The 62219-nt window shown below is 50.0% G+C and overlaps 2 protein-coding genes across 4 annotated transcripts; one reads left to right on the top strand and one right to left on the bottom strand.

The window, feature by feature from the left end:
* Window positions 1–5176: 5176 nt before the first annotated feature.
* On the top strand, window positions 5177–10682 carry ZDHHC22 (zDHHC palmitoyltransferase 22; the record flags this gene model as incomplete). The annotated part of the gene is made up of 2 exons (XM_079769299.1): window positions 5177–5702; window positions 10417–10682. 2 exons carry the CDS (start codon window positions 5177–5179, stop codon window positions 10680–10682), a joined length of 792 nt encoding a protein of 263 aa, XP_079625425.1.
* A 13442-nt stretch (window positions 10683–24124) lies between these two features.
* CIPC (CLOCK interacting pacemaker) lies at window positions 24125–41822 on the bottom strand. 3 transcript variants are annotated; one of them, XM_079768532.1, is made up of 4 exons: window positions 41686–41822; window positions 35687–35873; window positions 32708–32877; window positions 24125–28606 (listed from the first exon to the last, which is right to left on the bottom strand). In XM_079768532.1, exons 2-4 carry the CDS (start codon window positions 35820–35822, stop codon window positions 27716–27718), a joined length of 1197 nt encoding a protein of 398 aa, XP_079624658.1. In that variant the 5' UTR covers window positions 35823–35873; window positions 41686–41822; the 3' UTR covers window positions 24125–27715. The 3 variants fall into 3 exon arrangements, with proteins under 3 accessions (XP_079624658.1, XP_079624659.1, XP_079624657.1); XM_079768533.1 differs by lacking the exon at window positions 41686–41822 and adding an exon at window positions 38312–38552; XM_079768531.1 differs by lacking the exons at window positions 35687–35873; window positions 41686–41822 and having other exon boundaries at window positions 32708–35676.
* Between the last annotated feature and the right edge of the window lie 20397 nt (window positions 41823–62219).

Genomic DNA, 62219 nt, shown 5'->3' with positions numbered 1-62219 from the left:
ATCACCTCCCAATAGAAAATCTGTGATAATCCAATTCTCATGTACTCGATTGGCTACGATGAAAATTACACTTGTATGTTGTCCAAATCCAGGCAGGCCAGACAACGTCTCACTAAGCCTTCTGAGACTTGGGGAGCACTTTGTGGGTGCCTCTGACTTGCTATCGGCAGCAAAGGGTATCCTGTCCAAGGAGGTCTATTAAAACCTTAATTTCAGGGCACCAGTTAACCTTGAGACCCCAGCCTTTATCCTCCACGCCCCCTGATCAATCTGAGATAAGAGCATGAGAATGAAGGAAAGTCCCCAGAGCCTCCTTGGGAGTGGCCCCTGGCATCTTGGCATGTTCTCCACCCCAAACTCTTGGGAAGTTACAGGGCCAGACAGACATGTGTCAGGGGCTCCCCACCACGGCAGACGTGGCTTGCTGCATAGAGCGCCTCTCTTTGTGCACAACATTTTGAGATGAAATGGAATGACTGCCACTTGGGAGGGAACTTGTTTTATTCAAATAACGCCACCAAACAGCAAGATTTATGGCACGTATTTCTGGGAAAGCGCTCGACAGCAATCAGATGCCTGTCTGTGTTACTGCCCCCTCGGGACAGCCTGCAGGTAGAGCCAGAGCCTAACTATAAGAATATATGACAAAGGCAATGGAGACTGTGGTTTATAAATTATTTTCTGATGCTGTTTGTGAAGGATGAAACTACAGTTGGTGTGGGTGGCAGCGGACTGCAAGATCAATGGCAAATGTGTCCTCACCAGACATTTCAAAGACCTTGCAACACAGCTTTCCTCTCGGTCAAAACACTTGAACTTAGTGTCTCTTCTGGGTAAGTCATCAGGCCAGGAGAGATGAAGGAGACCCCTCAAAATATTTCCAACACAGACCAAAAGCTCTCATTTTAGTTGGAAAGATGAGACTTTCTTGTGGATAAAGATAAGGGCCAGAGAGAGAGGAAGAGAAAGAAGTTAACACTATCCAATCTCCTGCTGGGCCTGTGACATTTAAATTACATCATCCCATCGGATCATCATCACCATAAGGTAACGTCTTCATCCCACTCTATGGATGAGCATACTGAGAACAGAGAGGTTAAGTGACTTGCTCAGGTCCCACAGCTGGTAAGTGGCAAGAAAGTGTTTGTTCTTAGGCTGCCTCATTCTGATGGGGCCAGAATCAAAGCGAAGTTTTTAAATTGACCTCCCTATTGATTTTGTCAGGGGTAAGCGCCAAATTTTGAAAACCAAATAACATGAGGCTATCCTTCCTCTTACTCAATGCACTTAAGGGGAGAGGGCTACTAACTCCAGATCTGAAGCTTTAATGTCCTTTTCTGTTGATCAACTATATTTCTAAATAAATCATTCTTCCTGTCCATCCTACAGCCAGATCTCTGTCTCTTTCCTGGCTGAATCTTCCCTTCCCCCACTGAAATCTTCCCACATCCATTTAGCTTCTCTCTCTCTCTCCCTCCCCTCACACACACACACACCAATTCAGACACACACCTTCCCACCACACACCCATATGCAAAATAAAATTAGAAATACCACCAGAATCTCAAGGTTTTTAGGGAACAGAGATCTTCAATCAATACAGCCCAAACCAAGCCCTCCCGGCTCCTTGCCTCCCGGGCAGGTTGAGAGGCAGGCAGAGCTTGTGAAAAGGGCCCAGAGAGCCATGATCTGACACAAAGAGGCTCGAAAGGAAAAAATGCCACTTGTGCTTCGCCGTGACTGCCCTGTGGCCACTGGAACTCACAGGGCTCCCAGGTCCTCAGAGGCCAACACCTGGCAAACGTGTCCAAGCCGAGTTTGTTTGTTTGTTTGTTTTTGCTTATACATAAAGTTTCCTGCCCCCCACCTTTTTATTGTGCTGTTCACTGATAGAATACAGAGAGAACAGTACCTGATGATTCAAAAATATAGGCTGAGCTGATAAGCACATGGCCCTCATTTTAAGGGATTGCTCTTGTTCTAAACAACCGGTTGAGAAAGCAAGAAACAATGATTTATTTATTATGTCTGCCTTCACCCAGAGGAGTGGAACAGGGTGAGGGTAAGGGGAGGTGAGACATGACCTCCCGGGAAACTGAAGTTTCAGCCCGGGAAACTGAAGTAGTCGTGGTGGCTCCAATACTCCTGCAGTGTTTCTAAAGCCTCTGTGTCCCTCACCCCATTGGACACACTCTGGCCAAGTGCACCCACCCTCTTGGTGCCCCTCAGCACCCACCTCAGAATAGTGGAGTCGGGAGGGGGAAGGAATGGGAACAGGGAGATGGAACAGGATGCCAGGCAGATGCTCCTGGTTCAAGCTCTGTTGTCCTCCCTTCTCCCAAATGAGCGCCGCCCCCCCCCCCCCCTTCCCCGGGTCTCAGAGTGATGCTGGGTGTGTGTAGAGGCTGAGAGAGGGTGCATTCGTTCAAATCCAGGCTCTGCCACTTACCTGCTGTGTGACTCTGGGTATGTGGCTTAGCGTCTCTGTGTCTCAACCTCCTCATCCATACAGTGGGGATCATTGAGCTTCTGCTGAGAAGGTTAACAAAGCTGCTTTATGCTAAAGGCTTAGCACAGTGCCTGGTTCTAGAGCCCAGTAAATAGTGACAGCAACTAGGAGCTAATGCTCAACTAGTGCTTACCACGGGCAGGTCCCGTTTAAGGGCTTTACGTATATTGTCATGGAATCCTCACATCTGTTTTACAGATGAGGAAGTGGAATCTGAAGATCACACAGTAGTGAATGGTGGATATTCAGACCCAGGGAGACAGGCTCCAGAGGCAGGGTCTCAAGCCCTCTGTGACAATGACGCTGGTCTTTATGGGTGTTGCCCCTGGCAGGCTGAATTCTAAAGCCCCCAGGCTTCTCTCTGTCCCAGAGTGGAGAGCAGAGAGGGTTGTCAGCCACAGCAGAAAGGCAAGAGCAGATGATGGTGAGAGCATCCACGTCAGGGCTGAATCCAGATCCCAGTTGTAACCGGTGGCTGAAGTCAGGCAGGGCGCCCCAACCCGCTTCAAGGGAACCAGGGGAGGGGTGGGGAGCCAGTCCCCGATGCTGAGAGGGGTGGTCAGAGAGCTGCCCCCAGAAGGGGGAGAAGGGGCTGCAGGACGGGGGGTACTCAGCTGCCAACCCCGCGGCTTCCTGGCCCCCACTCGCTGGCGCCCAAGTGGGAGGACCGCAGCTGCCCGCTCCCGCCTCCCCACACCCCCGCTACCTGCCCAGTCCCCGAAGCAAATCGTGAGAAGGCTGCGAGCCAGCGGGGCCGAGCCCACAAGTTTGCAGCCTCGGAGAGGGCGAGAGCCGGCGTCCAGGGCTCCTCTTATCGGCGACCGGAGCTCGGTGAGTTCATTTCCTCGCCCCTCTGCGGCGGTGCGGCGGCGGCGGCCGCGCAGGGGGCGGCTTCCCGGGCGTCCGGGAGGCGCTGGCCGAGAAGCCGGCGGCCGCCCGCGCCGCCTGCCTCGCTGGGGCTCTGGCTGTGCCGCCCTCCGCAGCGGGCGAGGCAGGCTCCAGTGCTGAACGGACAGCTCCCCGAGTCCCCGGGCGGCCCCCGCGGTCTCCGCGGTCCCCTCTCGCGCGCAGGGCCCGGGCTGTGGCCGCCCGCCGAACGCCCCCCTCTCCCCCAGCCCCAGTCCTCTGCCTTCCAGGCGCCGCGGCGCATCTGGAGGCTGCTCCCGCGCCCCCCTGGCGACCGGCGTGGGGAAGACACTTGCTTCGCCGGAGCCCGGGGCCGAGGGCTCTCTCTGGGGTGGGCAGCGCCGCGGCAGCGCCCAGGAGCGCATGGTCAGAGGCAGGACCGAGCCCCCAGCGACCACCCTTGGACGTGCCTGGCACTGGGTCCCTGCCGGAGAGAGACTCGCGCTCCCCACGCGGCCGCGGGTCCCCGGGGCACCGGCTCCTTCAGAGGGGACTCCAAGGTGACCAGTCGCCCACTGGGATGGGACAGCCTGGATGGTGGCCTCCCGGCATTCGCCCATCCTGGGTGCAGCAGCCTTCCCAGAACTTTTCTCGCGCCTCGGGCTCCCGACTCCTTAGCCCTTGGAAAAGTTCTCTCGGGCGCCCAGAATTCCATTTCCCGGTGGCCTCCGAAGCTGGGCAGGAACCCGGGCCGGGGGTGAGGGAGGTGGAGTGGGGATGCGGGTGGGGGCTGCGCTCTGCGGGGTCAATCAGCTGATCAGCGGAAAGGCTGGCCAAGCATCCACTCCTGCGCCCAGGGCAGGCGAGCTCGTTGGTACTGAAAGGGTTTCGGCGCCATCGGCGTTGTTTGGGTTTCTCGCTCCAGGAGGGCGGGAGGCGGGGGGGGGAATATCGTCGCCTCAAATGAAAACGCTTTTTGCAAAGAAATAGCCAGGGCTGCCAGCGTGGAGAGGTGGGCTGACCAAGACCGGCTGACACAGGTATTCCGGCTGCCCCCACCTCACCGCACTAGATGCCTCAGCGGCCTGTGTGAATGTATCGATTGTTTTAATTGATTTTTTTAAAAGCCAGGTGGCAGCGGCTGCGTGTGTGCACACAGACATACACAAACACAGACACCCAGGCACACACAGATTACATGTACAGTCACACACACAGTCCCTCCCTCCACACACACACACACACACACACACACACCAAATATCACGGACCCCCAAGCACACACACCTCCAAAGAGTCAGATCACCTGTGAGGTCCCTAAGTGTTGCCCAAGATGGGGTGGGGGCAGGGGCTGAGAAAGGGGAGGTGATGCAGGACTCCCATAATTTCCCTCGGCCCCACCCCAATCCTTTGCCTTCTCCTCCTGGGAGGTCTGAAGGAGAAACCCCAAACCTGGGCTCTTTTCCACTGCCATAAGGGAGCCCAACCCCTTGCCCCTCCTTTCCTTACTAACAAGCCCCAACCTCGCGCTCCTTGTGTCTGACTCCGGGGTGCCAGGGCGCGGAAGTCCCTCAAAAACCGACGGAGCCAGCACGGGGGGAGTAGAGTCTGACCCCCAGATGCCTTGGCGGTCTCGGGGTCTCCTGCCTGCTCCACCCGGGTTAGGAAAGAGAGGAGGGGCGGTCGAGGGTCAAGGATGGGAGCGTGGACTGGTGCGCAGCTGGGCCGACAGAGGACGCCTGAGGAGCGCCCTAGGGCGCCCCCCTGGACACCGCAGTAAGTTCTCCTCTCTCCCTGGGCCCCTCAGGAATGTGATCGAAGATGCTGGCCCTGAGGCTGCTCAACGTGGTGGCCCCCGCCTATTTCCTGTGCATCTCCCTGGTGACCTTCGCGCTCCAGCTCTTCCTCTTCCTGCCCAGCATGCGCGAGGACCCGGCGGCCGCGCGGCTCTGCTCGCCGGCGCTGCTCCACGGGGCACTCTTCCTGTTCCTCTCCACCAACGCCCTGGGCAACTACGTCCTGGTCATCCAGAACTCCCCCGACGACCTGGACGCCTGCCAGGGGGCCTCGGCCAGGAAGGCTCTGTGCCCCCCGCCCAGCACCCACTTCTGCCGAGTGTGCGCCAGAGTCACCCTGAAGCAGGACCATCACTGTTTCTTCACCGGCAACTGCATTGGCAGCAGGAACATGCGCAACTTCGTCCTGTTCTGCCTCTACACCTCCCTGGCCTGCCTCTACTCCATGGTGGCCGGCGTGGCCTACATCTCCGCAGTCCTTTCCATCTCCTTCGCCCACCCACTGGCCTTCCTCACGCTCCTTCCCACCTCCATCAGCCAGTTCTTCTCTGGTGAGTGGGTCTTGACAGGCAGGTTGGGCCCTACACAAAGACCCCGCCCCAACCCCAACCCCAAGTTTGCCAGATTTAGCAAAAAAACAAAAACAAAAAACCCCACAACAAGATGCCCAATTAAATTATAATTTCGGATAAACAATGCATAACTTTTAAGTGTATAAGTATCGCCTAAATATTGCATGAGACACACTTATACTAAAAAAAAAAAAATGTACTGTTACCTATCTGAAATTCAGTTTAACTGAGCATGCTGTATTTTATCTGGCAACCTCTCTCCCTACCCCAATCTCATTCATCTCCTTTTTGCTTTCCACGGTCCGTTTGCTCATAGAGATGTGGTGATCCAGGCAGTACACCTTTTCTGTGCCAGGTGGGCTGGGTGCTGGCTCTCCTTCCATGCAGCCTGTGAGGGGCACCCATGTTTTGACCTTCCTCTGCCTGGACCCCAATGCTGCTCACGCGTTCCCCTAAGGACTTTACTTTCCAAACATCTTGCCCACCAACCACAGTAAGATCAACAGGGTGCCAGCCAGCCCCAGCAAGAGACTAAGATCTGCCCTCCTGCCCATTATGTTTGACCCCACCAGGTGGTTCCAGCCCGTAGATGCCTCAGAGCAGGGGGCACCTTGTTGGAGATGCAGCCATGTTTAATGGTTGCATCCTCGCACCACAGTCATGGTTCTGGTGTGGGAACTGATCCTCCAGGAGGTTCGTACAGTTCCGGGAGCCAGACATGTGGGCCTTCGAAGTGGCGCTCAGCTGGGCACCCTGGTGAGGACTGTGTATAGTGTGCCCCGAGAACAGCTCCCTGATACTTGGCCCAGAGGGACCTGTGGCAGTTCTTACCACTTTACCTGGCCTTGCGACTTGTCCCTACCTCATGTTCTTCCTCTCCATCCTACCCTGGCCTTTGACTCTGATCGACCTGGTTTTTACAATTGATAGTGTGCACACACGTGTGTATGATATCGATATCTCTGTTTCTCAGATGAACAAACTGAGGCTCGAATGGGATTAAATGGCTTGCCCACAGCAGCACAGGGAACACAGCATGTTTCCTCAGCCGCTGACCTTTCAGGGACAGGGAAAGACAGAGTGCAGCTGCTTCCACTGAGAAGCCAAGATTGTCTTGATGTGCCTGGGCTGGACAGTCATAAAAATTTTGCTCCGCTCTCAGGGGAGCCATTATTTCAGCCTTTGTTGGGGCAGCAGCCTAATCCTTCGCAGGCATAGAACTGTTGTGCCATTTGGCAGAGGGAACACAGAGACCCCGGAAGGGCCCAGCTAGGGGAGATGCATTAAGGGCTGGTGGCTGAGCTGGGCCCGGAACTCAGAGCTCTCAGGCCTTCTGGAACCTGGCGCTGGCATAGGAGGCTGCTGGGACTGAAATAACCAGGAGGAGGGAGGGTAGGTGGGCGAGCTAGGGGGTGGAGTGTGAGCACAGGCAGGTGGAGAGATGAGGGGAGCCAGAGAACCTAATTACACTTTCTTTTCCAAGTAGTTTCCTCACATAAAAATGGATGGTTCCAAAGGAAGGAACTTGAAATGGTTTGATTTGAGATAAGCCAGGCTTAGAGGCCTATCCATATGTGCTAAGTCTGGGAGGCAGGAAAGAAAAAAAGAGGGATCTATTTATTTGCTCTGGTGGGAGAACAGAACCAGTAAGTGCCAGATCCCATTCCAGCAGAAAGATGAGTGCCATTATCTTTTACTGCCTCACCATACCCACTAGGAAAAGAAGGCCAAGGTTTGTAATCTCAAACTCTCCCCTCTCATCTTCCTCCTTTGCCATCCTTCATCGTTTCCCTTGCATGTCCTTCTCTCCCTCCCCAGTACACTCTTCAGTGCCTCCCTCCCTATCTTCGCCCCCTGTTCTCAACCCAAGTGGTTGAGGGCACTACCTACCTCATCTGCTCTGGAGGACAGGAGGGAGTCGGAAGGCCCAAGTTGTCTGATAGATTGAGCAGCTATTTTCCAGCTGTGGTACTTGTCCTCAACGGTGATACTGTCCCTGACTTCTATCTGCACCAGAGCATGAGATGGCTGGGAGTGTGGGCCCTGTGAGCTAGAAGTAGAAGAGGTTTTCTGGTGCCTGATGCCCACGGGCCTTTAGCTGATGCTCAAGAGGTAGGAGGCTGGCCAGGTGCATTTTAGAAGTTGTCTTTTCTTGTGGCTTCATGGGATCAGTGTTGATTGTGTCACCTCTCTGAGCCTCATTCTCCTCACCTGGGAAATGGAGATGACACCATCTGATCTGTGTCATGACATTTGTATAAGTACACCAGCATGGGGGATGCCTCCAGAAAGTCCTGTCAAAGGGGAAGGGGATTAACGTTGGTTGAGCACCTATTATGTGCTACCCACTGTGCAGGTCTCATTTCATTCAATCCTCGCCACAGTTCTGTGAGGTAGGTATTATCATATCCATCGTAAAGGCTTCCTCTCCATGGAGAGGAAGAACAAAAAGGTTAGCAAGGTTAAGTTGCTTCAAAGCCACATAACTAGTTATGATTCCAACCCAAGATTTGGACTCAGGGTTGCTAGCCTCCAGAGCTCATATTCCTTCCCCCACACCACACTGCCTCTCTGAAGCTGCCTCTTGATGAATGAGCCACTTTGGGAGGGAGGGAGCCTCTTGTCCCTGACTGTATGTTAAAGATGCCAGGCAATGATCTGTCAAAGGAGTTATAAATGCTTGGTGGGAAGCAGGGAGGGAGAGATTGGGTGGTGTGACCATTCAGGCCTTTAGAAAAACTCTTGATTTTTCTAAAAGAAGCAGAACTATTATTAGATAGTTCAGAGAGCTGAGACAGTCAGATTAGTCAACTTCAAACATTTCAAGAAAAAGCAGGTCACCAGAAGAGCCTTTTGTAGTTGCCACAAGGGGCCAGGAGAAGGCCACAGGATCTTTTCCGCATGCCTTGATTTAGTGCCAGAAATAAAGCCCCTGAAAAACAGCTTCCATCAGCTCAGGCTTGTCCCCGAGGCTGAGATGCAAGGCAGGCCCGCACTGGACAGCTCTGATGTTCTCAGGTCCCAGCTCGAGGGTCATCTTTGCCTGTCAGCATTCCCGGAGCCCAACGGGAACCCTGGTCCCTGGATCCTTCATCCTCCATGTGCTGCCTGAGCTAACCTGTGCTGACAAGAAGAAGTAGGTCAGAGGGAGGGCCAGCCCAATGTGAGCCCCGTCCCTGCTGCTGCCCCCGGCCAGCTGAGGGGCTCCTCAAAATGAGCTTTCCCTCCCCGGGCAGATGGACTTATTTGTCACCAACTTTGCAAATAGAAACCTGCTATCAAGCTCCCAGGGGCTGAGGGCAAGAGGAGGCTGCTAATGAGCAAACCCAAATCCTCCTGGTGGCTGAGTCCATCACTGCTGAGACTGGACAAGTTTTAAGAGCCCAACCCTCAGGGGTCTGGAAACTGGAGCCTGGGGAGACCAGGGAAGAGGTAGACCGGGGCCAAAGGAAGCTGGAGAAGGGAGGGATATGGTTGAGATTTGCAGAGGTCAAGCAGGTTGTAAGGTGGGGTCTGGAGCAGGTGGTGGTGGGCTTGTCCTGCAGGAAGAGCAGCTGAGGAGGGCTTTCGAATTCTCTCCTGGGTTCACTGCCCTGGCTGCTGGGCAGGTCAAGGTAGGTGTCTCTACCATGGCTGCCAAAGTTGCAGCCCAGCTAGGACTGCAAGCCCTGGGAAGAAGGAGAAAAGCATGATGGTCTAAGAGGAGTTAATGTTGAGATCTTTTGGGGTCAAGTCTCTCCAGCAGGGAGCGCTGTGCTGCGTGTGTACCAGAAAGCTGGCCACTTCGCACACTATTTTCCTGAATCGTGCCACCCTATGGAACCATTTTACAGATGAGCAAACTACAACCCAGAGAGGTTAAGGAATGTGTGCGAGACCACAGACCTGGGAGATTCAAACTTAGCGTGGACTGACCACCCCTGCTCTGAAGAAGAGTGTGGGATCTCTGACTCAGATGATGTTTAAAGCCTAGTCATAGAGAGTGCTTGTTTAGAGAGGTTTACAGGAGGCCCCGCCCAAGGCAAGAGGCTGACCAGTGACCTGGGGGGCCTCTTGCAGGCGTAGCAAGCTCTGACTGACAGGAGAGCTCTGGCCAAGTGTGCCGGTGGCCACAGTGTCCTCTTGTTAACACTAATGACTGGTCTCTTCTCTCGGTTGGAGCTCTGTGCTGCCCTGGGAGCTCATTACTTATTCTTCTTGATGACTCGGCCCTGCTCCCCATCACGCTGTCACCTTCCCGAGCCCTCCCGCGGATGCTTCCCGCTCCATGGGAGCAGGTGCTTCAGTCTAGACAGCTGCCCAGGCGCCAGCTCCCTCTCTAGCATCCTCAGCTCACCCCTCTCTCCTCCTAGAAAAAGCCCTTCTCCCTGTTTCCAGACCAGAAAGAGAAGGCAGAGAAAGACGGGCATCTCTGGCTCAGGGATGTTAGTATCTAGGCGCTGCCCAGAGAAGCTTCCTTCCCTTCTCCCCGACATCCCCAGGTCTCCCCCGGCCGTCAGCACTAAGAAAAAGTTAGGGCAACTAGTTTATCCTTCCTCTCCGTCGCTGCAGCGCTGAGATTGCTATGACATATCGCTTCAATCTCATTAATCTCCCTCCCTTCCGAGCAGCGCCTGCAGTGATGGCAGGTCCCTACGTGGCCTGGGTATAAAGCGGTGCTGGTGTTTCCCCGCCCCCACCCCACCCCCTGCAGGAGCTGTCCTCGGTTCTGAAATGTTCGTCATCCTCATGCTCTACCTCTGGTTTGCCATCGGCCTGGCCTGCGCTGGCTTCTGCTGCCATCAGCTGCTGTTGATCCTCCGGGGACAGACCCGCCACCAGGTGCGGAAGGGGATAGCGGTGAGGGCCGGGCCCTGGCGCAAGAACTTGCAGGAGGTGTTTGGGAAGCGGTGGCTGCTGGGCCTGCTGGTCCCCATGTTCAACGTCGGAGGTGAGAGCTCCAAGCAGCGGGACAAGTAGCAGGCACGCCCATCATTCCTCTCGGTGTCTTGACTCCTCCTGAACTCGAGACCATGGCACCCTTGTCTCCACCCATGACCCACTACAACCTGGGTGGGTAATGTCCTAGCAGCCACCCCTGGCCTGTGACATAGAGAACAGCACTGGCTGGTGGATCAACGACAAGGCGGAAAAATGGCCACCCAGGCATGGTTACACTCTCCATGGGCCAGCCAGGCGGGAGCTAGGAGGCCTCTGCTTTTGTTTCTTTTCCTTGGGGCCCCTGCTTTGCCCCTCTGCCCACTTTATCCACCCTCTGCCCTGTCTCATGTCATCACTGCCATCTGCTAGATCTCGTCCTCTAAGCCCCATGTTGGGAGTAGGGAATGAATTCTTGCTGCTGATATGATGCTCCCTGGGACCTGGAGTCTGGCAAAAATGTTTAAAATTACAAAGTGTTTAAAATTACCAAGTCTGCTCTGCCAACTGCCAGGGAGGTTGGGAAAGGAGGGGGAGTGTCCTCGTGCCCTCTGAGGAATTGTGGGCAGTGAGAGGGAAAAAGAACTCAGTAGCTTGCTGTCCACCCCACCCCCCACATTGCAAGGCCCTTTCTTTGGGATGCAGCAGCCAATGGCCTGGGATTTCTTTTCCAGCTGCTGTCCCCTGTGCAACCTACTCCAGCTGGCCACCCAGCCCAGTCCAGGACCTGGCTGGATGCTTTCTTTCCCTGGCACTCTTCCAGTCTTTGCTAGATGCTGGGAAAGGCAGGAGAAGGGAGAAGGGAAGGGGACATACTTATAAATGAGAGGCACGTGACTACATATAGAAGGGGATGTGTGTGTGTGTGTGTGTGTGTGTGTGTGTGTGAGAGAGAGAGAGAGAGAGAGAGAGAGAGAGAGAGAGAGCGCACTTAGGGGAGAAGAAAGAGGGTGACATAGAGGCTGAGTGCTGGGATATATGAAGAATGAGAATGAGAGAAGAAAATGGGTTCAGTTCTTCCCCGTATAAAGGACATTCTGGCAGCTAAAGCTGTTCAACGTTAGGGTGGCTTCCTGGGGAGGTAGTGAGTGCCCCAAACTGGAGGTATTCCAGCAGAGACTAGGCAGTCATCTAGCAGGCACGCCGGGAAAGAATCTCTGCACAGGCTTAGGGAAGGGAACATCTCTCCCCACCCAAGATTCTGGTGTCCGCTTTGTGATCACCAGACCCAATGATCTGTAGAGAGTTATCTGTTTTCATGGAGGGTGTATGGGCACGGAGGAGTCTTAAAATTATGATGCAAACTTTTAGGATCCCACCCAGCCACCGAGGAGAGAGTCTCTGGAGAGACAGATCTAACTGGGTGCTAATGCTAGTTAAGGCGGTTGGCATTTGAGGACAGGGAAACGGAGCAGTTCAGGGGCAGGTGGGGACAGTGGTGGGGAGAGCTTGAAGGCCATGCTCAACTCGGAAGGGGAGATTGGGAGAGTTGAGGCTGTGGAATGAGGAGACCAGAATATAGGGGTGCAATTGCCAGACCAGCGCGGTTATCTGACTGGCTCTGAATAAGGGCATGGCTGTGTGTTTTGGAACCCAGAGGACCAGACCCCTGGAGCATATGAGGGAGTAGGGACAACATGTGTGCCCACTCCTGACTGGCTCCCAAGGCCAGTCTGCCATCCATGCAGGCAGTGGGGCTGAAACCCAACACCCTACGGTGCCCAGCTGGTGGCCATGGCAACCCCAATTGTTGCTATACAACACCCTGAGTTCTTGGGCAGAGCTTTGAAGGACTTAACCTTGGTCCTGCCTTCATGCCCCCTAGAGGGCTAATGTAGTAATGGCTCCATCCGATTATACTTCCTCCCATATCCCTTCATTCATGCATCCTACATGTATTTATTTAGTGCCAAGTATGTGCTCTTCCAGGTACTGATATACAGTAGTGACCAAGATAATGAGATTCCTGCCATCAGGGGCAACTTGTCGCTGTCATCCAGGCACGGACTCCCACCCCCAGAAAAATGGTCACTCTGCCATCTTGGTGGTCAGCAGGGCAGGTCACTTGGAGAGGAAAGTTATGGCAGAGAGAGCTGAAGGAGCGCCCAGGCTGCTGGATGGAGAAGTCCTTGGTGGGGGGGGGGGGAGTGAGCATCCTCACCCTCGTTCTGGCCATACTTAGGTAGTGGGAATGGCGACCCAGGCCTTGGTTCTCTCTTGACCCCAAAGCTCAAGCTTGGAAGCCAGCCCAGCCATTTGCAGCCTCCTAGAGCCTCAGCACTGTGAGGCCGGACATTGGGGGAGGAAGCCAAAGGGAGACCTGCAGGAGGTCGGCTCCTGGTGGATTGGACAGTGGGGGAAGGGGGGATAGCGGTGGGGAAGTTGCCAGTTGTGGGACTTGAGTAGCATTTGTATACATGACCCTGCATTGTCGATGAAGAACATCAATAAAATATGTGGTTTTAAATTGGATTTGATGTGATCGTATGGGCACTGTGGTTGGTAGCAGGGCTGGAATGTACTGAAGCAGTCATACTAGCTATTAAAATATTTAAGGTAAGGCTCAAAAATACTTCTGTTCAAGTGGGTACATCATCTTTGTCTAGACGGCTGCTGCCCCAGATGCTCCTGCTCCTCCCCTGGGGCCCTGGTTCACCGCACAACCCAGCGATTAAAAGGGCATCTATGTGGGACCCCCCAGGACCCTGCCCCACTCACTCTTTCAGCCAGAACCCATTGTGATTGGTCAGGGTTGGGGTGTGGTCGGTAGCAGGTCCACAGTGCTGGGATCTGTGAACCCATGGGACCAGGGATGGACTGTCTGACCTGGGACTTACTGCCTCTTCTCCCACTCCTCCTCTCCTCCCACCTCTTTCCATGTCAGAGGACAGGTGGAGGGAGAATGAAGAATCCACCTGATCCTTCAACACAACCAGGGCTGACCACTCCTGAGGATCAGCCAGGGCCCCCTGCTGCCCCAGCCCCTACCAACAACACCTGGAGACCTTGGGCTGCCCAGCCCTGGGGACAGCAGGGAGGGGCTTGAGCCCTGCAGGGAGTGGTCCCTGAGCAGGTGAATGGGCATGGCCTCGGATGCATCTTAAAGATGTGCAGGCCGGGGTTGATAGAGACACAGCTGCAAGGTGCTGATTTTATTTGGATGTTGAACAACCTTCCGCCTAGGCTGGAGCCTGCATTCCCTGAACACACACCAATGGGCGGCAGCTCCCTGATATGCAGGGGCAGGTGGTGAGAGATGAATGGGGCTGTGGCTAATGCCTAATGCTCAGCTAGTGCTCAGTACATTCTAGAGCATGGGCTGTCTACATTCCACAGGGCAGAGACACCTGTCTTGTTCACCATTGTATCCTGGATGCCTAGCAGGGGGTAGGCATCTAGTAGGTGTTCAATAAATATTGACCAGATGAATACACAGCTCAGTCTCTCACTCCGCATCTCTCATTCCCCTCTTGTGCCCAGCATTGTGCTCTGCACATTGTGGGGCTAGAGATGGATGAGACAGCTCTGTACTCGAGGGGCTTACAGTGCCTTAGTATCCCCATCTGGAAAGTGGGCACTCTGGTTTGGCCCATGTCCTAGTGTCAGATTAGGCAAAGTATAAACTGCCATATGAGAGAAGGACGAACTGAAAGAGACCTGAACCACATTCCCCTCCACTAGAATGAGAAAGCCAGTCCTTAGGTCCCGGGGGCCATCTTTTAGCCAATCTCCTTCCTAAGAATATGGTTGTCTTTGTTACTTTATACATTTGGTCCTCTAAGTGCCCTGGCTCCTCACTGAACCCTCTGCCTTCCAACTGGCCTCATTGCCCCCCCCCCCACACACACACACACGTCCCCCTCCTGCCCTGTCTCTGGGCATGCTCTCAGGGAGGCAGCCCCTCCTGAGGGGGAGAAAAGGAGGGGATGTGTAGGGAGCAAGGATGCCTTGTCCTGCCCTGTCTGAGATGAGTTAGAAGTGAGGCAGAACCTTGGACCTGGACACCAGCCAGGGTGAGCCTACTGGTGGGGCTGGGGATGTCTGGGGTAGCTCAGCTGCCTTGATGTTGGCCTCTGCCTCTGCCCTCATTCCTCACTCTGTGGGTGGTGCTGGCCCAGCTCCTCAATTCATTCCTCAAACATTCATTGATGCCAGGCATGAGGCCAAGAACCAGGAATTCAAAGATGAATGAGACCTATTACCTGACCTCGTGGGGAAAAGGACCAGTTGTAGAGGATTTAGGTTCAGTGGCTGATGGGAGGGAGAAGGACAGGGTGCTATGGAAGCCCGGAGGAGAGCACTCCCTGGCTGCGAGTAGGCTGGAAGACTTCCCAGAGGAGACTCATGCAGGATGAATAGGAGTTGGCCAGGCAGAAAAGCAGGGCCGTGGGTGGGAGTCGGGGTAGGAGGCACTGTGCAGAGGCAGGGATGGCTGGTGATTTCTGGGATTGCGAGTCTCCTTTGAGGAGTGATGGGGACAGGCGTATACATGCTGCAGGCATATTCCCCGTGGACCCTGCCTCCTCCTTCTTATAAAACCCTGACTCACCCTCATTCGAGGTTATTCCTCTTGTGTGAGCATAGATTGTCATCTACTTTTTCTAATGGTCAGTGGAATTCTCCGGGGTGGAGATCACAGGGAGGGAGTCAGCCTGGGAACTTCAGAGACCCCTAGACCTCTCTCTGGGCCCCTAGAGGGGCCTCCGGGAACTCCCCACCAATCTTTTCTTCTCACACAGCTTCAGAGAATGGGGTTGGAAGGAAACTTTCTACCAACATGGCTTCCAGGTATAGAGTAGAACGGAAAGGCTGGAGACTGAAACATAGGGATAACATTTCCCCATGTACAGTCCCCCATCCTGACTGGTGAGGCCCTCTGCACACAGGTGGACACCTTCAGCACACAACCTGGTGGCCCCAACATACCTCCTCCTTCAGCCTCGGCCTCTCCCAGCCCCTCTCTCCCCCCTTCCCCCCCTCCCCCCGTCTCCACAGGGCCTTTCCTCACCAGGTCCAGCCCCTGGGGGAGTCTTCCCCTACACTCGGCAGCAATCCATTGCTCTGACTCCCTGCGGTGTGGGTTCCATCTCTCTGCTCTACTGTAAACCGTGGAGGGCAGGGAAGCTGATGGTGGAATCCTCTGGTTTCCCCCATACATAGCATAGAACACGATGTTGATGCTGTAATTCGACCACGAATGATAATGACCAACATTTACAGAACTCACTCCATGCCAGGCCCTTGTCATACACACACTTCACCTGTATTAATTATTATTTATTTATTTATTCCTTACCTGTATTAAGTATTTATTCTCATAGCAACCCTTGAGGTATGCTTTGTTGTCACACTCCTATTTTCCAGGTGAAGGAACTGAGGCACAGAGATGTTATATAATTTGCCCAAAGCCTCATGGCTAGTGATTGGAAGAGCTGGTATTCAAACCCAGGCTCTCTGCTCCTGGGTTTAGCATTTGAACCCAGATACTATACTATCTTTCTTTCTTTTTAAAATTTTTTAGATCCTCACTCAAGGATATATTTAAAATTTATTTTAGAGAGCGGAAGGGAGAGAGAAACATTGATGTGAGAGACAAACATTGATTGGTTGCCCCAACTGGGGATTGAACCCCTGGGTATGTGCCCTGACCAGAAATCAAACCCTCAACCCTTGAGTGCACAGAATGACGCTCAACCAACTGAGCCACACCAGCCAGGGATAGACTATCTTTCTGTTGTGAACTATTGTAGGCACTCAATCAATGCCCTGCTGAAAAGTAACAAGGACTCAAGTTTTCATTCATCAACTCATTGACTGATTCATTCATTCAACATGTTTATTGAGCACCTACTATGCAGTAGGCACTGGTGGGTACAGAGAAAGGAACGAGGCTTAGCCTCTGTGGCCTTCACAGGGCTGACAGCTGCTTAAGGTGACTGACTCTGCAGAGGCAAAAAGGCTGGCTTCAGGGTTTACAAGGTGTGTCTGGTCCCTCCCAGGCTGATGATAATGGGCAGGTTGCCTTGCATGAAGCAGTTTCTTCAGAGGTTGATTGTGGAGGTCTGAGGACAGTCCAGGCTGGAGACCCTACCCCAGGGCTCAAGGAGGATGCCTGGCCAGGGAAAAAGAGCTGAGCTATTTGGGGGCTGCTTCCCTCCCAGGCAGTGTAAGGGTGCCTGCAGAAGGGGACCAGACACTGCCAGAGAGCTGAGCACAGCACCCTCCAGAAACCGGGACATGGGAGGCACCCAAGACCCTAAAATGGAGTGGGCTCAGAGGAGAAAAATATCTGCCAAAGCTCCTCTAGGACATTTGAGAAAAGAGAAGCCCCTGGAGGGGCCAGAGGGCTGGCTGGTGCAGCGGGATCCATGTTAGTGTCCTCCCCACTGCCGGCAGCCGCAGCACAAAGCTGTGCAGGCCGGGAGCAGGGCACTGACCTGGAACCCTGAGCCAAGAGCAGTGGAGAGGAGAGCGAGCGCTGTGAGGCCTTCCAGAGAGGAGGCAGACCCTGTGTGGGCTCCTCCCCAACTCCCTGTCCCTGAATGCCCCCTTTCTGGCTTGCTTATGCTGCCTGAAATCCCCACCATTAATATCTCCTTAAAAATAGCATTGCTCCCCTCCCACAAACTCCTCCTTTCAAATGCTGGGAGGGATTAGCTTGAGCTGCCACTTTCTCTGCCTGACAGCTGAGGGTTGGACCAGAAGTGGTCTGCATGGGAAGGGTTAGATAGAGAGGCCCCTCTGGGGGGACCTGAGGGGACTCTGACGGGAATGGGGGCCCTGCATGACTGGTGGGAGGGGTACCAGCATGGGTAACTCCTCCAGCACGGGATAAGAACTAGCCTCTGATGGGAAGAACTGAACGTGTGTGTGTGTGTGTGTGTGTGTGTGTGTGTGTGGCGGGGGGTGTCACATACCCCCATCTATTAAGTGGCATTCTGGAAAGATCACCGTACTGTGAGTCCGGAGTGTCCAGTGATTCAGCCATTGAGTCATTGTGACCCTGGACAAGTCACTACCATCCTTGGATCCTAGACTCCCTCTTAGACTTACCAAGAATCGGACACTCTTGGCCTTCAATGGGGCACATTGTTTGAATAAGTCCCCAAAGGGGAAGTTCTATTTTGTTCTACTTTGCCACAGACTCCACCCCTCCCCATTGCCTACACAGAGCTACTCCCAGTTTGGTCCCTGGAGGCATCTGAGTCAGTGATCCCTGAGAGACTAAGCTTGGGGAGGTCCGAGCTCTCGTCCCCACTATGCCCTAAGAAAGGCTGTGTGACCTTCCATAGCCACTGGGTCCCGTCTGGCAAACCTGCTGAGAGCACTGTGCTGTGGCCATAGGAGGGAAGGCAGGAATCGTGCTGAAGTGAAAAAGCAGGGAAGGGTATGACTGGAGAGTTGGAAAGGCGGAGGAGGTGAAAGCAGGGAGTTTGGTTTTGATGGATTCCGAGCCGCAGAGGTCTCCAGCAGTGGGAGGAGGGGTGTTCCGCTTTTGCTTAGTCTTTGAGGATTGCCTGCCGGGTCCAGGTGCAGAGAGCTCCGAGGCCCAAGCCAGGACGGCAGCCAGGGCAGCGGGCAGCGAGGCCATTCCACCCGAGCCAGCCTGGCAGCTGAGGCCTCGCACGTGCTGGGTAATTAATAAACAGGAGGGGGGACGCGGCTCACCGGAGAAAGGATTTAATTAGCAACGCTTTCAGGAGAGACAATTAAATTACAGGAAGCAAGGGTGCCCTCAGAGGAACACGAACCCCCTAAACCGATGCCTCAGGCCCTCGCGTGCCCCCCTGGCCGCAATTCCACTGCCAGGCCCCCACCCCGCGGGACCAGGGCCGCGCGGGGCTGGGGCTCAGCCGCCTCTCCGGGGGCGTTTCCGCCTCTCGCGTGGCACCGGCGCCCGCCAGGGTCCGCTGCCGTGGCTCGCTCCGCCGGAAGGGGGCGCCGCCGGGCCGCGCGCCCAGCTCTGCTGGCGCCCGCGCTCCCCCTGCAAAGGTTGGGGCGCCCGGGAGGACTTACGGGGAACCAAGCCCTGACTGAAGCGGCTGCTGGGCTTATCGTCCCACCGAGCCACAAAGGTCTTCAGGGGACAACGGGTGAGATCTAGGTTCAGTCTCATGCTGCTAATAGTGGTCTCACCCCAGACTCATCTACGCATCAGAAAAGTGGGGCGAACCAGCCTGTTGCGGGGTCAGGAAGTGCGAGAACAGAGCAGCCTTGTCCACACCCCGGTCTCCCCCACCAGGCTCCCGTGCATCACCCCCTTAGCGCTCACCTCACTCTCATCCCCGCCCCTCCCTCTCCACCTCTTCCCTATCACCTGGGAGTATTTTTCTTTATAACAATAGCGACCATTCTTGAGCTCTGGCTAGATCCAGGCCGCGTGGAGAGTACTTAGCCTAGGGAAGTCACCGAAGCCTGTGCGTGTGAGTAGCCCAGATCTGCAGAGGAAACGGGCGCTCCCAGAGGCCAAGGAGGTCGCCCAGCAGCACGGAGCTGGTAAGAGCTGATGCTGACATTCACACCCCCTTGGCCTCTGAGCTCTTCTCCAGCAGGGGAGCATCCCCTCTCTCCCCCCCCCCCCCACCCCCCTCACCCCCAGTCTCCGGTACGGAGCGTCTCTCAGAGTAGGTGCTCAGTAAGGATTTGTCAATGAATGGCAGGTGCTTCCTTGTATGTCAGAGGGGGTGCTAATAGCTGAGAGGCTGTGAGGATGGAAGGAGACGTGTGTGCAAAACACCAGGCGCCGCACTTGGACTAATGTGAGCATCGAGTAAAAGCTGGTGTCGGTGCTTCTCAAACTTGACCGTGTGTGGGAATCGCCGGGGATCTGGTAAAACACAGGCTCCAATCAGGTGAGCCTTCTAACAAGCTCCAAGGGCGCTGCTGATCGAAATTATTGTATTGTGCTAGCAGCTAGCTAGTCCCTCCTCTTAACCACCCAGTCCCAATCCCAATAGGGAGCCATTGCAGTGGTTGCCAGCGTTGTCTGCACATTGCAATCACCTGCGGAGCTTTAAAAACCACTGATGGGACCTAACCGGTTTGGCTCAGTGGATAGAGCGTCGGCCTGCAGACTGAAAGGTCCCAGGTTCAATTCCGGTCAAGCATATTCCTGGTGGGGGTTGTGCAGGAGGCAGCTGATGGATGTTTCTAACTCTCTATCCCTCTTCCTTCCTCTCTGTAAGAAATCAATAAAATATATTTAAAATAAAAAATAAAAACCACTGATGGGAGTAGGGGAGGGCGAGGTCCTCCCTCCCAGAGAATCTGAGAGTTGGTCTGGGTGTGGCCTGGACATTGGGTGTGGGATTTTACGAGGTTCCCAGAGGGCTCCACTGTGCAGCCAAGGCTAGAACTTGGGTAGTAGAGGTGCCTGAGGAGGGAGGGGATTAATAAAGTTCATCTGATACAGCTGTGGAGGACAGGTTGTAAGTGCAGGAGACTGGGCTAGGAGTGACATTAAGGATCCTGGTTAGGGTGGGGCCCACAATCAATACGTTGATCCTCAGTAGCTCCCCACCCGCTGGCTGTAGAGCCCTGAAGAGGGGTGGGGCCTGGGACAGGCTGCGGAGAGCATGCTTGCCAAGTACTCCACCAGGTGTGTTCCAAGGAGGGGCTCTGCTCTGGGTGCAGCAGGGTGTGGCAGGCAGGGTGGGAACTGCGCTGGTTTGCTGCTCACTGCCTGTAAGTACAAAGTGAAAGGTTGGCCTTGGACTGAGGCCAGCTCAGCCGGCCCATCCTCACTCTTTAAACGCCTACAGTAACAATCTTTTTTTCTTTTTTTAAAAATATGCTTATTGATTTCAGAGAAGGGAGAGGGAGAGAGAGACAGAAACATCAATGCTGAGAGAGAATCATTTATCGTCTGCCTCCCGCACGTCCCCTACTGGGGATCAAGCCCACAACCCAGGTATGTGCCCTGATCAGGACTTGAACCCTGACCTCCTGGCTCATAGGTCGACGCTCAACCACCGAGCCACGCTGGCTGGGCTGCAATAACAATCTTGATGACTGTTTATGGAGCACCCCCCATGTGAGGCCTCTGTTCTAGACACTTTACACATTATGGCTCAATCAGTAACCTAACAAATGAGGAAACAAGGCCCAGAGAGGTTGTATAACTTGCTAGGATCACACACCTCCAGACCCAAAGCCATAATATTCCCATCTCGATGCCTCTACGCACGTTCTTTCCTTTGGCTATAACGCTGTTCCCATCATCTCAACTTGCCTCGAGTTCCTTCCGAGGCTTTGGAGCGCTCTCCACTCTGGTCTGAAGTTGGCCTTGGGCACCAGGCCCTACTACCTTGAGTTTCTACTTTCCCTGTGAGTCATGTCCTCTGGCTCAGCTGTGAGGGCTCCCAGGCTGGGACCACGTCATCTTCTGTAGGTCCTGGGCCTCGGTAAGGGTTGGTGCTGCCAGGGACAGGATTAGCATGAGACAAGCAAGGTGCCTACTGCAAAATTTGGGAAGGTGCTTATGCTTGGGTTGTGTGCGTGCCTCTGCTGTTAGGGGCTGGGCGAAGGCCGAGGAAAGCAGACACAGGTGCTGTTGTGGATGAGCTCAGGAGTCTGAAGGTGAGTCACCCACAGGATAGTCCACTTCCGAGAACTCTCTCCTAGCGTGTTTGGGTGTGGAGGTGAATCTATCAACTGATTAATATATTGTACCTTTATCAACACTTCTGTTCTCAGCTACTAGGCATTACGATACATTCCGGGGTGATTAGGAGTCCTTTCATGAAGGACTCTTGCCCTAATCAAAGGATGTTAAACCCAAAGGTTATCGAAGTGTTAATCTTTGAAATAAAAGTAGAAGTGAGTAGAACATATCACTTTAACCAGGCTTACATGCCCAACTTTGGATGTGTAAGACCCAGTGAAATCCAAACTATCAAAGGGGTGACTAATTGATGGTCATTGCTACCCTCCCACTAGAATATCAGCAGGGGCCACCTGTTTCTTTTCCCAGTTTATACCCTACAACCAGGTCAGCTTAGGCAACATAAATGTGTTGATGACTTCAAGTATTTGTTACCCTGAAGCAACAACCACAGTGACAATGTTGGATTGGTTGAGCTTCAGGAATCATGGAAACTTTCACAAGTGGAAATGATCAGGGTTTGAGAATATACCAACTTGAAGGGTGGTGTTGAAAACGGAGTAGTGAGGACTACATATTTGGGAAATTTAAAGGTTTCTAAAGTGGGATCTACCCTGGGGCTGACCTGTCTGTCAGGTGCCTGCTCACCTTCACCTCTGACCCTGTGTGTCCCAGAGCCCTTTCTTCTCACGACTAAAAACAAATAGTGTGATAGAGACCTTCACCACGCACTTCACCACGCTCCCTCATTTCCCAATCCCCTGCAGCTGGCGGGCCAACCTGACGAATGCAACCAGCAGCATTAGGAACTTACTAGCTAACTACTAACTAGTTAGAAGCTTCACAGTGTAATTGAGGCTCAGAAAATGCTTCAAGAATGAAACAATGCATTCTTCCAAATACATCTTGACTAGACAAGCATCAACTTGGAGGCTTTAAAAAGACTTTCACCTTAGCTATCCTGGCCCCCTCGGCCTGCAGAGCGCCGGGACCCTAGTGAAAGCAGGCTGCCTAAACCACACTTGTGACTTTGCTGGCGGCCGTGGGTACCCAGGCTGAGCTTTGGGCAGTTCCCAGCCGTTCCTCTCCTGTGGGGTCTGCATAAGTGAACACTTGCGTGCCTCTCCGGGGCAGCAGTGACGCTCAGAAGCCCAGAAGGCTCGCTGGGGAACAGAGGGCTCAGAGTTGACCGTGCACTAGGAGAACCACACCTCAGAACCGGGCTCTCCTACATTTGTTCAATACGAGGCCGCGCCTGCTGAGGGTGCGGTGTTTTATTTGTGGGCATCTTTGAGCTTCCTCTCCTCCCCTGCCTTTGGGGCAATTTATTAATTTGTTTAAGGAGGAAGCAGAAATGTGATGTCAGCCCAGCTCTCTGTAGGGCAGAGGTTCTCAACCTGTGGGTCGCGACCCCTTTGGGGGTCAAAAGACCCTTTCACAGGGGTCGCCTAGGACCATTGGAAAACACAGATATTTACATTACGATTCATAACAGTAGCAAAATTACAGTTATGAAGTAGCAACGAAAATACTTTTATGGTTGGGGGTCACCACAACATGAGGAACTGTATTAAAGGGTCCAGGCATTAGGAAGGTTGAGAACCACTGCTGTAGGGTATTATGCTTTTACTGTCTCTGTAGAGTGGCAGGTTTTGGTTTTTCAGGTGCTCCCTTGGCCCCAAAGGGCAGGTTCCAGGCCAAGCTCTCCGGTGGAAGTAGGGGAGTCCCCGGAGGACAGAGACCCAGGCCGCCCCTGTTACAGAGACGTTTGCCAGAACTATCGAGCACTCCCCCCGAACCACTGGATTCCTGAGTCTTTAGGAAAATCAGAGGCGGCTATTTTTACTCTCGGGCTCTCAAGCAGCTCTGAAGGCCTGGGGCTCGCTAATCAAGCAACCTGGCAGGGGCCCTCGCGCGGGCGGGCAGGGTCCTGCTTTCCGTTTTTATTCCCCTCCTTTCCTCGCAGCTCCCACCCACTCGCTGCGTTAACTTCAGGCTCCACAGGCTTCTCTCTCTCTTGCTCATCTCCTCCAGCTGCTGCAATCTCAGGCAGGAACCATCCAGGCTGTTCTTGCAAGCAGCTCTCTAATGTCTTGCATAACCACCCATCAGAGAGAGAGACAGGAAAGCCACGTGTTCTAAGAAAAGAGGAGGAATTCTGAGAAGAAAAAGCCAAAGTGGTTGGACCCACAGACGAACTACTTCCAAGAAATCAGGCAGAGGATGGGTTGAGATGTGCTCTCTTCCCATTAGTTGTAAATGAGGTTTTGGTAAAAGTCTTTCATTGTCCCAAGCAAATGACAGCCCTGAAGGGTAGGGAGGCTGCCTTGCTCTGTGGAGCAGCTGAAAAGCCCTTCAGGGTCATTGTTTCGCACTTCACCATGACCCTGGATGTCACGGGACATCCTTCTATGACAAAGGACACGCGGAGCATCCTTCCTGGCTGTGGGACAGAACTCAGGAAGGAAAGAAAAGCTAAATGACATACTCTGCAACATAAAACCAGGTCTGCCCCTCATCTCAGATGAGAGGAAAGAGCTTTTGCAGATGACTGACTAGGAAAGACCATGATCTGATTTAACCCCAAGCTACTCTCCTTTGGGGATAATAAGTCTTTGTTTGGGAGTAGTCTTTTATATGGGAATTAGTGAATCCATGTTAGCTGCAAGCAGGTAATCATAAGGAAGGCAAAACCAATGAATGCAGACTGGCAAAAAGGTTCTTCCAGTCACCTGCAGTAAGTTAAAAGTCCGACAGCACTGTAATATAAAGCCATCCTAACAGATCACTAGGAACCTACATTGTAGGTAAAAAAATAAAATAAAATTTAATCTATTAATCTTATGGCTCACCTGTAACCTAGCTAGAGGTCTGACAAATGGTTAGAGCTGAGAACTATGGAGAGAACCGGGTCCAATGCTTTATTATTCAGTGAGAAGAGTGACACCTAGGCAGGCCCAGTGACTGATCCAAAGTCACCTGGCTAATGAGTAACACGTGACAAGCATGTGCAGCTCTGTTGACCCCAGCACACCAGGCTGCTATCTGCAGTGCTGCCATGAAAGACGTGGACCAAACAGACATGTTCACAAACAGGCGTCCAGGTGGACATTGTTTCCATGCGCAGGAATCATGCCGAGGGGGCCAGGGGCTACACACTCCAACAACGGTGCTCTCCTCCGTCTCGCAGGGTCCACATTGGGTGCTCTCCCTTATCTGGATTCCAAGTGACAGAGAATTGTGTTGGGGAGAAATAGTGCTGTAAGCATTAAGACTATGGCATATCTGTAAGCCTTTAAATGAGGACAAGCTTTTAATTTTCCCAATGTCTTAAAAGAGGGGTATCCTGACTGGCCTTGGTGGGCACCACACCCTTCTGAGATTCTCTAGGTGAAGCCTGAGGAGGAACAGAACATCAGGAATCAACTCTGAAAGCGTGGAGAAAGGCTTGGAGATGCCCGTCTGTTGTAGAAAGATCTTCACTTAACGTGGCTTTAGTTTATCCCATAGTGGACAGCTGAGTTTTGTCACTTAAAAATTCTCTATGTGAAAGTGTCAGATCAGATGGAAGAAATAATTGGATTCTATTCTCCTCTCCTCCCAACCCACCCAATATAAACCTCCAAGAATCTAGGGAACACTGGGCCATTCATTTGCCTTAAGATTGCTTGCATCTCCTTAAAATTCACACTGGTCAAAGTCTGAACAATGAATTTCTACAAGTTCAGTATCTAATCCCAAACTGCCCAAATGATGAGTACATATGTTTGAAACTTAAATCCATTCAAATATTTAATCTAGGTTTCACTTGGTATTTTTAAGCAGTTATAAAGCAAAAAGGCCAAATAATTTTCAAGTATGTCTTTTATTTTTCTCTGACATTTCACAGTCAATTTCTACAAAACTTCATACTTCTTTCTTCAAAAGAATTCACATTTGGTAAAGAAATCTCTACCCTAAAGAACTCATAACTGGAAAAACACTTCGATATATGCACGCGTTACCTTCTGCTGAAGGAATCAGTGAAGTCAGACAATACTATAATCAGTAAATGGTAATGGGAGCAATAAATTACAATGTCATTAAACTCCATTCCCATAACCAATTCAATCAGCAGCTTTTTCTAGATTTTTTTTTTTTAAATATTGCCAACAAAATCTGCCAGAAGGACTGATTTGAACTAAGAATGGCTTCACATTCAGAAAACAGTAGCTCTGCCACGGGACATCATACCAGATCAAATCATTCATCGCTAAGACCACTGCTACTTACAGCCTTGTGCAACCATCGAGGTCTTTCTGGTCAACTCCAAGGTTCCTCCATTTGCTGATCTGGCTCCTGGCCCCAATGTCTGCTAGCTTCAATGGGCTCTCCTTCCAAGACCCAGCTTCTCTACGTGGCTTCGCCTACCCCAAGCTCCACTAGACAACAAGCACCCATGCTAAGAGCTTAGAGACTTCCAGCACTAAGTCATAAGGCCAGACAAGAGCTGTGAGGATCAACGATGGCTTTCATCATCTTTTACTGTGACAGAAGGGAAATGCAAACCTTAATATGGGAAGAAGATTCCAAGAGGCTTAGAGCTCCAGAAGGTTTTTCGGATGGAATAAATTTGGTTCTCAGCAATTGTGTTCAGATTTTGACACTCAGTAAGACTCATGGCTAGTGCCAGGCTGTTCCGAACGCACCTGTCTCTGTAGCTCTGCTGCCAAATGCATTCTGCCAAAAAGGAAGCTTCCTGGCATGGTGCACAGAGCAGAACTGCTGTGGTACCGCAGACTTGGGGAGGCAGAGGAGGGAGGCCCAGACAAAATACTCAAAGGAGTTGCGTCTGCTTAAAGACACACTGGCTCTGATCTCTGACACTCTTTCAGAAAGCAAATGGCAGGTAATAATTCTGCGTTAATCAGGAGTCTAGAGATTTTACCAAGTTATTTATTTCTACTAGTAAATTGGCCTTCCCTAACTCACGCATGTTCGAGAATAAAGTGGAGGCGATCCAAAGCCTTGTAATTTTTTAAACTATGTTAGAGTTACCACTACCTAGCAGATATTAGCTTTAGCTTCTTTCTGGCCTTGGTAAAACTTCAAGAACATTTTCCTGTGTAAAAGCTGGTCATCCAGAAGTTGTTATTAGGTTTTCAAGAGGATAAAATTTTTAAATGAGAGGAGAACAAGTTTGAAGCTTTACCGTTAGAATCCAGTTTACCTTGACGACGAAGCTGAAAGCATGTGTGTCTGCAAATTCTCATCACAGCCTCCATTCCCAGGTGAACCTCACATACGCACCACACCTCTGGGTTTGCAGCCGACACCCAACGCATGGCAGAAACACAGAAGACGCTGCTCCCGCTCGCTCCACGTCACCGTGCATCACACGAAAACTTTGGAGGCGAAACTGATAAGAATGTTTTCCAACTTTGTGGGCTTGTATTTCATAACCTCGGGATGATTTTCATCCCAAGTCTATCGAGCTTAATAATCACATCTTTCCTCTTTTAGGAAAACAAAAGAAGAAAAAGTGGCAGCAGAGGGTTAATTTACACCACTCACTCACTCTCAGGCACCATGAAGCTATCTTTAAGATTTTCACACATAAAACAGGTTGCATTGTTTCAAAAGTAGAAAGAAAAAAAGCACAAATTACTGGAATCTTCCAGCTCCTAACCAAGAGATACTGACCATGTGTTTCTTCAGACGCTAACTCAGAAAAGCAATTCATCGACTGTAACTCCAGATGGTACTGCATCCGTTCCATACTTTAAAAAGCTGAAGATATTTTGCCTACCAGTTTCAGTGAAGAGAAACCTGGTTTGTGATGGAAGTGTCAGAGTTAAATGGTACCACCCTTTCCCCTTGACTTTCAAGTTTAAGAAAACAAAGCTTTAAGTCATTAAGTGTTTGCACCCTAGGCCCAGCCAGTGCCTAAAGCATTTTAGGTTTTGGCCAAATGGCATGATGCCTTAAGGAATGCAACCACACCTCCTCTTACTTTTCTCTAAGATATTCAAGGGAAGATCTGTGAAGGGATCCTTGTCACCTACTTCCTGGCTTGACAGGTGTCATTCAGTACACTCATCCTTGTCACTGCATCTCTGATCACAGTTAGTGAGTGGGACAGTGGGAGGTGAACAGGGTTAGTGACTGGAACGGTGGGAGGTGACAGCTAGACTCCACACACTCCTCTCTTCTGCTTTGCCCTGTGACCCACCTAAGCACCTGCAGGCTAAGGAAAAGGGACTCAACGACACCCCGAATCAGAGGTCTTCAGTGGAACAGAGACATATGTAAACTGCACAGACCACAGGTTAAGACAGCAGCCAGGGGTTGGCATGAGGCTTCATAAGTGAACTGTTGAACAGTTTAAGAGTAGGAGGAAAAGACCTTGCACAAGCTTTGGGAAACAGGAGTAAGATAACAGCAAGAGAGTTAAAAAGAACGACTCAAGTAACAGGAAAGTCTGCCTTCTGTGCTATATGTCTGGGTGATCAGAGAATGCTTCTAGGTCACCGCCAGCATGACTAGCCCCCAGTGTTAGCGATGCCTGCAGCCTGGCCCAAGCCTGAGGAGCCCTGCTCTTGGCGGCCTCTATAAACAGCTGGGTCTGCTCCTTTAGCTGGTCTAGCTCCACCTGCGTTGCCTGGTTCTGACGAATCAGCTCCTTGGTTTTCAAAGTGATCTCCAGCAAGCCGGACTTGTGCAGGACTACCAGGGTGTTCTGAAAGCGCCTGTGTTTGCTGGGCAGCTGCTCTGAGAAGAGATCGGGGCTGCGGCAGAGGTGCTCTGCGGCCCACAAAGGTGAGCTGTAATGAGCTGACAGTGGTGACAGGGGGGAGTTGCTCTCTACCCCATGCAGAGTGCTGTCTGATGCGCAGACAGGACTGGCGGGGGAAGCAAAGGTCAGGCTGGGAGCTTTAGCCACGTGGCTGCTGGACACCGGCTGAAGAGTCTGTGGACTTCCGCCTGCCACGAGGGAGGGCACACCCTGCAGAGCTGAGTCCTCTGCCAGCTTGGCGCTGGGGGGTGCTGCAGTCGGGGGACTGGATGACACAGCACCCGTCTTGGTGGGCTCACTGGCGGGCAGGCTCAGCCCAGGTCTCTCAGTACAGATTTTCTTCTGTGTTCCACGTTCTCTCTCTTTTGGGCTGAGGGAGAGGCCCCTTTTGCCTGGGTGTGGGGCTATTTTGGTGTAAGAATTCAGAATGGGCAAGTAGTTCCTGGAGTCGGACCTTTTCTCGCCAGCGTGACAGGGGCTGACAGGCGAGGGCACAGGCGGGTGAAGGAACAGGAGCTGTGGCTGTGCCGAGATCACTTCCAAAGAGGGCTGGACGGTCCATGACTGGAGCTGGGATGAGCTGCTACCCTGAAAGCAGATGAAAACAGCACACTCCTTGTTACCTGCTTCTGCTAAGGGGCAAAGCAGAGATTTACAACAATTTCATGTACAGAGCTTCTCTCACATCAGGTAGCCCTTTCTGAAGAGTGTGATTGGAGAAGTGGCTTAAAAATCCATTTGGGCCTGCCATTATAATTTCTTTCTTTCTTTTTTTTTTAATCCTCACCTGAGGATATTTTTCCATTGATTTTAGAGGGAAAGACAGAGAGAAATATCAATGTGGGAGAAACACATTGATTGGTTGCCTCCTGCACACACCCTGACCAGGGCCTGGGCTGGGGAGGAGCCTGCAACATGCCCTTGACCCGAATCAAACCTGGGACCCTTCGGTCCACAGGCTGACGCTCTATCCACTGAGCCAAACCGGCTAGGGCTATAATTTCTTCCTTCCTTTCTTTTTTTTCTCACTTTTACTAAGGCAAAACTGAAGAAAATACCTATTTTTATTCAAGTGCTACCACTCAGGAAAAGAAACTGTAGGTAGATAAAGTAATGACATAGTTAAGGTCACAACTGAGGCAACAAAAATGTGGGTAATACAATTGCTTGGCATGGTTAAAATGTGCTCATCTCAAGACTACAAATGTGACTTTACACAAAGTCTGTCTTCATTTAGTTACATCTGGACTCGCTTTTACCTGAACACAACTTTTGATTAAAGTCACATACTGTCAGGAGTCCAATGGGCCCCCTTTTTAAGGCAGTGACACCCAACAGTCATAAAACCACTCAAGGTAATAACAGTTATCAGGTATTGGTGCTTACTACAAGCTAGCACTATGTGTGATGTTTTACATGGATTGTTTCCATAACAACCCCGTGAGGTAGTGATCATTTCCCCTCACAGATAGAAAACTGAGGTGTAGAAAGTTGAAATAACTTGCTTTAAGTCAACAAGATACTAAGTGACAGAGCTGGCTCTAAAACCCACCCTAACCATTCCGCTACACTGCCTTTTTGTTATATTACTCCTCAGTTATGCATTTTCATTTTTAATTAAGTACTGATTCAGATGGAAAGCTAGTAAAGAAGGGCATGGCTATCTTTTTCCAATATTTAAAAGCCAGTCCAGTTCCAACCTGGTCCCAAAGATATGAGTTGGTGGGCTGGTCACTGCTGAAGAGAGCTATCTCCCACACGTGCCCACCATTTTGCACACCGTTGAGCTTCCTCGATGTGTGGCTAGAACTTCAGGCCAGCGATAGTTCATCTCCTGTGCAAAAGCTGGGATCACCTGGAGAGTTCATTCTGAAGCCCTCGTGGTTTTCAGATACACGCTGGATGTACGTAAGCAAGCAATGCTAGGCCTAGCACCACTCGTCCCTGTCAGAGCAGATCCAAAAGCAGGGATCTTTCGAAGCAGACATTAGCCTAGTCCAGCTCAGTCAGAAGCAAAACATCAGGCTATTCCCCTAACCAGTGATGGCGAACCTATGACACACGTGTCAGCACTGACACGCATAGCCATTTCTGATGACACGCGGCCGCATGCCGAGGATGAAACATTTGCTGCTCCTGAGGATGAAACATTTGCGACTAGAGTCTTGGAGTTAGTTTTTTCCTCAAAGTGACACACTACCCGAGTTATGGTCGGTTTTTTGGCGAAGTTTGACAAACCAAGCTCAAAAGGTTGCCCATCACTGGACTGGTGAACTAAGGGTGGATCTGCTACGAGGCAAACGGATCCAGAAAATTTCTAATTCACTACTTTCCTAAGCTGATTTCACTGGATTCTTCCTAATGCTGCTATGCCCATTGCTGTAGTAGATACTTAGCTATTGGTTCTAATTATTAGATTTTACAATATTTACGCTGAAATCATCTGAGGGAATATGGGACAAGACTTTAGACTTGGCTACAATCTCAGGGTCATTTTCCACGAAGCCTTCACATTGAAGATGAGGAAACTGAAGCCCAGGTGGTTAAGTAATTGTGTGCAAGATCACACAGTTGAGTGGCAGAACTGGAATCAGACCTCCAAAAGAAAGTATCTAAAACCAAGACATTAGCCCAACCGGTGTGGCTCAGTGGTTGAGTGTTGACCCATGAACCAGAAGGTCACAGTTCGATTCCCAGTCAGGGTACATGCCTGGGCGGTGGGCTTAATCCCCATTGGGGGATGTGCAGGAGGCAGCTGATCAATGATTCTCTCTCATCATTGATGTTTTTATCCCTATCGCCCGCTCCTTCCCTCTCTCTGAAATAATAAAAAATATCTATATATATAAAAGCCTAAGCAACCAGCCAACCAGCCGGTAGCTATGACACGCACTGACCACTAGAGGGCAGATGCTCAACGCAGGAGTGAAAACCACAGGCATGGAAACATGGAACAGACTGATGAATCTCAGAGGGAAGGAGGGGGGAAGGGAGGGCGGGAAGAGATTAATCAAAGATCTTATATGCCTACTAGAGGCCCAGTGCACAGATTCGTGCACTGGTGGGGTCCTTCGGCCTGGCCTGTGGGGATCGGGCCAAAACCGGCTCTCTGACATCCCCTGAGAAGCCCTGGATTGCAAGAAGATGCAGGCCAGGCTGAGGGACCCCACCGGTGCACAAATCCGTGCACTGGGCCTTTAATACAGCAGTCGCCAACCTTTCGGACCTCACAGACCATGGGTTGGTGACCCCTGCTCTAGTATATATATAATAAAATAAAATAAAACCAAGACATTACACAAAATACACATATTTTTAAAAACATATCACTGTTTTAATCTTGGAATGTGCTGAAATCTAACGTGTGAAAAAACAAGACAAAACTCCTAGACGACTCCATCAGGTCCGCCTGCCCCAAGCCTCCCATCTGCTGATGGAACCAGCAGCCTCCCCGGCAGGCCTTTGTCCTGGAGAATGCAGCTCTGCTGGAAAAGCCTACCCACTCCTCAGCTGGGGCTGTTCTCCGCCCTGGGGAGCTGCCAGCCTGCCTACAACAAAGAAGGCATATAAACACAGACACACAGGAAGGACTGACAAACAAGGGAGCCAGAGAGGAAGGCGGGGAGAGAAAGAGCCAGGAGAAAGGAAGCCCTGAGAAGCATCACAAACGGATGGGGTCTGGACAAGCTCATCTGGGTTCCATTACGTGTCTTTATTCTCTCTCTTCGTTTCAATAAGCAGAGCTGTTTTACCTGCTGAGGTGATTTGTCAAGCAAAAATTTTCAAATTCTTTGTCCAAACTCACCAGGTTGCCTTGTTGAAAATCCGTTTGTGTTCCTCGGAAATAACTAGGTAATAGTTAAGACGTAAGGTTTCATGGCAGGCTACAGCCATGTATGTTCTTCTACCTGAGCTGGAAGGTCAGCAGCATAAAGCCAGTTTCAAATGTCCTAGCTTCCAGCAGCCTCATCAATGGCCCCATGGGAGAGCTGATATATTTTAGAGCAAAGCAGGGTAAGGTTAAGTGTTCTTAAACCCAGTTCATCTGATTAAGTTCTCTGTTCCAAACATGGGGGCTTAGATTTTCATCTAAATCTTTTCTTGCATATCGGGACAATAATCACATATTATGCATAGTTATGTAATCAAGCCCCCAACAGGGTGTTTTTCAGCTCCACAGCAATGCCGTGCAGACTCTGCTGGGGCAGCCATACCTTAACCAAAGAGCTGCTTTTCCACTAACGGCATGTCCTTGGCTGATTACTAAGAAAAGGCTCAGAATGTGACAGGAGAAACATGGAAATTGCCTCCACTTCTCAAACAAATAAATGCATCCTACATTTCTAAATTCCCAGGGCATTTCAAGTTAAAAAGAGATTCTTTTGTTTATACCCCGAATTCTGTCATCTGTTAACTGCACTATGAAAGTTATGACATTTCTGCTTGGTTCTTTTATACATGACTAAAGAATTCCGGTGTTCCTCTGGATAAACTAGGGATCCAGAAATAAAATAGTCTTGCTGTCCTGGAGTCCTTTTTAAAACACTGTCAGAGTTGAAAGGAAACATCCTTTCCCCAGGACAGAGTACTCGGCGGCGTGGCTCTAGTGCTCTGCTCCTAAATCCATCCCGGGCGGAGGGGAGCCTCTGCGCACAGGAAGCCCAGGCACTTGAACTTGCACCCCCTCACCTGTTTGACCAGCACGTTCTTCATGACGACCATGGGGGACAGAGTGGGGAAGGCACTGCTCGCAGCCTTGGAGTTCAGTCTTGGCCGGTCTTCCCGGCTCCAGCCTAAGGCGCTCAGCATGTCCTCGGACTCCATTTGCTCCGCCGAGCTCAGACATTCCGAACTCCCATCTGGTGGGCAGGAAAACGGACAGTTCACCCAGGCTCTCGGCTGGAGGCTGGTAACCAGGCCTCCTGGGGAGTGGCGGGACTCCTTGAAACTAAATGGAACATTTGTGAGATGGGTTTTTGTGAATTTTTTTGAGGAGAGGGTCTTTAACTTCCATTGGACTCTCAAAGGCATCCATAATTATCACCTCTGCCCCCAAAGATTGGGAATGACTGCCCGAGGACTCCTTTCTAATTCTTACAGACAAAAGCCTGCATCAATTCAGGTTCCTGTGAAAGTAATCATCACCAGTCTACAGAACTGGGTGGCAGGCTTCAAAGTTAGTTCATTTCATTACTTTCACATGTTTCTATCTCTCGGAAATAAATATACGTATATTGTAAAAAATAATAATAAATACAAAAACCTCAAAACTTACATCCATGCTGAAATTAAGAGTTTCTTCCTAAGTTTTCTAATTGTAAATTCTGGATAAGTTAATCAAAGCTGAGGTTTAAAATGTGTCTGTCATTGTTGTTCCCTCTACCCGGTTAGACATCTCCTTTGTTGCTGTGTCTACTGGGACCCTGCATATTGGGTGATAGATACTCTCCAAGGCAAAGAAAATAAGAACGTCCTCCGTGAAATCCATCAAAAAGGACTTATTTAGCTATCCACTGGAGCATACCCAGAGACTGCTGTAACCCTGCTAGGAGGAGTCTGGGGATACCCTAAATGCTCATCAAGAATCACAGAGTCAACTAGATGGGGCAGGCCCGGAATGTAACTTTAATTTAAATGAGTACAACTGTCAACACTTGCAGTTAAGTCAGAATCTACAGTGACGCCTTTTAGAAATTACAGATGTGGGAGTCTTCCCCTCCATCTACTGAATTGATTGATCTGGTACCCAGGCAGAAATCTTTCCACAGAATACCAACTGGGGTCACTTTCTGGAGCACAACCAGTTCGATTAGTTTTAACACTGCCTATGTCCGACTAGCACAACACTTCTTAACCCTTTGCACTAGGATGTCGAGTGTGACTAGACACGGTTAGCAGTAGAATAAAGGAATCGAAAAAAGCAAGCGAGTGCAAAGGGTTACTAAAGCACTTCTACAGAATAAGGAAACTATCAGAAACACCATCCAGACTTTGGGACATACTACGTAACAACTGCCTGAAGTTGTTGGAAAGAGAGGTACCAAAATGTCAACAGTATTGAGAAAAAATAGGTGGTGGGATGATAGATAATGCTTATATTTTTCTTTCCAAGTTTCTACATTTCTAAGCTTCTACAATGAGCATGTATCACCTTTGTGATAAACGGATGAAAACAAACTTGACCTTAAAAAACGAGAGACAGTAAAGCCTGCAGTGTTTCCCAAACCTGTCTGATTACACAATCACCAGACACAAAAAATAACCCCCACATTCCAGGCCCTCCCCCAAGACCCTCAACATCACAATGTCCAGGAGCGGGGTCTGGCGAGCAGTATTTTTAACAAATGCCTCAGATGAGCCTTATGATGAGGCAAGCTTAGGAAACAACGCTAAGCGACAGAGAAGAAAAACCAAAGGGCTACACGTTGGCCCTCGCTTCCCGACTGTCCTTATTCCAATCCCTCCGTCAGTAGGTGCTCGGTTCTTCTCTGAGCAACAGTCTATTTATAATTTGGCTTCTCACACAGCCTCCCGACTGAGAGGAAATATAATATACCAATCTGAGGATGAGGCATATCTAGCATTCCTAACAGCTGTATTTCTCAGTGTAAGTTAATGAATCGGTAGCATGGACTGATTAGTCTCTCTGAGGCTGGATAACATAAGTCTTCTTCTAGGTCCTAGAATCTAGGAGAAGGCTCCATCCCAGGGTGCTAACCCAGCCAGAATCTCCTAGCATCACCTTTCTGCATCCCCTGGGCCAAAATGTTGACACTGGAGCCATGGTATAATGTCAAGCCGCTACTCTCAGACCCGGAAATAAAGGTCCTCAGCACAAAACTGAAAGGTTCACTGGGCATGCAGCTAGCCCTTTCAGGTAAGGTTTGGACAAACTCGTAAGGAAAACTGATCTCTTTCTCTTCTCAAATAGATACTCAACTTTGGAATTGGGCCCGAAGGCTCACAGTCCAAATGCGAAATGCACAGATATGGGGAGGATGGGTTGTAGAGGGGAAAGATTTTTAAACAAAGCAAAATTACTTTCTTAGCAAAAAAGTTATTTTAACAAATTATATACTCTTTTAATTTGTTACATGGTGACAACATGCAGTATTTTTTCCTGCAATGTAACTATTCCTATGGAAAAGGAGCGAAAAAACCCGAATTATGAGGACTTAAATATTTTTCCAGTAACCACTTGCAACAGTTGTAAGATTTAAAATTGAGTTGAAAAAAGATGTCAAATCCCCTGGCCAGTGTGGCTTAATGGTTAAGCATCGACCTATGAACCAGGAGGTCCCGGTTCGATTCCCAGTTGGGGCACATGCCTGGGTTGCAGGCTCGATACTCAGTGTGGGGCATGCAGTAAGCAGCCGAACAATGATTCTTTCTCATCATTGATGTTTCTATCTCTCTCTCCCTCTCCCTTCCTCTCTGAAATAAATAAAAAAATATATTTTTTAAAATGTTAAATCACTCCTTCAGAACTAACCCCGTGGTGACTCTGATGGGGTCCCTGCCCTATGGCACCAGAATTGCCATTTTAAGAGATCAGATATTTATTCTGTACGTGAAAGTGTCCCATCCCTATCACACAGAGGAGTTTGAGGGAGGACCTCTTTCAGGCCAATCATTCATTACAATGTAGAAAGAACAAGGTATTGTAACCTGAAAATCCAGAGTCCTTGTCTGACTCGGCCGCTGCCATGCCGAGTTGCCGAGCCACTTTTTTCATCTCTGTGCCTTTGCCTAGTTTGGCCGAGAGTCTTCTGGGGCTCTCTCTGGACGGGTTTTTCCTCTCCATGTTTTACTGGGCTGGAAGTGAGTTCACCTGGACTCTTTTCATCTGGGTGCCCTGTGAAAAACAACAATTACATAAGAAGTCACTGCCTAGACAGCTGAAACAGGTGACTGAAATGGTGAGTAAAGAAAGGGCAAAGAACACTGGCCTCACCCACTCCCTCTGCATTTTCTCAGAGGTCTCAACCGAAAAGGAGTCCAGTTTACTGAGCAGTAGAAGGGTTTCCACCCCAAAGAGGTCCCCTGTCCTCTCCCTGCCCTCTACATCTATTACAAATTCAAGGCACACACACCACCGTCAGTGGAGGCTTTGAAACGGCTAACAAAGGCACATTTGATTAGGTTTCTGGACTGGGCAACTCACCCTGCTCCCTGAGGGAGGAGAGCAGGGGGAATGCCCATCTGGGACAGGGCTCGCTTTCCCCGGTTACATCTGCCACTCCCGACTTACTGCCACCTCCCATAGGGTGCTTCTCAAATTAACCTTCCACTTCTTTGGATGTTTTACTGAACAGAGTAAAAACAACTCCATTTATATGCATGCTACTTTTTGGCTTAAAAAGCACTTTTATGCACAAATAAGATCATATGGAATAGTGCTTTGCTTCTATAAAAGCCCACAACATTATTGCTGTTAATTTTATCTCACTCGACTCTCACGTCCTCCTCTCTTGCTATCCCATTTTACAGAGGAGGAGGTTGAGGTTCAGATAAGTTACATTCAGTCCTTTAAAAATCTTTATCAAGTGCCCATTATAAACCAGGAATCATGCTAGGACTGGGGATACAGGGTGAATGAGACAGACATGGTCTACCTTCCTGGAGCTTACATTCTAGAGGGAGATAGACATTAATCAAGTAAGCACACAATGAATTACTATGTTGGTAACAGCTATAAAGGGGAGGGGCTAAGAGTCTGGGGGGACAGGGAAGGGAAGGCTTTCCCAAGGAAGTGACATGTAGCTGGGATCTGGAGGGAGAGACAGAAGTTGGGAAGTTAGCTGGGGAAGGGAGAGCGGGTGGGTGTGGAAGTCTGAAAGCCCTAAGGGAGAAAGGAGCCTGACACATTCACAGAGCTGGAAGGCCGGGGAGGCCAGCGCACAGTGCAGGGGGTAGAAGGCCATGTGACAGGAGAAGGGTTGGTGTGGGCCAGACAGGCAGTGCCTTGTAAGCAATGTTGTAAAGACTTTGGGTATTAAGAGCAAAGAGAAGGCACAGAGGGATTTTAACCAGAAAAGTGACAAGATCAGATCTGCATTTTAAAAGCATTTGGATGCTGGAAACTAAATTTAGGGAGAGGCCAGAGCGGCATTGAGACCATCTATATACTACTATGTGGTCCCAGTGACTTAAGGTGGTGGCAGTGGACAGGAGAGAAGTGAACAGACTGGAGACATTTATTTAGAAGGCTGACTTGATGGGGCTTGGTGATTGTATGTTGGGGGATAGATGGTGGAGCCCAGAAGAGCCCAGAAGAGATATGGTGGGGTGGCTAGGCAGGTTCAGTTTAGGCCATGAGAGAGAAGCGACTGTGGGTCATCCAAGTGGAGACGCTTGGTAAGCTGTCACATGTGCATGCTGAGAACCCAGGAAGAAGCCTAGATTTGCCCCAGTGATAGACAGTCCACTGCAGGTCCATAACTAAGCCAACAGTGCCAAGAATTAGATGAATGAGCCCTTCCAAGGGCTGGGAGAAGCGGAAAGCATTCCAGATATTCTAACAAGGCCATTTGAGGCAAAGAGGAATGGCAGCGAGATAAGAACACAAGGGCCATCACAGGGCTCAAGACAACAGGAGGCCAACAAGGAAAATGACAATAATAAAACTGCCTAAGTGCTGATCTCAATGTTTGTGTTCCCCTCAAATCCATATGTTGAAATCCTAACCCCCCAAAATGATGGTATTAGGAGGCGGACACTTTGGAAGGTGCTTAAATCATGAGGGTGGAGCCCTCATAAGTAGGATTAGTGCCTCATAAAAGAGGCTCCAGACACCTTAGTCCCTTCCACCATGCAAGCACCCTGATCTCAGACTTCCAGCCTCTAGAATCACTAGCAATAAATTCCTGTTGTCTGCAAGCCACCCAGGCTGAGATATTTGTTATAGCAGCCCACGTTGACTAAAACAGTAGGTGTAAACAAAGCCTGGCAGCACTGTAATTCACAGTCCACTCGCAGCTCCATCCACTTGTCCTGAGAGCAGAGAAACACGAGCCCCCCGCCAAACAGCACTGCATCTGGGACACCCTGAAAGGCCAAGACTGAACATTTCTGCCCATCAGGATCTCGTGGAGAACATCAACTACTCCGGAAGCAGAGGAGGGATTCAAAATAAAGTAAAATTAAATAGAAGACAAGGATGCTTTACAAGTGTCCCTGAGCAGCCCTCTTGTTCATACGTTTGCATACAGTGTAAGTGGGCAAAAGGGAACACACACAGATCTGAATGAGACTGAATCTTCAACACAATTCCAAGTAAAGATTACTTTGTACCTTACTGAGTTCATTTAAAGGAACTGGTCTCCCCATGTCAAACTAAGCACTCCTGCACAGGTCACAGGTTTAGTCCTCGGTGCACAGAAGATAAACAATGGCACTGTCACATCTTTTACAGCACTATGCAAAAGCAACATCTCTCTATTGGATGGCCAGAAAGTTCGACAGTGCAGCCTAAAAAAAAATAGACTAAACTGTATAAGTGTATCTCTAATTAAATCAGAATCCCTTTGTATGAAAATCAAGAAATGTGCATGGAACGTGAATAGGAGGTTTCTTCAAAATGGAAGTAGATGTCGCTTATGGATGAACAATCAGATGTATCATTCAAGTCTGGCCCTACTGTTGATTTAGATTAGGAAAGCAGCTCATGTGAGTTGCAACTGAGTAAGAACTTGACAAAGTTTCAAATTATCTTACAAAATACGTATTATTTTACGGGTATTTTAGATAAGGCATCCCAATTTAGCCTTTTACAATCCTTGTGACAGGAGGAGAAAGGTCTTGCTGTTGTTATTAAAATGTATTCAATGGAGCTCCAAAAAGATACACAGGAATTTATTCTGGCCAGTCAAGAATATGCAGGACAACACTGAGTGTGAAATAAAAAAAAAAAAACTGAAACATTGACAAATTGGTTAAAAGGAGAACAGATGCCAAAATTTTAGATCCTGGGGAACTGGCGGCCGTTGGAGGTAAAAAGCACTGTAGAATAGTAAATTAACTACGCTGGATGTGACAGTGACTAAAAGTGGGAAGCCTCTGTCCTAAGTTCTCCTTATGCAGCAGGAAGCCTGAGTGCCCAGGGACGTTCAAAAAAGACGCAGAATGAAGGTCTACATCCAACTTCGACCTCTCTGCTCTGAGAGGAGAGGCGCTTCCTTCCCAGAAGTGGTACTGAGGTCATCAATTAAACAGGCCCCCTCTGCACAGCACCGAGGAGGCTCTCCCCACAGGAGAGAAGCAGGCGGACGGCGCTGACTACGGCGGCTCTCAGACCCAGGGCCACACAAATGGCAAAGCCTGAAAACCTCAAGATTCTCTTCTTCCTCGGCATTATTTTACTCATAAGCTGGCTAGGGGTTGAAAATGGGTTACGGGGACTCTTTCCCCCTCCCCACGTGGGAGTCTGTGCTGTGAGATTCTTTCTCCTTCCCCACGTGGGAATCTGTACTTGTTCTTTAATAAATTTCCACCTTTGCTATAAAAAAGGGGAAGAAAAAAAAAAAGAAAATGGGTTACCATGCTCTTACCCACTGTGCCATCTCTGCTTCCTGGCACAGACTGGAAACTACTACCACCACCTACAAACATCTCAGATGCTCATGAGCCTGACCGCACTGAAAGGACTCCCACTTAAGCTTCCCAAGCTGTCAGAATCGATCCTGACTGGGCCTCTTAATAAGTAATAGGTAACACAGTGTCCAAAGGTTCCCAGAGAGAACAGTACGTACTAAAACTTATCATGGAAAGTGAACATAAACACAGAGGCTTATATAAACAGGCATAAGATAAAGTTCTAACAAGTGCTCCGCAGCACTTGGCTCCTGCTTCTATTTTTGCACTTCTAACATTAGACTCTAATTATCTGTCTCTTCAACCTCAACAGTTTTTGTTTTGTTTTTTATCTTTGCAACCTCAGCTCCCAACAATATGTGTGAGATACTCAACAGAATAATAAATGCCTACAAATCCCCTCTCCTGCTGAGCTTGCTGACAGCCCTAGCAGCTTAGCTGTCACTGAAATACCTGAACAGCTTGAAGGTCAAGAGTCGGCATTTCCAAACACCGCGGTTACCTCAAGACTTAACTCCCAGCTCTGGTCTCCTGCAGGAAGATCTCTCATCTACCCCTTATTCTAAGATAAAGAAAACTCAGGGATAAATCCATCAACCAAATTAAAGGTTGGCCTAATCCAAAAACCATCTCTATGATGATTTAGGCTAATGAATAAAAAAAGGACACCCCGGGTTTACAAGGAAAGGATCTGAAATGTTGCTCTCAGATCATTCCTTTTATAGATACTTGGCAACCTTCCCGAGAGCTCAAGTTTCCTTTAAAATGTGTCACGTGTCTAACACCCATGCATGGACAGAGTTGTGAAGAGAAAGCCCAAGCAGAGACTTGAACACAACCAAGTAACAAGGCCATAAAAAATTAAGACCTGACAGCCCAGAAAACCATGAGTAATCCCAGTTTGAATTATGAATGCATTACAGAAGTCGTTTTCTCTTGGCCTGCATATTTAGAGATACCATTCTGAAGAAACGCCTGTGTATTTTTACAGGGAACAACCCCTTTACCTCCCGGTTATACCTAAATCTCTAACATTCATCTTTCCCTTCACATCCATTTTTATTCTTCAACTTGGCTGCAAAAACTCATGTCAAAGATCCCAAACCCCAACCCCATACAATGTCCTGTTTGGCACCTGGTGTGGCTCACTCCATTCTCCTCTTCCCAAGAGCAGATGATTAGAGAACTTCCCTCAAGCTCCCCGTTTCCAGAAGGGTTCACAGCAACAGTACCCACACCCCATTCGCGCCAGCCCACGCGCATCTGTGCCAGACAGCAGGCGTACCCTCCAGGCGCCCGAGCCTGCCAGCTCAGCAGGGCAGAACTGGGCAGACCCTAGGCCTGTGCTGTGACTGGCATACCACCAGCCTCCCAGGGCAAACGCCCAGGCCATGCAACCTGCCAGGACTTGGGCAATAACAGGGAGCCTGATTTCGGCCTGGATCAGAGCTTCCCCCCCAACTCACCCAGTAACTCCTTGGCACTTCTTTCCCATCTCCCCAACCCCTGGCACCATGCCTGGCCACCTGGCCACCCAGGAGAAATCACCAGCCAAGTGAGTGACAACACGTCTCTGGAAAAGACAGCACACCTGTGCCTCGGACCCAGAACGGGGCGCTACCTCCAACCCCAGACTGGAGTCCCAGGACCCTCACCAGGTTACCAGCTCCCGCACGCACTCACCTGCCCCTCAGTTCACAGCCTGGCCGGAGGCCTCCAGCTCGCCCCTGCCCCGAAGCCCACAGGCTGTTACCTCCAGGGCTAGACCAGGGCCCACCTGCCCTAAGGTCTCACCCCACTGGCACCCCACACCAGCCCCCTCTCGGTTACCCAGCCCCCTCCTCACTCTGGATTCCCTGTCCCACCAAGTCCCGCCCCTCAAAACTAAACCCACCAATTAACTGGGGGAGGGACGCACACCCTCTGCTCCCACCATTTGGCCCTCTGTCCCCCCCAAAGTCCTGATTCTCCCTCTTGCCTACCTCGCGACCCTTCTTCTTTCCCCTACTCCCACCTCCTTTCCCACGCTCCTCGCCCAAACCCGCTCCCCGTGCGCCCAGTCCTTCCTCTCTCACCTCGGGCCGGGGTCGCGGTCGCCACTCCAAGTGCAGCCTGCGGGTCAGGTGGCGCATGCGCCAGGCCGGGCCCGCGGCTCCATGACAACCCAGTCGTCGCCGGGTCTGGAGCAATCAATCCCCTCGGCCTCCCGCCCCTTTCTCCTCCCCCCGCCTCCCGGGCGGCTTCCGCCAGCCACGTGACCGGCTCGGAGGACCCGGCACCATGGAGACTGCTTGCTGTTCTCCTAGAGGGGCCCGTAGAGGAGCACCCTGTTCCCGCCTCCGCCGGAACGCGAGCCCCTCCAGCCTCTCAGGGGGCGCGGACGTCCCGAAGAGGCCGGCGCTCTCTCCGCGGAGGGCGGGCGTCTCTATGGTTTCTTCCCGGGCCCCGTCGCCATTTTGTACGGGGGACCTTGAGCCGCAAGCGGCTGGGGTACGGTTTGGGGACAAGGTTTGGAGAAGTTTCTGGCAGACGCGGCAGGAGGCACGATTCTCCTGCGGGAGCGGGTGGAGGCTGGCTCTCGTTTTGTACGCTGGGACACCGCTAGGGTCGGGGCCCAGGACAGGCCATGCCGACGGGCACGCGCGCCCCAGCTGGCGGCGCCCCGCGTGGGAGGACATGCGGCCAGCCTCCCGCCCCCTCGCCGGCGGAGGCGTGCCCAGCCGCCCTGCGCCGCTCACGTGTTTGCCACGCCTGTCTGGGCTGTTGGTTAGCCTTCCCTGCTACCCTGCAGACCAGGCGGGGACGCAGTCGGTGTTTCTGTTGGATGATTTCTTGTCACTTGGTGTATAAGTTACTTTGTCTCGGGGACTGCCGAGGTAGTGGGTTTTAAATGGATACTGTTCTCCGTCCAGCTCTCAGTGAAGCGACATAACAAAGACACTACAATCGCTAAAGAATGAAAGGGTTGCCCTCCCCGGTTTGGCTCAGTGGATAGAGCTCGCCAGGCTCAGTTCCCAGGTTCAGTTCCGGCTCGGGGCACGTGCCTGGGTTGCAGACTCGACCCCCAGTAGGGGGCGTGTAGGAGGCAGCCGATCAGTGATTTTTCTCCCATCATTGATGTTTCTATCTCTCTAATCCTCTCCCTCTCTGAAATCAATAAAGATATATTTTTAAAAAAGAACAAAAGGGGTTGGGATCAGTTGAAGTGATGCTTTGAATCAGCGTTGCTTCTCATTTAGAAAACATTCCTTTACTGGTGAAAAGGAGGGGACACGATTTAAAGAGACTGACAGGAGGCAAGTTCTAGAGCTGCCTTGTCCAATAGGGTAATGCTAATCTTCGGAGGGTATTGAACTAATTAAAAAGTGGGGGTGGGGGTGGTGAGCTGCTTAGATACAGTAGTCACATTTCAAGCCCTCAATAACCACATGTAGGTAATGGCTACTTTATTGGACAGCTCAGATGCTAGTACATGGCCAGCATCAGAGAAAGTTGTATTGGACAGCATGATCTGGATAACAAAGCTAGGGGACTGGCCCTATGTAGGTAGTACAAGCCTTTCTTAGGGCTGCTAGGTCACAATCATGTTAGTCCACCAGACACAGATAATGCTCATGTATTACTAGGCATGGCTGTATTAGCATGAACTCTACCAACAATAATTGAAAGCCCGTGTATACTAGTATATAGTAAGGCTTGTAGGGAGTACAAATGATAGTTAGCAATTATCAAATAATTAAGAGCCAGGCAACTTTACATCCATTCTCTGATGATGCCTCAACAAATTTATGAGATCAGTGCTATTATTATTTTCAGATGAGGGCACTGAAGTTTATACCCAAGAAATCACAACTGCTAAGCCTGGGATCCTAACCATTAAGCCACATTGCCTCTTTTTGAGACAGAATAAATGTCTTTGACTTCAAATACCTTAGAGTTTGAGGACTTTCAAGATGACGGTGTTGTAGGTGGAAGCTACACATACCTCCACCCAGGACCAACCTGGAATTACAACTGAAATGTAGAGCAATCAACCTGAATAACCAACTGAAGACTAGCTGAAGAGATGTCTTATAAGCAAGGATTTACAGAAGCCATATCAAGACTAGTAGGAAGGAGAGAGACGTGAAAAAGGCTGGCCCTGCTCCCGCGTGTGGGAACTAAGATTCTGGAGGGTTATCTCAGCTACAAAGGTTTCTCCTAAGAATGGGATTTCAACCCTAAGCCAGGCTCCCCAGTCCAGAGCACCAGAGCCAGGAAGAGATGCCCACATAACATCTGGCTGTGAAAATCAGCAGGGATTCTGTCTGCCAGGAAGAGAGAGGAGTCTGCTAGACACACACAGGCACCCTATTAAAGGGCCAACAAACAAAACCTTTGTAGCCATTCACCCTGGGCTCTGGCAGAGGGAGGGTAGAGTAGACTAGAATTGCATGAAGAGAGACTGGGATTGTGGCTCTTCAGAGAGAGCTGAAGGGACAGCTGTCAGGATCCCTGTGCTGAGTCACTCTCCCACCCTGTCTACTCCATCTTTCTTGGTGGGGCACTCCCCTCCATACAGCATCAGCCTGGGGCAGTGGTCGGCAAACTCATTAGTCAACAGAGCCAAATATCAACAGTACAACGATTGAAATTTCTTTTGAGAGCCAAATTTTTTAAACTTAAACTTCTAACGCCACTTCTTCAAAATAGACTCGCCCAGCCCGTGGTATTTTGTGGAAGAGCCACATTCAAGGGGCCAAAGAGCCGCATGTGGCTCGAGAGCCGCAGTTTGCCGACCACGGGCCTGGGGGAATGCAGTAGCCCCACCCTCTGGACTCCCTTTTGCCTCACCCTGTGGAGCTTGCGCTCTGCTGATGAGTCAGCTGCCTGGGTTAGGGTGTAGAGGTCTAGGCAGACTCAGAGGGTATCAGTGATTGAGTTGTGTGGCTTTGGGACAGGGGCCATTCCTTCCACTTTCCCACGAAGCTGACTGGCACCTCCCCCTCACAAGAGATGCACTAGCCCCTACCCTCCACCTAATTTCCAGTGGCCTTCTCACCTTGCTGAGGTCAGGCTCCTGGCAGAGTCGGACAGACTGAGTAGTGTGGCTCTAGAACAGGGGCCATTTCCCCCTTGCATACCTGACTGGTGCCAAGCCCTCCTTTCGCAACTCTTGGTCTGTTTGGGCCTGATAAATTGCTGGCCTCACCCTGATGACTCCCTGAGACCTTCACCCTCACCCCACCATACCACAAAGGTGTGCAAGCACCCTGAGAGTAGCAGCTAGACCTGGCAAACCTGGGACATTTGCTGAGTGGCCTCAGACCCAGCTCTGGCACCGAGTTTGAACCTGTATCTGTAGAAGCTGTATCAAACTTGTCCCTACCTGGTGACTCACTGGGAACCTGAGTGCCACCAGTGACTGAGCCTAACCAGCAGCCAGCAGGCAGAGGCAGATTTTGGGGTGCATTGGGACTTTAGCTGACCTGCTTCTGGGCCCAGTGCTGGTAAAAGCCAGCCTTGGTGCACAGCTTGGTCCTTCCCACACACACCCAGGCCCAGCAGAGGCACCCACAAACTGTGAATCACTTTGTAGCTCCAAACAGGTTGCCGAGAGCCAGTCACAGGCAGCATCTGACATTGGGCTGCACCAGAGTCCCTCCCAAGAGGCCCAAGAACCAACACACCCAGTGGCCAGCTTCAGACCAGGATGCAATTAGTTTCACAGGTGGCATATCCAAAGGGAGATCTTGGCAGGCACCAGACCCTGCTGAGGCAAATTGCACTTCATGTGGTCAGCACCACCTGCACAGTAGCTCGTACACTGTGGGCAGGGCTTATCTTCACAGTCAGCCAGCCTGAGGGTTGACCCCAGACACAAATGGGTCAATAGCAATCAAGACTAAATTACAACAGGAGGGCCCACATAACCCACACGAGGGACATTCGTGGAGCACTCAGCTCAGGTGATCAGGAGACTGCGCCACTGGGTCACACAGGAAACCTACTACTTAAGGCCACCCTACCAAGACTGGGAGGCATAGCAGATCTACCTAATATATAGAAACAAACATAAAGAGGCAGCCAAAATAGTGAGACAAAGAAACATGTCCCAAATGAAAGAACAGAAAAAATTCTCTGGAGAAATAGCTAAATGAAGTGGAGGCAAGCAACTTATTAGATATAGAGTTTTTAAAAATGGTTATAAGGATATTCAAGGAACTTATAACTACAACAGCATAAAAATAGGACATAGAAACGGATCAGTCAGAAATGAAGAATACAATATTTGAAGTGAAGAATACGCCAGAAGAAATAAACAGATTGGATGAAGCAGAGGATAGAATCAGCGATTTGGAAGACGAGGTAGCAGAAAACAATCAGAGCAGCAAAAAGAAAAAAAAAGTATTGTTTAATCCTTACCTGAGGATATGTTTTTATTGATTTTAGAGAGAGGAAGCGGGGGTGGGGAGGGGAGAGAAATAAATACATTGCCTCCCGTATGTGCCTCAACCAGATATTGAACTTGCAATCTAAGTATGTACCCTGAATGGAATCGAACCTACAACCTTTTGGTATACAGGGTGATGCTCCAACCAACTGAGCTACCTGGAGAAGGTGAGAAAAAAGAATTTTAAAAGATGAGGATAGTTTAAGGGACCTTTGGGACAACGTGAGGCATAACTAACATATCTGCATCACAGGGTACCATAAGGAGAAGAGAGAAAGGGATCAAGAACCTATTTGAAGAACTAATGACTGAAAACTTCCCTAACCTAGTGAAGGAAAGAGACACACAAGTCCAGGAAGTGCTGAGTCCCAAACAAGATGAACTCAAAGAGGCCCACACCAGGACACATCATAATCAAAATGCCAAATACCTTAGAGTAATGGCAAATAGCTTAGAGTCTGATATAGGAAATAAAGACATGCTATAATAAACACTACGAGAGAGAGTGTGATAAATGCCAGAGGAGTCTGAAAGTCTAATTAATAAAATCAAGGGAGTAAAAATAGCCTTCATCTTGTTTTTTGTTGTTGGAAGATGAAGAGACCAGGAGGTAAAGCTTTAAGAAGGGCAGATAAAAATTGGATTTACAGTAATGGAAGTGGGTGAGATCATAATTCATATCAGGCAAAAGAGAATAAATTAAGCAAAAGCATGAGGATTATTTTAGTCCTTGAAAGGTGCAACTAAGTCAGACTCCCCTGATTTTACCTAACTCGTGAGCACACAGCAATTCTATATCAATAACTTGAATTTCAAAGACAGTTTTGGTAATGGAACCAGTTGCATCAGACCAATTTACTGATAGGCATGATCATGATTTTTATTTAGCCATTTTATGGTTCTATCTGATTACACATACACAATAAGTAATTCATGAAAAGGGATAGCCAAACCAATGTAAAAAAAAAAAAAGTCTTCCTTTGTTGATTCAGCAGGATTTGAAATCAGCTTCTTTGTTGATCGTTTCCTTGTGCCATGAGCTCTTTAATCTCTGCTGTCACACTCTTGTTCCGGCAGAGGTTCCTGTGATGGAGTGTGGGTTTCGAAGCACCATTTCTCCTTGCTGTAGAGAGAGGCCTTTCCAATTTGAGAGCTCAGTACCAGTTGTGGTTCAAGACTCATTCTACCACCACCACTACCAGCAGGGGGAGACCTGCTCCCTTCAGTGCCACGCGTAGGGGTTTCTTTTCCCTTCTCCTGTCAGGGAGTGCCACAGCGTAGGACAGAAACTGCACCTCCACCCAGCCTGCTTCCCTCAGCTGTCACCTGCCCTGTCCCTGTCAGGATGTGGATTTTCAGTCCTGCATAGGATGTCATGAAAAGTGAACCTTGTGCTGAGCTTTATTCAAAGACATTTTAAAGTATACACGATAGTATATAGTTTAAAATATTTTAAAATATTGTTTTAATATTTAAGGTTGAATTTAAAGCAAGTTATTTTAAAATTATTTAAAAGGAATTAAAATAGTGTAATAGCAGTGAATGTATCCAAAAGATCTAGTTTTAAATCCTAACTCTTTATCAATATCACGTTGTAAAAGAAGGAGCATTTCAACATGTTCCCCCATATATACCCAGGAGGGAAGATGGACCATAACCTCAATTTAAAAATGGAATAATTTCTGCTTTGTGAAAAGTTCATTGCATTATTTTTTTTTTTCAATTTTGCTGAGGACCAGTGGAAGCATCACTACAGGGTTGGCAGCAGTTCTTGGACCAGCATCTGAGAACCATTATTTTATTTTTTCTGAACCTTTGTTTGGCCATCTATAAAATAATTATCTTCTAGCCTGCATCAAGTATTATAGTGCTAACCACATTACAGTGTTTAAAGAGGATCTGATGGCATGGTAAGTGTGTGTATGCTCCAGTGTCCCAGTGTGTCAGTGGGAGAAGAGGCGAGGGGTCCAGCCTGGCAGAGGCAGAGGCAGAGGCAGGGGATAGCAAGATGCATGACCTTTTTGTTCCTTAGCAGTCAGGTGACTAGACCCCCACTGGCCAGGTTGGTTCTTGGCTCATATTCTTAGGGGATACCTGGAAGAGCAGGAACAGGGATGGGTAACTTTCAGGTTACAGTCAGGATGTTAACATATAGGCACAGGTTTGATTTCAGGAGCAATGGACACCCCTCCCAAAAAACGATCTTCTTGCCAATACCCGAAATTCCTGTAACTGTAATGGCTTGACATGCAAATACTCTCAAACCCACCCTCTGTCATTGGAGGGTCATTACCTTCAGAGCATTTGCTCAAGAATGCCCTTGAACCCTCCTCCCTAACATTTGATTCAACTCCTGGCTGACTCTATTTGGAATTCCATGAAGAACTTTATAAATAAAACCTAGTGTCAGTAGAGATGATAGATGCAGTGGCTTTCCTTTGTGCGCGTACACACAACACACACACACACACACACACACACACACAGAATCTTCACACCCCAGCTCGGGATAGGCAGGGCAGACGCTTTTGACAGGCTTCACTCCAAGGGGCTGGCCAGCGTCTTTAAATCAACATCACAACAGGTTGGATAAATGGGCGCCAGATGTTGGGTTGAAGCCTTGCCCAGTTGTTCATCAAAACTACTTGGTTTAGCTCTGGCCTGTGTGGCTCAGTTGGTTTAGCATCATCCCATGCACCAAGAGGTTGCCAGTTAGATTCCCAGTCAGGGCACCTGCCAGGGTTGCAGGCTCCATCCCTAGGAGGGGGCATGCAGGAGGCAGCTAATCCATGTTTCTCTCTTTCCCTCTCCCTTCCTCTCTCTCTAAAATCAATTTTAAAAAAACTAAAAAACAACAAACAAACAAAAACACACATACCACAGACAAAAAACTACCTGGTTGATTTTAGCTTGATTCAGAATCTGCTTTCTCTATAACTGACTGCCTGATCCCAGAATCCAAGATCTCAAAGTTAAATCTCAAACAGGGGACTGAAAAGAAAGCAACTCCCAAAGATGATGTTCGTGGGAGTAGGGGGCTGGGCAAATATTCTTTATTTTTAAAAAAAATTCAGGGGAGATGGTCCTTTTGGAAATTTATGTGAAAAAGATGAATCCTCTTAGCCTCCCAAATTTGAAATGGCATTTACATTTTTCTCCTTTTCTTACTTAATGTCAGAGAAGCTTAGAGACAGCCTTTATTCATTCTCCAGTGCTTCACTGTGTTTTCAGCCTATTGCAAAGACAACGGTGCCAATACCTAAAGCGGAGTGGGGTCTTTACAAGGCAGCTCACGTGCCTAAAATGACTGGGGAATCACTTCCAAACAAACAAATTACAAGGAGCGTTTTCTTCAGGTATAAAAAAGTGTGGTTTATTCACCCAGAACTTTGAGATATTGAGGATTTCTTGGAGATATTGAGGGTCCCCTTTAAGACTTGAAAGGCTGCTTTTATCTGGTAAAATCTCACCGCAGCTGGAGTCATGGGACACGCTGATCTGGAGCTCTTATTGACAGCCATCCACACGCAAAACTACAGCGCTTTTGGTCTCCTGCTTTGGGGACAGGGATAACAGGGTAACGCACAGCATTTACCCACAGGGTAAATCCAAGAATATTCTTGTGCTAATAGTTTAATGACAATTTCCCTCCAGCGCTTTCTGACAGGGCGTGGGGATTTTCTCCAGTGTCACCGCACTTCAGGAGTGATCATGTCATCCAGGTGCAGGCGTTCTTGGCTGTCCTTTACCTGTTGTCTCTGCATGTCACATATAGCCAGGGAAGCAGATGACAGATTCATTTCTATTACACGGGGAATTACCAAGTGGTTGCCTAGCAACCCACAAAGCGCAATCAACATGGTCTCTGTTGTGGAATGTAGAGTGCTTGGCTTGCCTTCAAGAATGACTGTATTTGCATCTTTCTTTGGGGCTTCTAAAAAAATAGGTATGTTTTCCTAGACTTGATGCTATTAAAATGGTCTTTTTAGACAAAAAAAAAAAAAAAAAAAAAAAGGCAAAGAGAAAAAATATAGCTAAAAACATGGCCTTTTGTATTGCTTTACCCTAGTATTCATTTTATAGTAGCCTATTCTCGTAAAAAAAAAATAACAGTTATGTGATCAAATTATTAATACAGCAATTCTTCAATTAAATTAAATTCTGTAAGCATCTTCAATGTGGATACTGTAAGGAGTTATAAGGATAAACAAATATGGTCCCTGTCTAAAGGAACTTACAAGTTTAACAGGAGGGTGTAAATCATTTGTTTACACATGTGAAGCAGACAGCTATGATGTGTATGTAAAATCAAGTTATTTTTCTTTGGAAGATTTCCTTTGTGTTTGATCAAAGGATTTTTCACTTTTATTTAGAGTCCTTCCAGCAGCAATCAGTTCAAAGAGCTGCAATCAGTTCGAAATCACTTCTAAGACGTGGCTCTTATTGGAATCTCAGTAATTAGCATCTGTTAAACGGCTCTTGCTGGAGTGTGACCCTGTGGGTGCTGACGGTGGAGGGTGGCTCTGCAGTCTTTCTGCATAATCGCTGCGCGGTGTTCACAGCCTGCCCGCCTCCATCTTGCACGTTCCGGTTCAGTCAGTCCCTTGCCTTTCTTTGTCTGCTTTGCAGCCGTGCCATCCGCCTCTCTCCACTGAGGGAGGCGCTTTGGAATGTTCCAGGTCTTGAATTAGGGAGTCTTTTGATCACTTGAGCTAAGTTTTTTCCCCACTGGGGAGCCGGCTGCTAGCCAGAGCCCGGGGTGTGACTAGCCCCTCGCCCTGGAGTTGATGTGTCTGCTGGACTGGCTTGGCATCTTTTCTTCCTCAGGAAGGTGCCAGGGCACGGTGTGAAGTGACTGGCCCTCGCAGCGCTGGTGCACAGTCCTGCCCACACTCACCCGATGCCCCTCCTCGGGACTGCACGAGGATCCACCAAGAAAAGAGGAAGCTCTTGTGGGTAGCTGTACGGTGGTGCCAAGATTCTTGCCACCACCTTTTGTCAGCGCCCTGTCTCTCCAGATCCCAGTGCGGGACCTGCCTCGGCTCCTTTTCACCACCATCCAGTTGGCTCAGACCCTTCGCCATTCTCGAGAAATCACTCAGACCTCTCGTCTTCCCTTAGGGCACCTGCCCTGTGCGTCCAGACCCAATGCCAGGCGGGAGGGGGCCGGGGAGAAGGAGGCAGCATGAGACCAGGCACTGTGAGGTGTTGGCCCTGTGCTTCCTCATTTCACCCTCAGGACAGCCTCTCCGTAGCTCCGCGTGGCCCATTCCACAGATGAGCTCAAAGAGGACTAGCTCCCGCTGCTTTAATGGGCCCTAACACATTCTCCTGCCTCGGAGTAGCTTTCCACGTACGATTGAACCAGCCAACATATTCTGTGTCCTATGGGCCTTCCAAGGGTCAAGGACACAGGAAAGAACAAGACACAGTCTCGATCCCTGACAAGTTCACAGGTCAGTTTTGTCAAGTGCTGTGAGGAGGATGCGGGAGCAGAGACGGATCTGGGAATTCAGGTGAAGGGTGGGCGTTCAGGAGAAGATATGGAGAGAGAGAGAGAGAGAGAGAGCCTTTTAAATAGATCAGGGCGGCTGGCTGGCAGACAAGGCAGGCCTCTCACTTTACGGTTAGAAATGGGCCTAGAATAGAGAATCTGTTTCCCTTTGACATTGGGAAATCCCTTACTGCTCTAATCTAAATTCTTTACATGGCAGTTGAAATAGCAAAAATTCTTTACCTAATAACCTAGTCACGGAAGCCCTTGGCAATTCATACTTGGTGTTTTGCCTGACACCGAACTATTTATTTTTCTCCTACCCCCAAGCCCTAGCTAGACCTCTCCAGCTGCCGGGGACAGTTTCTGAGAGGTTCTGCCCAACAAGGGCCCTCCCTGGGAGGGGAGGGGAGGCAGGGCAATCAGCCAGTGGGGGGCCTGCCCCAGATAATTGCACTTGGAAGGAGTCTACATTACAGGCATCTTCCATGGCATCGTCACTGAAGGCAGGATTTCTGAAGCTGAATGACATGTGGAAGGTAAAGTGGGGTGTTTCACAACAGCACACTACCAGACTTCACCAGCCCGGGGTGCCCCCAAGGTCATATGGACATCCAGACCTGGGTTTCTGTAACCCGGAGCCCCCTCTTGAAGGTCTGTAGACCTTTCTACTGGTCCTCCACCCAGCCACTCTTTCTGAGTTATTCCTGGAGGCCCCCAAAGTATGTCCCATAGGCCCCCGGGCAGACCCCCTGTGCTTCTGCCCCGCACCCTCCCCGTGGGTGGTTTAACTCGTCACAGCCCCTTACCGAATGCCTCATCAGCCTGTGTGGCCTCAGTAGGAACACTGCTGCACGGCGCTCTCTCCTGTGGCCCCACTGGGTGCAGCATTCTCTCCGGGGCCGCTCTAAGCCACCGACTTGCCAACATGGAGGGTGGAAGGAGCAATGGGGAGCTAATGACCTTCCTGCCGGTTGGCTGCACTTTGTTACCTGTTTTCACCACTTTTGTCCCAAAGCAAAACTGCTTGTATCTTTAGCTGCTCAAAGGCTTACGTGATGACTCCTCCTCCCGTTCTCGCCCTAACTCTTCCCTCGAGGTCAGGATGGGATGACAGCTCATCAGGTGCTCCCAGGACTCTTACCTTTCTCCCCAGGGAGCCCTGCACCCAAACAAACACGCCCACAAAACAAAACAAATTAAACAAAACCCATCCACGTCAATAAAAAATAAAAGTGTGTCGATTCAGGAAAGTAGATGCTAATACTGGACTAGGGGGTGGGGATGTTTCGTAAACTCCATCCCATATTCATAAGACCCAAGAGTATGAGGATTTCTTGTATGACTTGAAAATGAGGTAAAGACTGCCCGCCCCCTGCCTTAAAGGTACCTTTTCTTTCCACGAGGAATATAATTCAAACAGCATTCTTACTCATAAGAATTTTCTCTGCAAACTAAGACTCCAATCCATTTTCCCACCCTACCCCTAAGAAAAACAACCAGCACATAGCATAACGAACTATTTAGATCCAGAGCATGCAAAAGAAAAGGTAGAAATGGGATTGCCCTAAATGTAGATTTCAGGGTAAGGTGGGCAGAACCTCGGGTGTGGCATTGAAGGGCTCAGGCAAAGCCAGGCTCTGTCACTTGCCAGCGGGGGACCCCTGAGGAAGTGAGTCCCTTTAGCTTTTCCAGTTGCCATTTCTGTTTTCTGAAAGGGAGTGATGATAATGTCTGCCCTCCTTTCCAGGTTGTGAGAAAGGGATGAAATCGTGAAGGTGAAAGTGCTTTGCGCACGGTAAGCTGTTTGCTATGCTCTAAAGGTCGCCGGACGAAATCACGGCAGCTCCGTCACGTCCCAGTGGCCTTCACGGGCGGACGGGGTCCTTCCCAGGGTGGTTCTGCGCCTACACATCATGTCACCTTGTGTCTCGGGCACAAATGTGAGGCCTGGAGCTGACAGGTCCCATCCTGATATATTACCTTGTCTAGGGCACAGTGGAAAACAATCCAGTCTGGTGAGGCCAGTCTTAAAACCAGAGGGAGTGGGAATGACCGTGACCAGACGAATGTGTGCGTGCTCGCCGACACGGAGCATCACACCCCCTTTCCACCAGAACCCGGCTCTTCTGAACCACTTCTCATCTCAGAATCACTGCTGTGTTTTCCCTGACAATATCATCCTTCGTGCCAAGAGCATTGGTGATGCAGCATATCTTAAAATCTCTGGGATTTTTCCAAGCCATGGGCACTCTTTCTTCACGTCTTAATGCTGGCACTTTCTTGAATTTACCAGAAGGATCCTGCATATGCAGGAAGTGACAAACACCAGCTCTGCTGAAAACAGGAAAAGCAGAGCCCCTGCCCGGAGCCCACTTACACCAGCGCAAAAATGTATTAGAATAAGAAAGGAATGGTACGCCGTGTCATATCCTCGGAAAGTCCAGCTTGTGTCACTAAGTAGTCATGACTTTGGGCATCATTGGCCTCTACCAAAGACTCAACCCCAGCAGCAAAGACAGCTCTAAGTCTAGGCATCCTTCACCCACCTCCCAGGCTTCGGGTCAGATCCATGAACCTACGTTGGGGAGCCTCGAAGCTCTCAGTATTGGATGGTGATTGGAGTTATAGTAGCAGATGGATGGGCTATTTTGTTGTTGCTGTTAAGGATTGGCCTTAAATTGATTTTGATATAAAGGTTCTGCTGTCCCATCTCCTACTCAGAACCTTTTCCCTTTTGCTGTTTCTGTACAATATTTGGCCTGTTTCTCACCCATTTGGGGCTCCCTCACTGGGCATCCCTTCCACCAGGAATGATTGCCACCCAGGGACATCTGGCAATGTCTGGAGGAGTCTTGATTGTCACAGTGAGGGCGGAGCTGAGGGAAGGAATGCTACCGGCATCTTGTGGATGGAGGCCAGGCATTGTCCTCAGCATCCTATAATGCTCAGGGCAGTCCCCACAACAAAGAATCACCCAAACCAAAATGTCTGAGACGCCCTGCTTTAACCCCATGCGGATGGAGCTCAGACTCTCTGGGGTTACTCCCCTGGGGAAACTGAGGCTCACTGAAAGGGCCTCACCCTGAGACTCTCCCAGCTGGTCAACTCCAGACAACGTGACAGCAACTTGTTCATGACTAAGCTCTTCGGGACACTGAGCCAAGGGTGTTGTCATTGCCTGGTTGAGGTTGTGACTGCTTCTTGGCACCAAGATCTGGGAGAGAGAGAAATGGGCGGCCTGGTGACAGAGTTTATTTAGGGCCTAGCACGTTCAAAGAATGTTGGAGCCCGCTCTCCATCAGACTGAAAAACTAGGCTTGTTTAAGGTCTTGAAATACCACTGTCATCATTAGCACGATAAATCCTTCCTGCTAAAATATAGAGAACCCGGGTCCGTGTCCCCTGAAGACGTCGTGCTGGGGAGGGCGGGCGATTCTAGAAGCTCTGCCTGTGGACGGTCACCTTCCAGGCTCACAGCTCCACTTGCATTCCAGCTTCCGCTCAGCGAGGTCCTGGCTAGGAACTTCTGGGGGTCTGATCAGCAGACCGATGCTCTGGAGACCCTGCGCTCTCTGCAGAGCCCAGCTCCTGGCTGGCCCTCCAGCCTGCTCCCCAAGGTGACCCTTCTGTACAAAACCTGACTCCTAAAACTAAACAGAGCTAGCTCCGAGCTTGGCCAAGGGCAGTGAGAGAGGAGAGACTCAGAGGCAGCTTTTTTTTTTTTTTTTTCAGTAGTAACAAATAAGATGCTTGAAGGATGGATCAGACCACAGCTCCAACATCCCTGGGGAATTTTTTTAAAAAAAATTAGTAGAACTCTGCTTCCTGATGCTCTCTCCTGGCCTTGCCCCAACCCCTCCCCCACGGACTTGACTGAGCCCAGAGATTTCGGAAAAACAGCCAGTGTTCCCAGGCGCCGTGTCCTCCCAGGAACCTCTCCCCCAGCACGGGCAACCCGCTGACCTCATGCTCGCTTCCCCTCGGGGTGGATTCAGGCCGAGGCAGGGTGAGGAGTTCGGAGGGTGTGGGTGTTTCGCTTGGGTACAAGGAGTCCTTTTTGTTATTGCTGTTGTTCTTGGTGTTATTTCCAGAAATTAGAAAGGAAAAAAATAGTAAACATTTTTTCAATGCTGAACAAAAGCTGAGACGGAAATGGCGGGGGGTGGAGTAGGAAATATAAGGCCCAACTTCCCTTGAGAAAGCTTGAGCTCAGTGAAACCAATCTGCTGAATGTGGATGTAATCAAAAGGCAGCTTGGTGTTTGCCTCTCATTGTTCATTTGGACCGTTCAGCAGGGAGGCATTTTCCCTTCCCTGGGGGAAGCCCGCCCACCCGACGCCTCTTCCGGTTAGACTCAGGGTTGGTCCCTTTAAGTCACAAAACCTACCTTCGACTTAGAGGTTTAAGGCACCCAGTCATAGATATGAAATGCCACTCCTGTTCCTTCAAAGATAAATCTTCTTCCTCCTGCCCTTCCTAGGTCTGTGGTTGGGGTGTGGGCCTTTGGGGACTGGGCTGTGGTAAGGTAGGGTTTTATCTGTTTTCTCATCTGACTGCCCCCACCCCAATTGGGGCAATTCTTCTTTTTTTAAAAAAATATATTTTTATTGATTTCAGAGAGAGGAAGGGAGAGGGAGAGAGAGATATAAACATCAACGATGAGAGAGAATCATCAATCGGCTGCCTCCTGCTTGTCCCCTACTGGGGATTGAGCCTGCAACGGGTGCATGTGCCCCAGACCAGGAATCAAGCTGTGACTTCCTGGTTCATAGGTCGACACTCAACCACTGAGCCACCCCAGCCGGGAAGTGGCAATTTTTCTTTGACTGCCCAGTTGCCAGCTCTCTGGGCCTGGCAGGTGGTGAACGCTGTTTTCTGGGGCATCCCCTGGGTTCTCCTGAGGTTCCCGGTCTGCATCTCCTTTCCAGGTAATAACTTTTGATTCCCTCTTCGCCCCCTAGGAGTCCAGCATCCCTTTCCAACTTCTTCCTGCTGAGCTCCCTTCCCCTCTAGGAGGCGCTATAGGACTTAACCCCATTCTGGACCTCTCTGCTCCGGGGACTGCATCTGGTCCCTAGGAGGCACTCACATGGCTCCTGCCCCAATCCCAGGCCACAGGGGTGGGGCCCACAGCTCTCAATGGCTTCGCAGAAGCCTAGATCACAAGGCTTGAGATGGAGGTGGTAGGGCCTCCAATCCTACTGGAGGTGGAGTTCACACATAGCTTTACTCTCTCAGAAGTGTTTTCTCTTTCCAAACCCTCCCATCCTCCACACTCTGACCCTTTCTATATGCTTGATAGGTCGAAGGGCCCAACTGCTGTGCAACTGGCTCTTTCTTCATTGCTTCCTTTGTAAATACTGCATATGAGGCCTCCCACCTACTGATATTCACACCATGGTGGCGTCTCCTCCCACCAAGAACAGGGCTGATCCTTGTAAAATAAACACTTGCTACTGCAGAAAAGATAGTCTGCAACTTCTGAGGGTAGGTCACTGCTGTGGGTTCCAAAGCGTACCGCAAGAAGATATGTTGAAGTTCCAGACCCCCATATTTGTGAATGTGACCTTATTTGGGAATAAAGTCTGTGCAGATGTAATCAAAGGTCATATTGAATTAGGTTAGGTCCTAAATCTAATGACTGGTGTCCTTAATATGGAGAGAGGGACACAGAACAGACGCACACAGACAAGGTGAAGACGAATGCAGAGTTTGAAGTTAGGCTGCCACAAACCAAGGAACATCTGCGGCCACCAGAAACGGGGACAGGTGGGGAAGCTTTCTTCCCTACACCCTATGGAGAGAGCGTGGCCCTGCTCACACCTTGATTTCAACTTCTGGCCTCCAAAACAGTGAAGGAGTAAATACATGTTCTTTTAAGCCACACTGTTTGTGGTACTTTGTTATGGCTTCCTAAGAAGCTAATCTAGTTATAAGAGACATTGTAAATTCCCCTCGCTCTCTCTTGACTCACATCCTGGAGAAAGCTGGCTGCCATGTCATGAGGCCACCCAAGCAGGTTTAAGGAGAAGTCCACAAGGCAAGGAACAGAGTGGGGCCTCCTGTCAACAGCTTGTCACCATGTGAATGAGCAGATCCTATAGCCCCAGTCAAGCCATCAGATGACTGCAGCCCTAGTTGGCATTTGACTGCCACCTCCTGAGAAATCATGAGCCAGAGCACCTGGTTAAGCCATTGCACTGTGAGGCAATAAGTGTTTATTATTGTTCTAAGCTACTAAGTATGGAAGTAATGCGTTGTGTGGCAAGAGATTACTAATACCGATATCTGTGATATTGGGTGCTCATATTACCGGAAACAGGAGGAATTGCATTTTGTAATTCTCATATGGCTCTGAGAATGGTCCGGGGCCCCAGTGCCTTCCTCTCTGGGGACATTTCCAGCAATGCGCTTCACAGCCATTGTAGTGAGGTGTCTTACTCATTCACCCAGCAATGAGCACCTTCCACGTGCCAGATGCTATTCATGGCTCGTGGCCATTATGGCTGTTCCTCGGCTAGTGACAGATATGAACAAGCAGGGCGACACTCATTTGCAGAGGCAGGAGGAGGAGGGGCCGTAGAGATACCAAGAAGAGAAGCCTTCGTCTGTGTGATCACGCAGAGATGGGAAGAGAACCAAGTTCAAGGGTCCACATGAGCCAAGCTCAAGGGTCCAAGTCGGAGGTGAAGCTAGAACTAGGATCTAGGCCCTTTACTCTGGCCTTGGATTTGTGCTTCCTGAACTACGGGAGGCTGGTTCATGGTACCAGGGTCTCTGCGGATCCCTCGAGGCATGGCCTTGAATCCTGCGGGGACACTGTCCTTTAGAAAATAGTGTCTGTGTGGAAAATGGAGGCCCAGAGTCCTGGGATCTTGTGTCTGCTTTGCCACCTTGACCGAGTCACACTTGCAGATCCTTTGAACGGCCAAGGACACATCAGCAGCTCCTTCTGAAACAGCACAAGCCGGAGGGTGAGAGGGCCGGCCCTCCCTCCTTCGGAGTCCCAGCCCTTCTTAGTGATGGTGCTTTTTAAAGAGGCTGGATCAGAATTTGTCACTCCCAAAGGTCAGTTTGGGATAAGATAAGAATAGCCTTCATTTCTGGAGGGCTTACTCAGCAGCAAGTGTTGCCTCTAATCTTCACAGTACCCTCTAAGGCAGGGGTCCTCAAACTTTTTAAACAGTTCACTGTCCCTCAGACCATTGGAGGGCCGGACTATAGTTTAAAAAAAACTATGAACAAATTCCTATGCACACTGCACATATCTTATTTTGAAGTAAAAAACCAAAACGGCAAAAACACCCGCATGTGGCCCGCGGGCCATAGTTTGAGGACGCCTGCTCTAAGGCAAGGGGTTATGAGCCACATCTGGCAATTCAGAAAGATGGGGTTAAGGACCAAACCCAAGGTCACACAGCTAATGAGGGACAGAACTGGGGCTCTAACCTGGGCCTGTCAAGCCCTATAGTCCCTCATGTCCACCTGCCTCTGGCTGTCATAGAGGGTGACCCAGGGCATTAAGTCTAGGCCCTAAAGTCTAGACTCTAGGGATTAAACCAGTGCCCCAGGAGTTGAAATTTTCTCCAGGCTCAGGAATTACCGTGGGCGGGGGAGAGGGGGTGGGGAGACACTGGGGGCAGTGAGATTGCCCAGAGTGGTGGTTAAAGAGAGTAGGTTGTGATGCCAGGTTGCCCAGGTTTGAAACCTAGCTTCCCCTCATGCTCCAAGTCTCAGATTCCTCATCTGAAAATCGCAGATGAGAGCAGGTACCTCACTGGGTTGTTGGAAAGATTAAAGGAGATAATGCATGAAATTCATGGCAAGGATAAACAGTCAATTACATTTTATTAATATTATTATTGACATTATTCTCCCTCTATGGCCATTAGACTCTTCTATCAGGTCAATATTTGAAATGGGACAACTTTAAATGAAACAGGTATATAGATGGAGACTGACAGACATTTGAGGCTGGAATGTTTCCTGTTGTTTTTTTTCCAGCTTTAAGACAGCTCCCTGTGTCAGGTGATGAGTGTGATTAACTGCAATTAGCTCCTCTCCACATAAATGAGGAAAGTTGGATGTCACCGTGGCTTCCATCCAGGAGGGTGCAGTTACCCATTGTGTCCACGAGATGTCGCTATTAATCACACTTCAACTACAGGCAGCCAAACCGAGATCCTCAAGGCATGGAACTCATTACCAGACTCCCACTCAGGAAGGAAACTCCCACTCAGCAAGGGCTGAGCATTCTTCAACATCACCCTTTGAAACTTTTCATGACGCCACAACACTGTGAAAGTAGAAGGAGGGTGTGGTGGTGAGGAGTGACTCTCCTCAGTGTCCCAGCTTGGGCGCAGAGCTGGGAGAATACCAGGGTCACCTGCCTCCCAGTTAGGCGCCCCAACCCCACATCTGTCCTGCACGTGTGGTAAGAGGTTTGCTGGGGAGTGGAACCTGGTTTCCGGGCCTCTAGGGGTGGCCAGTTCAGGGGATGTGATTTGAAGATGAGGGCTCAGGGCGACTCCCTTGAACCCTGGTTCTGCTGGGCTGCAGGCCAGCTCTCCGGGCTCTCTAGGCTGCCTTTCTGACACTGCTGTTTCAATGGCAGGAGAGCGACCTTCCTCCTTCACCTCGGAGGTGCTCTGAACGCCAGCCCCCAGCGGAGAATGCTAGGTCCTCGTCCCTGCTCCTGAGCAGAGGGGTCTCTATGGCTCTTGGGGGGCCTGGGCAGCGCCTAACGCAGGGGAGGAGAAGGCGCTGCCAGCCCATACAGATTTCTCCATGCAGAGTCAATTTTAAGGGCCTACTCTGATGTTAGATGAAGCACCAGAAATGCAAGAAGCTAAGGGCAAGGTGCCTCCTGACCTCAGCTGCCCCATCCGCCCGTGCAAAGGAAGGGTGTCCTGGGAGGCGGGGTGTGCCTGTAGAGAGTCCACTGTTCGGACATCGTAGAGGCTCAGGAAGCTCCGTTCCCATTTCCTTCCTCGTTTCCATGGAACCTTCTGGAAGGGGCCAGCCTAGCCCCGTCCTGAGGCTCTGCTCTTCCTTCTCTGATTGATGATGAGGCGCTTCTGTGATTTCTTTCCCCTCGCTCTTCATTTTGCAGCCGTCACCTCTCAGCCGTGGAGCCATGGCCCTGGGTTCCGGTCCAGGGACCAGGAGGCCTTGCCCCTGCAGTCGGCCTCGGCCTGCAGGAGCAAAGATGCCTAGGAAGGCGGGCACGTCCTCCCACGAAAGGGCAGCCAGGGCCTCCCACCCGGTGCATTTGACAGAGGCAGGTGGGCGAGGAAAGGCCGAGGGTGCAGCCTTCACCTCTTGTCAGGAGGCGAGGGCTTGCTGGAGCGGGTAGGAGCCCCCACCCACCACCAGAGGTGCACGTGACAAGAGGGAAGGTCCGGGAATACAAAATTGTGATTTTTGGGGGGGTGGGGGTGGGGGGGAGCTGCTGGGGGTAGGCACAAGGGCAGAGACAAGTACAATCCGTCTGGGATTGGTTTATTTTTATTTTTAAAATCATGTGAATAATTGGTGTTCGTTGAAAATAAATAGAAAACACAGCCAAGAGAAAATAAACAAAACTCACTGGTTAACATCTTGGCAAATATCCTTTTTCTGTACTTAGATACATAGAAAATAATTTTGTTTCATTAATAAAATCTTTTCTTTCTGTCCACAGCTTGAAAACCTGCTTTCTTTCCTTTTCTTTTTTCTCTTCTCTTCTCTTCTCTTCTCTTCTCTTCTCTTCTCTTCTCTTCTCTTCTCTTCTCTTCTCTTCTCACCAAGCCATGCACTAGGACAGTTTTTCAGGCCCATGGATCAGTGTACTTCCCCTCCGTCGCTGTTATTGGCTCTGCCATGCTAGCTGGTGGTTGGGAATTTCCTGGTCTCCTGCCTCTGTCTCCTCAGCAGCAGAAATGACCTGGGCCCTGCACGTGGCTTGGTGCTGAACGTCAGTCCTTGGGCAGCAGGGAGGTTGGAGACCCGAGGCACAAATAAGGCCACACGGTCCCCACAGACCTCTGGTGATCCTGACCATGTGGGCCCCCAGCAGGGTACAGGGAAACGGGGGTGAAGAACAGAGGACAAAGCCACACCGGGGGGAGGGGGGGCGCACGCACAGTGCCCAGAGGTTCGCCATCTTTGTGCCCCCTGAGTGGGAGGAGCAGCTGGGAGGCTGGAACAGTGAGGTGGTGAGGTTGGCTCTGCCATTCACCAGTTGGGACATTTGAACAAATGACCAAGCCTTGGATGATCATAAATAGCTACTCATCACATTGTTGTAAATGTAAGGATTAAACGGGGAAATGTGTAAGTGGTAAAAGTTCTACATGGCAGCTGCCTTTAAATTATTATTATTATTAGTTTTGTTATCGTTGTTGCCATTCTCCAGGTACTGCAGAAGGCTCCGTCCTTCCCCAATACCCACCCTTCTTTCTTCCTTTTTTTTTAAAAAAAACACATATTTTTATTAATTTCAGAGCGAAAGGAGAGGGAGAGATAGAAACATCAATGATGAGAGAGAACCAGTGATCGGCTGCCTCCTGCACGCCCCACACCGGGGATCGAGCCTGTAACCCGGGCATGTGCCCTGACCGGAAATCGAACCCTGACCTCCTGGTTCATAGGTGGGATGCTCAACCACTGAGCTATGCCGGCTGGGCCACCCCTCTTTC

This window comes from Cnephaeus nilssonii (assembly GCF_951640355.1).
Source record: "Cnephaeus nilssonii genome assembly, chromosome: 4".
Classification (NCBI taxonomy): Eukaryota; Metazoa; Chordata; class Mammalia; order Chiroptera; family Vespertilionidae; genus Cnephaeus; species Cnephaeus nilssonii.
This window is presented reverse-complemented; position numbering and strand designations above follow the sequence as displayed.

Coding starts and splice junctions, on each gene's coding strand:
- CIPC (XM_079768531.1), bottom strand. CDS start 33,049: ATGCCTTTGAGAGTCCAATGGAAGTTAAAGACCCTCTCCTCAAAAAAA. Junction 28,607..32,707: donor AGAACGTGCTGGTCAAACAG/GTGAGGGGGTGC, acceptor ATCTGCTTTCAG/GGTAGCAGCTCATCCCAGCT.